At 52.0% G+C, this 57,710-nt stretch overlaps 1 protein-coding gene across 3 annotated transcripts; it reads right to left on the bottom strand.

The window, feature by feature from the left end:
- Positions 1-15,291: 15,291 nt before the first annotated feature.
- NKAIN1 (sodium/potassium transporting ATPase interacting 1) lies at positions 15,292-55,691 on the bottom strand. Of its 3 annotated transcripts, none has more exons than XR_007407884.1 (8): positions 55,540-55,691; positions 20,351-20,488; positions 18,852-18,932; positions 17,389-17,586; positions 16,633-16,693; positions 16,289-16,385; positions 15,923-16,004; positions 15,292-15,778 (listed from the first exon to the last, which is right to left on the bottom strand). XR_007407884.1 is itself a non-coding variant. In XM_025447699.3 (7 exons), exons 1-7 carry the CDS (start codon positions 55,591-55,593, stop codon positions 15,769-15,771), a joined length of 624 nt encoding a protein of 207 aa, XP_025303484.1. In that variant the 5' UTR covers positions 55,594-55,691; the 3' UTR covers positions 15,292-15,768. The 3 variants fall into 3 exon arrangements, 1 of the variants encoding a protein (XP_025303484.1); XR_007407885.1 differs by lacking the exon at positions 55,540-55,691 and adding an exon at positions 20,910-21,162; XM_025447699.3 differs by lacking the exon at positions 16,289-16,385.
- Positions 55,692-57,710: the final 2,019 nt, after the last annotated feature.

Raw genomic sequence — 57,710 nt, 5'->3', positions numbered from 1 at the left:
CTCTTTCAGCATCCCTCCATTCTTTACATGCAGCCAAGCGAGACGCCTACAAAACAGTTCTATGCTTTCATTGACTTTACAGCTCTCAGTCCCAAAAGAGAAAGCATACTTTCCAGTGGCTTCAGCATAAGAAAAGCCATCTTGGGACTGTTTTTCCTAAATTCCTTAAAGTTGTCCTAAACCTTGCAAAAGCTGAATCCTAAAGCCAGGTCTGTCTGAACGCCTCACTGTCTCCTGTCTAAGGATACAGCATTAATTATTTTTCTTTTATTACAGCCATTGAACTTAGTGTCTGTACCATTTGGCTCCAAATTAAGCATTGCTTTGTCACATTCTGCGTTATGGTGACACTAACAGGTATTGACACGGCTCCTCTCCATCATGGATTGAGGAATAGGTACATGGATATCCAATTTATTCATTCAACAAACATTTGCTGAGATTTTGATGTGCTAGATAAAACCATCTGGTAAGCAGAACAGACCCCAGTCTTGCCCTCATGGGAATTTACTGTCTGGTGGAGAGACTGCTAAACACAAATGAGCAGATAATAGTACTTGTGAGTAGCGCTATAAAGAATGGTAATGTGCTCTAAAAGATTCCAAGCAGGTGCCCCGGCCTGGTTTGGAAGGTAAGGGAAGACCTCCTCAGAGGAATGTTTGATGTGAGATCTAAAGTATGAATAGTTATTTATTTAAATTTTTTTTTTTTAAAGAACCTAACATTTTTATTTATTTATTTTTAAAGACTTTATTTATTTGAGAGAGAGAGAGCATGAGCAGGGTAAAGGAGAAGCAGACCCACTGAGCAGGACCCCAACACATGACTGTATCCCAGGACCCCAAGACCATGACCTGCACCTGAGGCAGACACTTAAGGGAGCCACCCAGGTGCCCCTTGGCCAATCTTCATAGCATATTCTCTTGGCTGTGATGATTGGCGCATGCGTGGTCACATGACATACACCAGTTCAATCAGAATGTGTTTCAGGGCAGCCCGGGTGGCTCAGCGGTTTATCACCACCTGCAGCCCACGGCGTGATCCTGGAGACCTGGGAGTCTCCCTGCATGGAGCCTGCTTCTCCCTCTGCCTGTGTCTCTGCCTCTCTCTCTCACTCGCGCTGTATCTCTCATGAGTAAATAAAACAAAATTAAAAAAAAAAAAAGAATGTGTTTCAGAAGTTAGGACAGCCTCCTCATGCCTGGCTGGCTCAGTCTCTGGAATATGCAACTCTTGATCTTGGGGTTTTGAGTTTGAGCCCCACTGTTGAGTGTAAAGATTAGTTAATAAAGAAACAAATAAACACATTAGGACAGCCCAGGGAGGATGGAGGCCATAGCATCCATTCACATGAGGACCTGAGAGCTGAGCCAATCCAGAGACCTTATCACTGTAGGATGAAGATAGACACTGATCCCTGGTGACATCTCTTGAGAGCCAGCCTAACAAGACAGGCATATGGAGGAGGAGACACGGGCACATGGGAGAGGAACAAGCAGCCAAGGTGTGAGGGTCCCTACAACTGCAGGGACCTTTCATGATGACGATTTTACCAAGAATGGCCCAGGTCCCTGCACGACTACAAGGAGTAGAGCCGCCTGCCCATAGGGACTATTCTTATGAGGGCTACTCTGTGAGAAAGACAGATGCTTCCCTGTTCTTTAAGCCCTTGCATTGTTGGGGGTCTCTGTAGGAGCAATCTGGCCTTACACCAATTAATTCAGTCTCCCTGAGGCCTCGGGAGCTCCTCCACCTTTGAGGCTCAGCTCAAATGTGCCCTCACCATGAAGTCCTCTCTGAACTCACCCACAAGGACTATCCTTGCCATGTGCATTAAATTTTTTTTTATAAATTTTTATTTATGTATGATAGTCACACAGAGAGAGAGAGGCAGAGACACAGGCAGAGGGAGAAGCAGGCTCCATGCACCGGGAGCCCGACGTGGGATTCGATCCTGGGTCTTCAGGATCGTGCCCTGGGCCAAAGGCAGGCGCCAAACCGCTGCGCCACCCAGGGATCCCGCCATGTGCATTAAAAAGAAAATCACAGGGACGCCTGGGTGGCTCAGCGGGTGAGCGTCTGCCTTCGGTTCCGGTCATGATGCTGGGGTCTGGGATTGAGTCCCTCATAAGGCTGCATTTCTCTCTTCCTGTGTCTCTGCCTCTCTGTCTCCATCTCTCAAGAATAAATAAATAAAATCTTAAAAAAAAAAAAATCACAGGCCCAAAACAATGTCACCAAACCAGTACTTAATACCTAATCTAATTGCAGTTTCAACCTACCCCAGAAATGTAAGGCTTAACTGGCCAATCAGGAACTTACTGATGAGCACCAGCTAGGTCATCTGTCACACATCCCCAGGGCAGGATGAGATCATCTGCATGATAGGACCCCTTGCCCTTCCCCCTAAGGGAAAGTGACCATGCCTAGAACAATCCCTTCTTTCTTTTTTCCTTTTTTTTTTAAGGATTTTATCTATTCATGAGAGACACACCGAGAGAGGCAGACACATAGACAGAGGGAGAAGCAGGCTCTGTGGGGAGCCTGATGCAGGACTCCATCCCAGAATCCTGGGATCACAACCTGAGCCAAAGGCAGACACCCAACCACTGAGCCACCCAGGTGTTCCTCTTTTTTTTTTTTTTTTTTAATTTAAATTCAATTTGCCAACATATAGTATAACACCCAGTGATTATCACATTGCATGCCCTTCTTAATACCCAGCACCCAGTTCCCCCAGTGCCCTGCCCACCTCACCGTCAGCCACCCTCATTGTTTCCCAGAGTTAAGAGTCTTTTAGGGTTTGTGAACAATTCCTTCTTCTCTTTGGATCATAACTTTCTTGTCCCTCCCTCCTTCCTGTAAAAACCTTCCATTTTGTACACCTTGGAGCTGCTTTCCACATGCGAGATGGGATGTTGCCGGATTCATTAATCATTTAATAAAGCCGATTAGATCTTCAAATGTACTTGATTGAATTTTTTTCAGTTTATTTATTTATTTAAGTAATCTTTACACCCAAAGTGGGGCTTGAACTTATGACCCCAGAGATCAAGAGTCTCCTGCTCTTCTGACTGAGCCAGCCAGGTGCCCCTGAATTTTTTTTAACCTGTGTTTCAAGGTTATACTCCTAAATCCTTCTTACAGGCTTCTGTTAACAGCCCCATCAGATTCCAAAGTGCTCAGGTGATGTATTGGGTGCCTCCCCCATTGGATTGGGACCCCCCCTCCAGGGACTCTGAGCCCAGGTTGTAATGGATCATTTGATTCTTCCATTCACACTCTGTGGAGGCCCATAGTGCTTGCACTTTGTCTGCAAAACTATTGGATGGACATACCAGGGTGGGGGTGGATTTTGGGTTCTTGAGGTCAGCTGACAACTTTTTTTTTTTAATTTTTATTTATTTATGATAGTCATACAGAGAGAGAGAGAGAGGCAGAGACATCGGCAGAAGGAAAGGGAGAAGCAGGCTCAATGCACCAGGAGCCCGACGTGGGATTCGATCCCGGGTCTCCAGGATCGCACCCTGGGCCAAAGGCAGGCACTAAACCGCTGCGCCACCCAGGGTTCCCGTCAGCTGACAACTTAAGCCAATGTTTATTCTTAGTGAGTTCAGTTCATGGAAGCATCCCCATCCTATTCTCCTGTGTCTGGAACAGATTTTGTCCAACGAGATTTAGAATTCAACCTCTTTTTCTGATTTCCACAAATCCCCCTCACACAGGCCTTACCATAGGTAGCGGACTTAACGGACGATTTGGTGGAGGTGGGGGGAGGGTTTTAATACATAAAGTTGATCCCTACTTTATTCTCTTTCTCAGCAACTTTTGAGTTTCCTTCACAGAACTTATCACAATTTGCAATTATTTTATTAGTATGTCTTTTAACTTTTTCTTGGTTAATTTACTCCTCCACTAGTTACAAAGTAGGAGCTGATCTTGCCCGCCTTCATGTTTGCAGAGCTTAGCGCTGGTAGGTGCAAGGTAGGCAACTGTTAAGGAAGGAAGGAAGGAAGGAAGGAAGGAAGGAAGGAAGGAAGGAAGGAAGGAAGGAATCATTGTGAAATCAGACATCTGGCTTGAATGTTCATCCTCCCCTGGGAAAGCCCCTCAAAGTTTCTCGGGCCTTCTCCCTGTCCTCTTTCTCACTTTTTTTTATTTGGAACCAGTTTGTCCTTCTAAGGCCTCCAAAATTCTCACCCAGTCACGCAGAACACATTCCATTCTCTCCAACCCCTACTTCCAAACCTGTCTGCACTCTAACAGGAGTTCAGAAGAAACCAGAGGCCTTTAATGGGAGGGAATCTCCACTGCTTAGGACACAGTTCTGGGTGTAAATGTCCCCTTTCCTCCACCAAGACAATTTTATCACTAGTGCCCTCTACAGGGCTTGGAACAGGAGGAGCTGAGGCTGCCTGTGTTGTATTAAACTCAGGGAAATGGAGGGCCTTGCCTTGAGAGAGACTTCAGGTGGTGGGGCCAAAGAAAGTGGTCACATGGGATCCCTGGGTGGCGCAGCGGTTTGGCGCCTGCCTTTGGCCGAGGGCGCGATCCTGGAGACTCGGGATCGAATCCCACGTCAGGCTCCCTGCATGGAGCCTGCTTCTCCCTCTGCCTGTGTCTCTGCCTCTCTCTTTCTCTCTCTGTGACTATCATGAATAAATAAATAAAATCTTAAAAAAAGAAAGTGGTCACAAACTCTTTGCCAAGCTTCCTATCAAAAGGTAAGGCCAGGGCAGCCCAAATGGCTCAGTGGTTTAGCGCCGCCTTCAGCCCAGGGCGTGATCCTGGAAACCTGGGATTGAGTCCCACGTCAGGCTCCCTGGATGGAGCCTGCTTCTCCCTCTGCCTGTGTCCTGCTTCTCCCTCTGCCTGTGTCTCTGCCTCTCTCTGTGTCTCTCATGAATAAATAAATAAAATCTTAAAAAGAAAAAAAAAAAAAAAAGGTAGGGCCAGTGATTCTTTCTCTTGAATCTGAGCTGGCTGGTCGCTGCTTTGACTAACGGATTGGATGGTGGCAGAAGTGACACTGTGTCAGTTGCAAACCTAGTCTTTTTTTTTTCTTTTTTTTTAGATAATCTCTATGCCCCAACATGGGGCTCCCACTCATGACCCCGAGATCAAGAGTTGCATGCTCTGCCAACTGAGCCAGCCAGGTGCCTAGCTTTTAATAGGACCTCTTTGGTCCTCCTGGAGCTCTTAGTCACCATGCAAAACTGTAACCATCCTGCTGGAGAGGCTATGAGGGAAGACTCAGGCTACACAGAGCATGTCCAGCTGGCTTCTGTTTTATTGCTGATGCCATCAAGGCACCAGGCATGGAAGTGAAGCCTCATGGGTGTCTTGGACGCTCAGATCAAACCACCCACCCATTAAATATTGCCAAGTGACCCCAGTTGATGCCATCTAGAGCAGAATAACCCAGCTGAGCCCTGCCTAAATTCCTGCCCCACAAAACTGTGAGATATATTGATATGTTTTAAGCCACCATGCTTGGGGCTGGTTTTTTATGCAGCAATAGATAATTGGAACAGAGATTACAAGACCCTTGGGGAGCCAGGCCAAGGATGCTGGCGAGGCAGCCACCAGGACTAAGGAGGGCAGGTGAGTGAGATTCTGGTGGGAAAAGGAAAGCGCCGAGAGCTTCATGTACACCCTGGCAAGGCTGTGTCTAGACTGTCACTGGCCACGTCATCGCTCCCTGGCCCACACTGAGGGAGTCCTTAGTGGTCCATGGCATCAGCCTCACAATGGAGGTGGTGATTTACCTCACACTGATGACATAGGACAGAAGGGGCATCCTTATATGGAGCTGCTAATATGTGCCAGGCACAGTGATGCATGGTTTTGTTGTTGTTGTTGTTGCTTTTACAGACCCAGCATAATCCAGAGAGAGAGAGAGAGACAGAGAGAGACAGAGACAGAGAAGGAGAGAAAGCAAGAGGGAGAGACACACACACACACAAATGCTGGCTTTGCATTTCAAGTATGTAAAACAGCTTTGGAGAGGGAAACAGAGCTGGGATTGGAGCCTGGGCTCTAGCTCTAAAACTTCGAGTTAGAGGGCCTCAAAGATGTCACGGTGGTGGTGACCACAGCCCCCCCTGGGGGGTGTGTGTTGCTGAGTGCTGGTCCCCAGCACCCATGCACTAGCCCTGGAGGAGGGGCTGTGGCGCCCCCTGCCGGGATACCTGGCCCAGAAAGAGGAGTTTGGGTGGTGTGGGGAGCCCAGGGCTCTTAAAACCCAGGGAGGGATCCCTGGGTGGCGCAGCAGTTTGGCGCCTGCCTTTGGCCCAGGACGCGATCCTGGAGACCCGGGATCGAATCCCACATCAGGCTCCCGGTGCATGGAGCCTGCTTCTCCCTCTGCCTCTCTCTCTCTCTCTCTCTCTCTCTCTCTCTCTGTGACTATCATAAATAAATAAAAATTTAAAAAAATTAAAAAAAAAAAACCCCAGGGAATCAGTCCAACTGTTCTTACCATGCCATGGAGAGCATGGAACGCCGTGTGATGCAGGCAGAGAAGTCCTTCTGCAGGGGGAAGAAGGACTTTCAAGTTGGAGAATGACCTGGTGAGGTAGATGGCCCTCTGCCTCACCGTGCCTCAATTTCCTTATTTGCAGAAAAGGGAATAACCACAGCATCTACCCTGCTATTCCTTCCTCCCTTCCTTCCTCCCTCCCTTCCAGAAAAGGGAATAACCACAGCATCTACCCTGCTATTCCTTCCTCCCTTCCTTCCTCCCTCCCTTCCTCGCTTCTTTCCTTCCTTCCCTCACTTACTCGACAAATACCTACTGAGTGCTGACAGGACCAGGCCGAGGACCATACCTAAGGTGTGACCCCAGCAGTAGCATGACCAGGAGGTCCAGCATGGCCAGTCCTTGCAGGCAACAGGGGATGGGGAGATGATCATCCTGGGCCTGGAACAATTTGCTCCCTTCCAGCAGCTCTGTTTTCACCTCTAGGCAGTGGGACTGCTTATTACAGTGGAGGTTTGGAGAGACTTCACAGGGCCACAGGGCTTCTGGGCAAGGCTGCAGGGAGGTGAGCAGATCACAGGCTGGAGAGAGGCAAAAGGAGGTGGTGGCTGGTTCTCAGGGCCAAGTTCTGTGACAGTGAGACGGGCCCTTTGCTCATTGCTATCACTGCAGAGGAAGAGAAGAAAGGCTGGGGCTGGTGAGAAAGTCTAAGCAGCTCTGAGAGCTGCCCTGGGCCAGGGAGGCCTCTGTAAGCCCCCTTGGGAGGCGGAGCTGAGAGTCCTGTCCCTCCAGACTGCTCCAGGTGTGATCTGGCAAGAAGGCCTCAGCCACTCCAAATATAATGAGTTCTTCCCCTGTGGACAGCTTTTACAGTTGCCTTTACCCACACATTATTACCCAGGGCCACATTATTAGGGTGGTTTTACAGAGAGAAATATTGAGGCTCAGAGCAGCAGGCTAACCTGCCTGAAGTGACCCATTAAACAGAGAACTCACCATCCGGGTCACTCCCAGGGCTCTATCGCATCCCCACTCCTTCCAGCTCCCCATCTACTCCCTTCTCAGGGGCCCTGAGACCTCCCCATCCCCATCCATGGTCTCAGGAGCTGTCATCTCTCAGGAGGCAGGAAGTGCCAGAGGGGGGCAAGATTTGGAGGTTCACAGGCCAGTGGAATCTCTCCTGCTCCAGGCGGGAGAGAGGACACATTCCAGGCCCAAACACTCCTCCTTCCTCCCCCACCCCTGGGGTAACAGACCCTATCTTCTTGGGATTGTTACAAAGACAACATATATGGAAATATATGTCACTTCTGCCTAGAGGGTAAGCTGTAAGAGAGCACGGGCCTCCCTGGTCTTGGTCCCTGCTGTACCCTCAGTGTCTAGAATGGTGCTTGAAACAAAGCAGGTGCCCAGTAAATATTTTTGACAGAGAATGGAACCAGTAAACTGAGACAACTCAAAAATGCTAGGTCGTATCAGTCCCCTGGTTTCTTGACTTCAGCCCTCTCTACTGGCTCCATGGAATGTTCCCCAACCCCAAGTGGAGACGTGCCCCAGGACGCAGGTTTCAACTCTCTTCCCTATCTGTGTTTATTCCTTGGTGACTTCATCCATTTTCATGACTTGAACCGTCATTTCAAAACTAATGATTCCAAACTTTCTGCATCAGCCCAGAGCTCTCCTCCTACATCCAACCACCCCCTTGACATCTCCATTTGCACATCTAACAGGCATCTCAGACTTTCCTCTTTTTTTCTTAATATTTTTTTAAAGATTTTATTTATTTATTCGAGAGACACAGAGAGAGAGAGAGAGGCAGAGACACAGGCAGAGGGAGAAGCAGGCTCCACGCAGGGAGGAGCCCAATGTGGGACTTGATCTGGGGACTCCGGGATCGTGCCCCAGGCCAAAGTCAGGAGCTAAACTGCTGAGCCACCCAGGGATCCCTCAGACTTTCCTGTCCAACGCCAAAATGCTGAAGTCCACCCCAAACTTTCGCCTGTTGTGGTTGACCCATCTCAAGGGCAGCTCCAGCCTCTACTTGCTCAGGCCACAAACCATGCGGTCCTGTTTGAACCCTGTCTTTCACTCACCTCCCCCATCAACTCCATCAGCAAATCCTGTTGGTCTTACCCTCAAAATGTATTGAAATGCAGTCGACTCTCACCCTCTTTACTGCTGCCACCCTCACTGAACCCCCAGCATCTCTCACCTGGATGACCTGATGGCATCTGACCCGGTCTCTCTGTTCTAGCTCCTGACATCCCAGTCTCTTCATCACATAGTATCCAAAGGGATCCTCTCAGCTCTGTGCTCTGTTCTCCAGTGGTTTCCATCTCACTCAGATTAAACACTGAAGCCCTTATGATATCCTTCAAGGTCAATAGTATCAGACATGGCTACCTCTTACCCCCTCCTTCTGTGACTTCATCTTCTATCATTCTCTCCTTTCCATGCTATGAACCTCCCTGGCTTTCTTGCTTCCCTCCAATATTCAGGCACGCTCCCACCTCAAGGCCTTTGCATTTGTTGTTCCTTTGCTTTCTACCTAACCTTCTTCTGGTCTTTTATTTCTCTTCCTTACCATTTTGCTCTGTGACACTTCTCTGATACACCATGTATTTACTGGTTTATTTATGTCGTTCCCCTCCTCCCTAGAGCAGGGATTGCTTCTTGCTTTGTCCACTGCTATAGCCCCAATTCCTGGTACATAGTAGGTGCTCAATAAATATTTGAAGGATGAATTTAGATGTTTGGGTCCCAGGGAATTAGAACCTGGTATGCAAGTGGAATCCAGAAATCTGTATTTTAAAAAGGCATCCTGAGTACAGTTAGGGTTGAAAAGCCCTGTTCCAGAATGTCAGCAGTTTGAAGCATCCCAGGAATATTGTGCAAAGTCCAGCCCTCTCATTTCACCCATGAAGTCACGAAGGCCAGAGGTAGAGAAGCTGCCCCGGGGCCCTGGGTGGGTGCAGGGCAGGAAGAACTAGAATGTAGGTCCTGGAAGCCCAGCACAGGGTTCTTTCTGCAGCTCCAGCCTGCCTGGGCCTGCCCAGTCTGATTCCAGGGCAGACTCTAAAGAGAACTGCTGAGTCACTGGAATGGAGACTCAGGGCAGGGTGTGGCCCCCAGCTCAGATGGCAGTGGGACAACTTGGAGGGGCCCTCGCCTTTTCCAGGTGACTGAAGCTGAGGGAGGGAAAGGCAAGGGCTTGGGCCTGCCTTTGTCAAAATTAACCTAGTGGTGAAATTATGTCGGTATTTAAATTCAGGAGTAGATCACAGCCTTTAAAGTGACTGACCCATTAAACCATGTGCGTGCACACACACACACACACACACACACACACGTACTGTAAGATTGTAACAAAATCCAGCTCAGTGGGAGAAAGATTTAAAGTCTAGCTCTGGTATGAGGAAGCTGACAAGTATAATTTGGTGGGACCTCCATGACATTGGAACAGGGGGAGGTCTAAAAATGTCTGGATGCCTCTTTACCCAGGTCTAGGATTTCCCAAAACTGGATCACAGGGGCTCTTGCAGGGGGAAAAAAAAAATGCAGTTTTCCTGTCACTGCCTAGGAGATGTTGGGTTCAGTACATTTTGGCCCAGGATCAGGAATTTGGATGTTAACAGATTCTTATGCTCTGGAAACTTGAGAAACACTGTCCTGGGCTGGCAGCCTGTGGAGTAGTGAATACTGTCAGGCAATGGGGCCTTGGTGTCAGCCCCTGACCCCCCATCTGTTGAGAAATCACAAGATCCAATTCCAATGTATTAAAGAGAACACTAAAAAAATAAAATAAAATAAAAATAAATAAAGAGAACACTAGTGTGTCTATAGTCCCAGTAGGCTCTTACGCTTGGGAAAATTCATATTTTCATTTTAAAGAATGCTTTGGGGGCAGTCCCGGTGGCGCAGCGGTTTAGCGCCGCCTGCAGCCCAGGGTGTGATCCTGGGGACCAGGGATCGAGTCCCACATCGGGCTCCCTGCATGGAGCCTGCTTCTCCCTCTGCCTGTGTCTCTGCCTCTGTGTGTGTGTGTGTCTCTCATGAATAAATAAATAAAATCTTTAAAAAAAATAAAGAATTCTTTGGAAGCATTCTTAGCAGTTACTGGAAAATGGCCTGTCCTACCTGGAGTATTCTAGTGTGTGGAGATTGCTGGGAGGTGGCCCCAGGATGACAGGAGCTGGGGGGATCTTCACTGGACTTTGTAGGCAGACCAGCTTGATGACCGGTTCCAGAGTCATGAATTAACTGGTTCCAGAGTCCTAGGTATGCCTGCCTTCCACGGTTCATGCTGACCATTACCCTACTGTTCTAGCTCACCCAAGTTTGCACAGAGTTCATGGTCACGCATGCATCCTCAAGAACACACATCTACAGAGGGTTGTGAGAAATCTGAGGTCTCTTCCAAGCAAAACACTGCTTCCAGCTTTCCTCCTCTACCCCATGCTTCCAGCTCTGCCAGCTCTTGCTAAAGGACAGCTCTAATGTTTCTTAAATTCCACATGAGTGAAATCATATGGCATTTGTCTTTTTCTGACTCATTTCACTCAGCATTATACTCTCTACATCCATGTTATTGCAAGTGGCAAGATTTCATTCTTTTTTATGGCTGAGTAGTATTTCACTATATATATATATATATATATATATATATATATATATATATATATCACATCTTTATCCATTCATCAGTTGACGGACATTTGGGCTCTTTCCATAATTTGGCTAATGTTGATAATGCTGCTAAAAACTTCAAATTAGTATTTTTGTATCCTTTGGATAAATACCTAGTAGTGCAATTGCTAGGTCGTAGGATAGCTCTATTTTTAATTTTTTGAAGAACCTCCATACTCTTTTCCAGAGTGGCTGCACCAGTTTGCATTTCCACCAACAATGTAAAAAGAGTTCCCCTTCTCCACATCCTCACCGACAGGTGCTTCCTGTGTTATTAATTTTAGTCATTCTGATTGGTGTGAAATGATAGCTCATTGTAGTTTTGATTTGCATTTTCCTGATGATGAGTGATGTTGAGCATCGTTTCATGTGTCTGTAGGTCTTTTCCGGAAAAATGTCTACCCATGTCTTTGGCCCATTTTTTAATAGATTAATTATTTTTGGGGTGTTGAGATTTATAAGTTCTTTATGTTTCTTGGATACTAATCCTTTATCAGATATGTCATTTGCAAATATCTTCTCCCCTAAAGACAGCTCTAACAGAATAGCTTCTGCTCAAAATCCTTCTGTAGCTCCCACTGACATCACTCAGGCCGATGCGTTCTGATTTGACATCAGGGCTGCTATGACCTGGATACAACTCCTAGTCTGGAAGGTAGAATAATGGCTCCCAAAGGTGTCTACATTCTAACCCTTGGCATGTGTGAATGTGTTACATGGCTAAAGGGACTTTCAGATGGGGAGGTTATCCCAGATTATCTGGTTGGGCCCAGTCTAATGATATGAGCCCATAAAAGTGGAGACCCTTTCATGGTTGTGGTGGAGATGTGGGTAGAGATAGAAGGAGGGTCAGAGAGATATGACATTGCTGGCTTTGAAGATGGAGGAAGGGGCCATGAGCCAAGAAATGCAGGTAGACTTTGTATTGTTTGAAGACACTAATGTTGTGGTAATCTATGACAGCAATAGGAAACTAATACATTTCCCATCAAAGATCAAAGCTTCCTCCAACCAGTTTGTCCCTGGCTATTCCTCCCCCCAACACCACGTGTTCTCCTTCCTCCACATCTCTGCTCATGCTATCGTCCCTGTCCAGATGGCCTCTCACCTGAGCTCTTATTGACAACTGTCTTTCAGGGACACCTGGGTGGCTTAGCAGTTTGGCGCCTGCCTTTGGCCCGGGGCGTGATCCTGGAGTCCCTGGATCAAGTCCTGCATTGGGCTCCCTGCATGGAGCCTGCTTCTCCTCCCTCTGCCTGTGTTTCTGCCTCCCCACCCCCCGATCTCTCATGAATAAATAAAATATTTTTTAAAAACTGCCTTTCACTCCACCCTGTCCTCAGCACTGACCACCTGCCAGCAGCATTCACCCTTCTGTGGCCCAACCCGTGGGCTCCCCACTAAACCATAAACTCCTTGAAGGTGATGTCTGTGATTACTTTCCTCTGAACTCCATGACCAGGAGTGCTCCACAGAGGTTTGTGGAATGAACCTGAGGCATCTTGCGTAGACCCTTCTGCTTCTTAGCTGCTAGCCACATTGGGATTACCTGGAAATCTTAACACAAGTCCTAATACTACCAAATCACCAGGGAAGAATGGGAAGTAGCTCCACAGGTTATTATTGGGGGATGGTTTCCAAGATTCAGAGTTAGGTAGAAGAAGCAGGAGGAAGTTGAAGATTGAGTAGAGCATGTTGCCATTCATGTGAAAAGGGGAAAAAATATTTATGTAAGCTAACAGAGAATTCTCTATGTTTAGAAAGACATGAAAAATAGGTAAAATAGGTAATAAGACATAAACCCCTGTGACTTTCTGAATTCTGTACCATATATATATGGTACCCAGTCACAAAAGTAAATAAAATTTCGAATATCCAAAATACTGATTCTGGCTGTTATTGCCAGAAAAGATCCAGGATGTCCCAGGAATCTGCATCTAAAGCACCGTCCGCCAGCTCATTCTAAGTCAGGAACTGAACTGTCAGGAAGAGGGCAGAGTTGAGATGCAAAGGGTATTTGGAAGCATAAACTTATGATCCACTTAATCAGAAAAATAGGTAGAAAGCTCTCCAGGGGATTGTGAGCCAGGTTTGGGAATCTACTGATTTAGCCCCACCTCTGCATTTTATGGATGAGAGAAGAGAAGAAGAAGGGCACCTGGGTGGCTCAGTTGGTTAAGCGTCTGCCTTTGTCTCACATCATGATCCCAGGGTCCTGGGATGGAACCCCACTGTCAGGCTCCCTGCTCAGCTTCTCCCTCTGCCCCTCCCTCTCCTCATGCTTGTGTTCTTTCTCTCTGAAATAAGTAAATATTTTTTATTTTTTTTTTTTTTTTTTTTTATTTATTTATTTATGATATTCACACAGAGAGAGAGAGAGAGAGAGGCAGAGACACAGGCAGAGGGAGAAGCAGGCTCCATGCACAGGGAGCCCGACGTGGGATTCGATCCCGGGTCTCCAGGATCGCGCCCTGGGCCAAAGGCAGGCGCCAAACCGCTGCGCCACCCAGGGATCCCATGAAATAAGTAAATATTTTTTAAAGAGAGAGAGAGAGGGAGAGTGACTTCCCAAAGCTACACAGCCAGTCAGAAGCATAGGCCAGTACCCCAGGAATGACAGTGACATTGACTCTCAGCCCCTGCTCACCCTCAAGCAGGGACCCTGCTGACTCACTCACAGGGCAGGAGGAAGAGAATGACAGAGAAGAAAACACCATCTTTAATCAACCCACCTGCACAGAAACAAGGGTACAGTCCCTGCCTTGCAAGGTCCCAGTGGGAAAAGAACTTGGTCCCCTTGCAAAAACCATCTTATAAAAACAAAAGGCTTCAAAGCACCAGTGGCTAAACCCGTTGAATAGAAAGGAGGCTGGGGGTGGGGGTGGGAGGTGAGGGCTGGAGGCAGAAGGTGGCCCAGTGGCAGGATAGCAGCCAGGTCCAAAGGGGGCTGCCCCCTTCTTGAGCTGAACCCCTAGCTACCTGGGCAGACTATATGGGACCGCAGTGCCCGGGGTGACCAGTGGAACTCCTGGGGCTGGCTCCTTAGCACAGCACTGCAGATGGGATGGTGTGGTGTGGTCCTAGCTCAGGATAGTTTGGCCTTAGATGGTAGGGACTGCTAGATCTGATGGCAGAGAGCAAGGAATGGAGTGTCACCACGGGCTCAGGTGTACAAACCATCTGTGTTTCCTTCCAGTTCCCCCACGCCTCCTGCCCTCTCTTCTAACCCAGGGCCACTCCTGTTTCACAGACTGGGAAGCTGAGACCTGACCCTCCTGCCCTTGGACTCATGGTCAGTGCACAGCAAGTATGGTCCTCAGGGGTGTCTGTGGAAGGAGATGGTGAGAATGAGCTCTCATCTCTGTTTGCTTTCAAGGGTTCTGGCCCTCTTGGCTCCGCACCACGACGCACACTCCCAGCCTGCCTCTTCAAGAACTCCTTCTGGGCTTGTTAGAGGTTTCTCTTGGAACTGAAGTGGTCACAAACGCTAGTGATCTTTGAAAGTCTTCCATTCTGGAACCACAAGTCTTCCAACTGGAGAGGTGGATGGAGCCATCAGGGGTTGGTGGAGTTGCTGAGGGGATAGGGGATCATGACTGCAGCAGACTCGGCCTCAGGGACCTGGAAGGGGGTGGCGTGGCTGAGATATGCTCCCCCTACCCCTGCCCATGCGCCGTTACTGGAATGAGCTTGAAAGATTTGCCAAAGATGGACAGGGGCCGAGTCTAGGAGGGCTTCCCTGTGGGTCTTGCTGAATTCAGGGCTCTAGGCTCTGTTCATCTGGTTCCCAACAGGAGAACAGGTGTATTGCTTCAAGAGAGGCGCTGACAAGTGGTGGTCATGGTGGCGGATGGTGAGTGTGATGTAGATCACATGAGTTCTAGTGTCCCAGCTGGACGGGGGTTTGGAAATGGGATTCAGAGACCAGACACTGGGTTTTGGAGTCTGAAACCACAGAAGGTACACTGTGTTCAAGGCCTGCCTCCACCAAAAGCCTTGCTGTGTGGCCTCAAGCAAATCGCTTCCTATCTCCGGGCCTCAGTTTCCATTACTCTAAAATGGGAATTATAATCTCAGCCTAGCCCGGGGAATTAAGAGTCGAATGAAAAGGCTAGAAAGCTCCATCTGCTAAGAGATTATTTTAATTGAGGGAAACTGAGGCCCAGAGAGGGCAAGGGCCTTGCCGGATGTCCCACAGCGAGCCCGTGAGGGAGCTGCAGGTGGAACCCAGGACTCCTCCTAGTTCACAGTAACTCCCCCCAGGGCTGGCGAAGGCCATTTCTCGCTGGACAAGGGGCCGGAAGTGGGGTCAAGGGTTTCGAAAGGGAGAGGCTGGAGAAGGGAGGGAGGCCCGGCGCACGCCAAGGCTGAGATAAAAAAAATACAAAGCCCGCGATCCCCTCCCCGCCCGGCCCCCCAGGGGCCCGCCGCGCCCCTGGAGTCGGGCCGCGGGTCCCTCCGAGTCCGCGTCCGCGTCCGCGCAGACCCGGCCGGCGCAGGCTGCAGTCGGTCCGCGAGCCGCCAGGGGGCGCGCCTGCCACCGGCCCGAGCGCGCCCAGCCGCCGCCGTCCAGCCCGTGGGCGCGGGACTCCGGCCAGAAGCTACCCCGACCTGCAGGAAACAAAGGCAGGTTAGGGAGGTGGACCCTGAAGGTCCGCGGGCAGAGGGGTCCGGCTGCCCTCCGCGCTGCCCCCTCCCCCTTCTGCCCCGACGGGACGCCCCAGTCCCTCCACCCCGCCCCAAGCCATGACCCACGTGTACAGAGGCTGCAGTTGTAAATGCGACGTCTTCTGGGGCGCCTGGTATCCGTAGGAGTCAAAGCCACCGATGAAGTCAACTGCGGAAGGGGAGGTGGCGCATAGTTAGGGATGGGCCTGTGGGGTAAGAGTTATGGGAGGCTGGGTCCTGAAAAGGAAGTATCTGAGGGCCAGACCGCCCCTCGCCCCCCCCCCCCCGCCCCTACAGGGTCTTAGGGCGGGGCTCTGCAGCCCCATCCTGAGAGTCCGACCTATGCGGGAGCTCAGCCTGAGCGGGCCGAAGCCCAAGTGGATGGAGAGCAGGGGAGGGGGGGCGAGGCGTCCTTTCAGGGAGCAGGGCCTGCGCCACTTAAGGGGGCAAGACCTCGGAGGTGGGGGTGGAGGGTAGAGCGGGGATGCGACTGGGCACGGCAGGTGCTTGGTAGGGGCGAGCCTCGTGGAGCAAACTCCGAGGGCGCAACCTAAGAGGAGTGGGTAGAGAGCAGCGCTGCAGCCTGCACTGGGCACCTGGGTGTCTGGGTGACAGCCCGGGCCGCGCTGGCCGCGCAGACCCCCCCCCTCCGCCGCCCCTTCACCCCCACCAAGAGGGGCCAGTTGGCCAACCCCCGGCTCCCTCCCGCCTAGGCCGCGCGGGGCTCTGTCCAGGGTGCTGAAGGCACGGGTGGTGCGTGGCCAGGCTTCCCCGTTCCCGAGGGACTGGGCACTCACAGCTGTCCTCCTCCTCCAGGAACACTTTGCTCACGTAGCAGGCGAACACGAAGCCAAACAGCTGGGGGTGGAAGGAAAGAAGACAGAGACTCTTCCTCCACCCCCTGCCTGGCCGGGCCCAGTAGGATGGGAGGACGGGGTGGGCTAGGATGAAGGCCAACTCGGAACAGCTTCAAGTTAAATGACTGGGCCTTACAGTCAAACACAGCTGGCTCCATTCTCTGTTCTGCGAGTGGACTTGGACCAGTCATTATTTTATCTTTTTGAGCCTCGTTTTTCCCAGCCAGACTTGGACAATAGTTTACTGACTTAAGAGGAAAGAGGATTATGTGGTTTTGGGTGTGTGGAGTGCTGAGGCCAAGACTGGGAACTATATTACTATCTTGAGGCCACTCTTCTACTCTCACAACTCTACACAGCTGATGTGGTCACGCCTTTCTGTGAATAAGCATATAAGCTTGGAGAGGGCAAGTGACTTGTCCGAGGTCACACAGTGGATACACTGGAAACTGGGTTGACTCACAGTCTGACTCATTCTATTCATTCAACTTGCTCATCCTGGAATAGGGGCTGTCGCACGAGTGAAGGGAGGAGATACAAAATGTGAAGATGGATGGAGCCAGGCAGAGGCACAGGCAGGCTGGAAGGTCTAGGTTCTCCCCTTCTTAACTAGAGCTAAACAAAGGGGTTGAGGCAGACTCCACCTCTGGGGGTCTGTGGGCTAGGTGTGGGGGGGACGAGGGCAGGAGGACTCACAGCCAGGAAGATCTGCAGGGCACTGCTGAGTGCTTCGATGTAGGGATAGTCAAGCAGGCAGCCGGTGACAGAGATGACATGATGGTCTTCCAGGGCCAGGCGGGAGTTCAGGACAGGGGTCACCAGGCAGCCTGGCCCATTCTCCATCCACCAGGAGCGATGCAGGGACGTGTTGAAGGTCATGATGAAGTCCCGGTCCTGGGGGCAGAGGGGCCTAGGATACTGAGCTGGGGCCAGGGGTGGGGGGCATCTTCCCCAGGCCCCAGGAAACCATATAAGATCTATGTCACACCTGGACTGTTGTGACAGCCTCCTCGCCTGGCTGGATTTGTAGGGCATGGAGGGAGTCTGTTTCTGCATGTCTATATTTGGCCAGTAGGTGGCGCTTGATGACTATGTAGGTCTCACCGTTCCATCAGAGATGGAAGGGGCTGGCTGACCCACACGAGCCCCAAAGTTTCAGGGATGCAAGGGACACTAACAGGGACCAAGTCTAGTTTCCCAGCCAGGGGTGAAATCCTCAATGTCGACATCTTCACAGCCCTTCAGTATCTCCACTGCTCTCTGGGTGTGGCCCCGGGGCAAACCTGCCCTCTCTAGCCCTTGGTACCCCCCACCAAAGTAGAGAAGGGGCTGGCCTAGATCAGAGGTTCTCACCCACAGCTCGAATCTCTGTTTATCGATCCATTCACTCATGCAGCCTGTTAATAAATATTCACTGAGTGCTGTCCAGGTGCCAAGTGCTGCTGAGATATATAATCTCATTTCATCCCCTCAGCAACCACACAAAGTGGTTATCTGTGCTTAGACAGGAAAACTCAAGCTCAGAGAGGGTAAGCCATTTGCTCAAGGTCACACAGCTTGGAAATGATGGAGCCGGGATTTAGATCTAGCAGAACTTACAAAGCCAATGCTCTCATTCATAATTTTTCCCTTCTTTATATACTAGTAATAGAAGTTGTGTCCTCTGGGCTTGCTCTTCCACAAGCTAAAAACTTCCCCCTTCTTCAGTAGTTCTGCATGAGACCTGGTCCATTCAATTGTCCCCAGTGTACTTCATCCCTTCCCCTTCTGAAAATATTGATCAGAACTGGACTCAAATCTTTGTGGCCTAAGCAGTACAAAATGCATAGCATTTTCACCTCCCCTGTACTGAACACGTGTGGGGCACTTGTTAGGGCCACTAAAGTGATTGGTTTCTACTGAGCCTGTGAACAAGTGGGACCCCAGCCCATTCTCACCCAGATGGCCCTTTAGTCTTATCTGCTCCATCATTTGTTTCTGAGGAGTGCAGAAGAGGCCAGAAACAAAAAAGTGGGGGTAAGTCTGGGGAGTACAGATTATTCGGGTGTGTGGAGGGAGATCTCATCAAGAGATGATGCCCCAACCAAACTAGGAGCCCCTGTGTAGGAGACAGGAACGGTCAGGCTCTGCCCTCTGGCATTGCCAGGCCTGAGGCTTACCTGGGACAGCTGTCCAACCTCCAGGTAGAAGCAGATGATAAATGCATTCCAGCCGACCCAGAGCACCAGCCAGGCTGCATACTGGGGAAAGGAGAGGTGGGATCAGGGTGGGCCTGGGGGAGTGTGGATGGGGCGCGTCAATGGAGATAGAGCTCAGGGACTGAGGAGACCTTTGCAGGGGAAATTATGACACTATCTCACTCAGAGAGCACTTTAGAGTTTAAAATCATTTTTACATCTTTTTGGTCCTTACAACAGCCCTGCATGGAAGGCCCTGTCCTTTCTCTAAAGATAACTAATGTAAGCCCTAGAGGGGAGGTTGAAGTTTTCCAAGATCACACAGCTAGGCAGAGAAAGGGCTGCTATTCAAGCTCCAGTCCTCTGGCAGCTAATCCGATGCCTTTTGCAGAGAACAACAGACAAGCCTGGCTCCGCAGAGCCGGAGTGGAGCTGGGTATTTCCACCCAAGTCCTGTGCCTGCCAATTCCAGTGCGGTCACCCGCCAGACAACGAAATCCTCAGGGGTGAGGAAACTAGACTTGGTCCCTGAGTGCCTGGGGCTTTCCTGAGAGCTGGAGAGCACGCTCCCATCCCAGGTGAGGCAGAGCTTTGGAAGGGCCCTGTTCACCCGGCTTCTGGAAGCTCAGCCTGTTGGAGGTGGGAGGAGCCCAAGAATGAGCCGGAGAGGGCTCTGGCGGGAGCGTGGCAAAACATGTCATTGTTATCACGGGTGTCAAGCATTTATGTAGTAAGGCTACTGAAAAGCCTTTTCCCTCAAAAGAGGCATGTGAATGGGTCACTGAGGGAGAACAGGGAGAAGGGTGGGCCCAGCTGAAAACAGGAGTTTAACAGAGACCATCAAGGCCCCAGGCTTGGAAAGAGGAAGCAGGAGGATGGAGCCAGGGACATGATCCCCTCCTGGGATGGGAGCACAGGAGACACTGGCCTCAAAGCCACACTGGCCACTCTAGCCCATGTTCTTGATGAACAGGAAAGGACGAAGGCCAATCCAGCCTTCTTAAAGCAACCTGAGAAGCTAAAGATGAAGTCTGTCCCCCCGCTGGCTTACTGAGGCAGCGTGGCCATGTATCGGGAGCCTTCGCTATGGATCTGATGTTCTCATCCTGCCACTTTTTAGCTGTGTGACCTTAGGAAGCCTCATAACCTCTCTGAGCCTCATTTCCCTGTCTGGAAAATGGAGATGGTAAGATATACCTCGCAGGGCTGTTGTAAAGATAAGTAAAACATGCGAAACTCTTAGCAGTCTGCTTGGCACGTGGTAGGCACTCACTACATGGCAGAGCTGGTTAATATTTGGATTTTCCCCTAGGAAATTCTTCAGGGAGAATATCAGCCTTGTCTCCCTGCTGAGCAGAGAAGCATTGGGATTTGAGCCAGGCCGGAGCTAAGACAGAGCAGGGGGCTGGGCACCCAGGGTAGGGGGCAGTTCTGGCTGGATGAACAGTGGGGGTGGATGGGAGGGGCCAAGTGAGCCATACCAGAATGAGGTACCGCGAGCGGTACTGCACGGTGCCAAAGATGCCCAGGATGACTGCCATGATGTGCAGGAAGTTGGCTAAGATAGGAGCCCACTGGTAGCCCAAGAAGTCAAAGATCTGCCGCTCCAGCGCAGCTACCTGTGGGAAAAAGCAGGCTGAGGCCAAGGTCACCGCCCAAAGGGGAAGGACAGGCACTCCTCCTTGACCTTGAGGAGCAGATGACACCATTTACCATGGTATCGAGCCACCATGGCCCGACTGGACACAAGTCTCAGAGCCATCCCGGCCCCACCAGACTACAGGGATCTGGGGAGATGGAAGCAAGTCTGTGGGGATGAACTGAGACAGCCCCGATCATCACTTTGGGGATAGCTAACAGGAGAAGGGAGCAGGGTTCAGCACTCCTTCCTCCCTGCCAAGAGGCCCTCCCCACTAGCACCCCTGCCCCCTGTGGGGCTCTGAGCGGGTAGAGTTAGGATCCAGACTGCCTCCCCCACCCCTGGCCAAGGGCCAAGCCCTGGCCCTGAAGGGCCCAGGAGAGTCCCTGGGCCTGAGTCACCTCTTCCAAGGACTCCTCTCTGGAAGTCCTGGCCCGTGGAATCCGTGTGCTGCAGAGAAAGGGATTTTTTTTACTTCCCTTCCCCAGGGTAGCTGCAGTAGGTTGCAAAATTGCCCTCAAGGTCTTTCTCTCCCTTTTTCCATGCTCTTTGGCAGTAGCCTCCCACACGAACACTGTGCTTGGTCATGTCGCTTGCTTTGCCCGATGGGACTTTAGCAAGCACAGTGCAAGTGAAGACCCAAAAGAAATGCTTGTCCACTGGAGCTCGCCTACTTGCTACACTTGTAACACAGAGGACACTATGTGAAAGAGCCCCTGTGACCTGCTGGAGGGTGATAGGAGAACCAAACACTCCGCCCCCCTCCCCCCCACCGCCAGATGACAGCCCACCAACCATCAGACACATGAGGGAGGCCACTGTAGATCATTCCAGTGCTAGCCAACCCACCAACTGGCCAAAAACACATAGCCAGACCAGAAGAATCATCCATCGGACCTACAGAATCAAGAGCTAAATAAAATGATTGTTCTAAACTGCTGCTGGGCAGCACAGGTGGCTCAGTGGTTTAGCGCCACCTTCGGCCCAGGGTGTGATCCTGGAATCCTGGGATCAAGTCCCACGTCGGGCTCCCTGCGTGGAGCCTGCTTCTCCCTCTGCCTGTGTCTCTGCCTCTCTCTCTCCCTGTGTCTCTCATGAATAAATAAATAAAATCTTTTTAAAATAATTTAAAAAAATAAACTGCTGCTATGGAATAGTTTGTTACCCAGCAAAAGCGAGCTGATATAGGACTCAATCAACACTCTCTTGCCAGGAACTCCTGGCTCAATGTTTCAGCTGATACAGCTGAGAACTAAAGTGCCAATGACATCATTACTGACTGTCCAATACCTCTTCTCCTGGTGAAAGAATGCATCTCTTTGTGTGTGTGTTTTTTTTTAAAGATTTTATTTATTGTATTCATGAGAGATCAGAGAGAGAGGCAGAGACATAGCAAAGGGAGAAGCAGGCTCCCCATAGAGACCCTGGGATCACACCCTGAGCCAAAAGCAGACTCTAAACCACTGAGCCACCCAGGCGACCCGAACCCATCTCTCTGTTTTGGGAATCACTCCCAGACTTTTAGTCCATGTGGCTTGGGTGGGGCTGAGCCCACCTCTAATTTCAGCAGTGGGCTCATGACCAAGTCCTAACCAAATAATCGACACACAGGGATCTGTTCAGGGCTGGGCACTTGTCCTGCACCCTGTTCCTGAGAGTCACCCTGGAAAGTTGCTAGAGCAACTGGGGCAGATACTATCTGCCAGGGTATCTGAATGGGTAGAGTGTCACCTGGAGCTGTTGGTGGCCGTCTTTGCCATCTCAGAGGGACAACGTGCTTGAGGAGGAAGCCAAAGCTAAGGGACAGAGAGGGAAGAGTGAACAAGCAAGGGGAATGTCCAGGTCACATCGTTGTAGGTCTGAGGATCTAGAAAATGCCGAAAATGAATCTTCCCTCCTTGTAATCATGATTTCTGTCATTTGCAACCAAAACTCCTGATTAAAAAAGAAGGGGAGAGAAGAGGATCTGGCTGGGAAGGGATAGGGAAGATTCTGATCGAGAAGATCCCAGAAGCCGTTTTCCTAGCAAGGAGGCAGGAGGAGGTGGAGCTGATGCTACCACCACCCAGATGGCAAGGCGTGGGCAGAGACCCAGGAAGCTGCAGGCCCAGCCCTGGCACCCACCCACCTGGCACCAGCCTGCCTCTTGTTGGTGACTCCTCTTGTGGGGCCCTGAAGATTGTAAAGAGCTTTCCAAGTTCATCCCTCACTGGATACTCCTTGGCAGAGAGGCAGAGCTGAGATCATTATCTCATTCTCAAGAAAGAGATCATGAGGCTCAGAGAAAGGAAGTGACTTGCCCAAGGTCACACAGCAGGTAGGTGGCAGAGCCAGGCAGTCATTCTGCTCTTCTCTGCCACCTGGCCCATCTTGGCACCAACACCCCATCATCTTTCTCTGTTGGCACAGGCCTGGGAGTTAAGAGGTGTGGGTTCTGGCTGAGAGTCTGACAGACTCCTGGGTGACCAGACCACCTTCCCCACGGAGTCTCAAGCTCCTTCTTTTGTACGTAAGAGGCCACTGGACTATAGGACCTCTAAGGGCCCTTCCAGCTTTGATTCCAGCTGACCGTGGGGGAGACACTCCTCAGGTTGCTTCCTGCTCCCAACAGCTCCTGCCTGGCTTCTGCTCTTCTCCTCTCACCTCGAATCTGCCAGGCCTTGGGGAGCCTTGGGGTGGTTTGGGGCCCACTTGATGTTCTCAACTCAGCTGGCACCTGGTCCTGGCAGGGAGGCTGCCACCAGAGGATGGAGGAAGTGGCTGAGACAGACTTGCCCAGGCTCATGGTGTAGCTGGGAAGACATCTCACCTGGATATGCCTACCTACAGTATGGTATCACCCTGGCCTGCCCCTGGCCCTTGCTCCAACCCCTCTGGGTTCTCGGGGACCTCACTGAGAAAGTAGGCAGGGGGATAGTTACCACGAAAAGCTTTGGAGTCACTAAAATTCAGGTTCAAATTGCAGCTCTGTGTGACTTAGTTTGAGTTACTTTCCCTCTCTGAGACTATTTCTTCAGCTGTAAATAGGGAAGGCGATCCTTCCCCCAAGAAGTTGTTGTGAGGATACAGAGACATCACATAGACTAACAGACAACTAGATGTAATAAAAGGTGGCTCATTAGTAGAAGACTCAACAGTGGGAGCTTCTTAGTTGGGCACCGAAGGCTTGCTAGGAGCTGGCCCACACCTTTATCCCCAGCCAGCTCCTGCTCCCTTAAGGGGCTGAAATGACAGTTGAAGTCCTGCCTTCATTTCCCTTTTCCTATATGCAAGTCCTCCTTGGTCTTCAAAGTATACCACTATTCCCTCCTTTCTAGGAAGACCTCTCTGACTGGCCCAAGGAGCTGGCTCTTTCCCCACTGAAAATGGATCTGATCCCTGGCAGGCATCACTCCGGCCCCCCTCCACCCTCCTCCATCCTTGTTCATAGAGCATGTGGTCTGCGTCAGGTCCCCTGCTGGCTTGGCATGCAGAAGGGAATAGGCTGTGGTCCCTACCCTATGGGAACTCAGAGTCTAGTAAGGGAAGAGTGACAGTCACAAACCAGTGTAGTGAGTGGGGTCACCCAGACCTGAATGCTGCTGTCTCCCTGCCAGTGCTGAAAGCAAAGATAGATTTAAGTCCATGTATATACATTTTTTATTTTAATTTAATTTTAATTTTTTTTAAAATTATTTATTTATTCATGTGAGACACACAGAGAGAGACAGAAACACAGGCAGAGGGAGAAGCAGGCTCCTCACAGGGAGCCTGATGCAGGACTCAATCCCCAGACCCGGGATCATGCCCTGAGCCAAAGGCAGACGCTCAACCCCTAAGCCACCCAGGCGTCCCTTTTCAAATTTTTAAAAACTTTAAAATTTTTAAAAACATTTATTTATTCATTCAAGAGAGAGAGAGGGAGGGGGTAGAGAGTCTTTTTTTAAATTTTTATTTATTTATGATAGTCACAGAGAGAGAGAGAGAGAGAGGCAGAGACATAGACAGAGGGAGAAGCAGGCTCCACGCACCGGGAGCCCGACGTGGGATTCGATCCCGGGTCTCCAGGATTGCGCCCTGGGCCAAAGGCAGGCGCTAAACCACTGGGCCACCCAGGGATCCCGGGGTAGAGAGTCTTAAGCACAGAGCTCAATACGGAGCTCGATCTCATGACCCTGAGATTATGACCTGAGCTGAAACCAAAAGTCGGCCACTCATTCGACTATGCCACCCAGCACCCCCCAACTTTTTTTTAAAAGTGAACTCTATACCCAACATGGGGCTCCAACCCACATCCCTGAGATCAAGTCCTATGTTCTAACCGACTGAGCCAGCCAGGCGCCCCTCCATATATACTTTTTGAGATTCTGCGTCTTAAAAATAATCTCAATTCTAGAGTTATTTTTTATTAGAAAACCAAGTCAGATATTCCAGAACTTCTGCTTGTGCAGCTGTGATTTGTGGCTAATTAACAAATAAAGAACAAACAATTAGGAGGAATATCTTCCCCATCTGGTTGCACCACTTAGAACAATAATCTGAGGGCTGCAGTGACTGTAAATCCTAGTGGGCCTTGCTGTGTCTTGTTAGTTTGTTGGGAGGAATAGCGTGGAGACAACGGCAGCCTCCTTTGCAAAAATTTCAAGTGCACATGCACTAAAGGAAAAACTGACTCTGGGCTTTTTGTTTGTTTGTTTTTAACCTGGTCAGCCTGTAAACCAGGTCTTGAGTCTCTCTCCTCGGTGGGCCAGGACCAGGACAGAGCTCCTGTTGGCAGCTGATGTGGCCTCCTGCCTGATGGAGGAGGCGGGCCACCACCCCTGTCCAAGTGCTTTTTCTTTGCATTGTTGTTTTGTGTTTTGTTTTAAGTAGGCTCCACAGCAGCGTGGAGCCCAACATGGGGCCTGAACTCATGACCCTGAGATCAAGACTTGAACGGAGATCAAGAGTTGGAGGCTTAACCGGCTGAACCACTTGGGTCCCCAGTAGTATGGTTTTTCTAAAACACAGAACTGGTTGAGTCACTCTGTCATCAGGGCAGCCCACAGAGCCTGGGGTAATCCTGGAGGAGGCCTTGGGCCTGCCAATGTCCCCCGAGAAGCAGGATGGGTGGCCTGACCATCCCAGAGTGACAATGAGAACAAGTCACCCATATTCTGTCTGGATCTGTCTAGACCTAAGGGGTAAGTCCCACGTGCCTGCCCCTCAGCCCTCTCCACCCTCCTCAAGGCCCTGTGCTGCTTCGCCTCACCCACCCGCCCTGCCCCTACCCCTTTCACGAGCCCTTCCAAACCAGCCTGTGCCCCTAAAAGCCTCAGCTCCTTCCCCAAGAGGTCCCCCTCCCTTACGTTTTGCACTCAAGGATGGTACTTTCTCTGTGCTCTTCTCATATCCCTGTTCCTCGGGCCCAAGGGTGAAGTAAGATCCCCTGGGGTCCCTAAGTTGCTTGCAGAACTGGACAACGCTGTGCCCCTGGGGCTCAGGCCTTGTGGCTATTCCACTTCCTTCACCACTGACTTTGTCATCCATTCGCCTCTGGGTCCTGCCCTGCCCTGCCCTGAAAGTGAGTTTCATCCCTGCATCATCCTGGTTGCCTTTGACATCATCCAGGGGCCACCCCCTTCCAGCAGCTCAACCTCTCAACTCTCAAACACCGTTCCCATGTCCTTTCCCTCCATTTCTCCTCCTCCACGGCCACGGCCACGGTATGGACTGTGGCATCACCACAGCTGCCCGCCTTCAAAGTCACCAATTTGACAGCCCCTGTTGGACCACTCCAGCTTGCTTCCCAACATCCCTGATGGTGATGGTGAAGACCCGGGCCCAGTGCCTCAGGTGCCCTGCCTCTCACCCTCCACCCCTCCCATTCCCTGGTTCCTCACATCACAGCTGGGCTTGCTGGGACCACACGATGCTTCCTCACTTGCACATGAGCTTCTCCTGGAATCCAAGCTCTCATACCGGCTGCCTTTCCATCACACCTGTCAGGAAAAGCCCACACCTGCACAAACCCAATTAACGATTTTCTCCCCACTTGCAAAACAGCCAAGTGCTGCTAGAGAAAGTCACCCCCCAGGCAGACAAAGTGCAGGACAGATGCAGATCCTTAATCACCAGCTCTGAGCGACCCCTGCTGCCCCACAACTAGGCTTCTCTGGGGAACTCCCTTTCTCCAGACTGTTTCAGATCGGCCTCACTGTCCTTGACCCTCCTACCCCTGCAGCCTCATCTCAGAGGACCCGGCCTCTGCCTCCCCAGGCTGCCCCCTCCCCTGACCACTGCCTCCACCTACACTCTGGACCCCATCTCCTGTCTTCTCAGGAACTCCCACCATCCTCAGACTCTTCTTGCCTGTACCTCAACCTCTTCCTCCTCCCAAGATACTTCTCACTGGCTCCTAAACACACTCAAGCCACTTTATTGAAAAATCATAATAATAAAAGAAAGAGGCCCCTCCTCCTCCACCAGCGAATGCCTCATCTATCTCAACGCTCCCAAGCCCAGAAGTGTTGAACGGCCTCCATGGCCAGCTCTGCCAGTAGCTCCTCTGCTCACATGCACACGACGATTTGATTCAGTGGTTAGGAGTGGAACCTCAGTGAGAATCCTGGTAACTCCTCTGCACCTCAGTCTTCTCACCAACAGAATGGGTGTAATTCCCAATACCTCCCTCGCACGGTTATGGAAAGATTCCATATTCCATATTAATTTTTGTATATATTTAAAGTAAGCTCTATACCCAACGTGGGGCTCGAACTCACGACCCTGAGATCAAGAGGTGCATGTTCTACCGACTGAGCCAGCCAGGCACCCCATTTCTTTTTCAGTATTATTTAAAATTCTATTCTGCTGCAGGACTCCATGCCCGCCACTTGCCTTACTCTCTCCACGGCACTTATCCTAGACTAATGTACTACCCACTCTCTTTCCTTGACTCTTGGGTTAGAAGGTAAACTCCGCGGGAGCAGGGATTTCTGCCTGAGGTGGTCATGGCTGCATTGCTGGTGCTGAGAGCCATGCCTGGCACACTGCAGGTGCCAACGTTGCACTTGGTCTCCCCCTTCCCTGGCCACTGCTGATTTGGGTGCAGATCATCCTCCCATGCAGCCAGGCCCCCAAGTGTCAGAACACCCCAAGGCCATTTCCTGGGCCCTCTTTCTGCTCCATTGTCCAAGCAAACGCACACCCACCCCTGCTTCAGGGGTTACCTGCCCGTGTTTCAGCCTCCAGCCCCTTTATAACTGGCTACTCATTGGATGGCTCATCATGAACTTACTTACACCCAGACTCGGTCCATTTCCAGTGTTTGGGCCCCATGATGTGTCCAGCTACAAAAGCCAGAAAGCTAGACTTCAGGTCCTGGTCTCCCTCCTGCTTTTCTGAATCCCTCACATCTGGCCACTTTGTCCTGTCACCGTCCTCTCATCTGGCCATTATAATACCATCAGCTCCCCTCCTGTCCAGCCCAGGCCCCCCAGCCTACCTGAAGCCTAACCCGCCCCTCTCCTTTCCCAAGTGAAGCCACCATGAAGCTCCCCTGCGGCCCTTCCCCTTGCCCTTCGCTCCCCACCCCCACTCGATTATTTATTTATCGGGTAGCTGCCAGCCAAGGGGGATGCGGTTGCCATGGGAACCTTCAGCCCTGAGTCAGGGCTGCCTCTGTTCTCAGTAGGATGCTCTAGTCTGTCTAGCCGCCAACCCCAGGACCCAACCCCAGGTGGGGCCAAGGGATGAATGATGCAGATGGGCCCACCCCAGCCCCAGGAAGCTGGCTGGGAGAGAGGGTGGAGAGAGGGCCGGGCTCTGGGCCACAGAACCCATCAGAAGCCTCTGGTGCCTAAGCCCTTGCCAGCCAATTCTGCAAGTCAACTACTTTCTTGGCCAAAATTCCAGCCATATCACGGCGGCACTTAGACATGGAAGTCAGGCCATCAGACGGAATGATGAGAGAGGCGGTCCCTGAAGTTTCTAAAGAATGGTTTGGCCCAGTCAAGGGCTGAGGTGGGAAGGGCTCCCCATTTGGGGTCTAGCAAATGTGAGTTCCATCCCCAGTCAGTCTCTGATTCACTGTGTGACCTTGGGAAAATTAATCCCCGTCTCTGACCCTGACGATTCAGGTCATGCATGGAAAGCTCTCAGCCTAGCGCCTAGCACACGGTTGGTACTCTGTATATGGCAACAGCCTTTGCTGCAATCCCAAATTCAAGCTCCCCTTCTCCCAGTGGATTTCTGAGGCAGCTGACAAAATTAAACCCGACTCAGCCCCTCATCCATGAAATGAGGGAGTGGGACTGAAGCCAGACAGGAGGACCCCTGGAGATCCACCAGTCCAACCCCCTCATCAGGGAGGTGAGCAAACTGACAGCAGTGAGCTCTGCAAGAGGAAGGGTCTTCTCATTCTCCCTGAGCTCTGCTCCCATCTCCAAGGTCCATCTAGGGCAATGCCCTTTGAGCAGGAGTTGAAAGTCACAGGGACCAGGCAGTCTACGGCAGGGTCAGGGAAAGCTGGCCTAGCAGTTCCCTGAACAAATATTTCTTGAGCATCTATTATGCACCAGGCCCTGTGCAGAGTATATGGTGATGAACAGGCTGGTGTGGGGCCCTCCTCAGAGAGCTCAAGTCTGGACACAAACAGCACAGTCCTCTAGGAGCTGATGACGGGGGCTTCTCTGCCAGATTCCCCATCCACTGTGTGTACTGACCTGTGGGGACTCTTTCCTGCACTCAACACACACACACACATGCATGCACGCATGCACACGCGCACACACACACACACTCCTTGCCCCTTCCTGAGCTCCTGCAGCCCCTCTCTGCCCCATCTTGATTCCTTCTAGAAAATGGACAAGGTTATCACTGTTAAGTGAAAAGAAAACAACAACAACAACAACAACAACAACAACAACAACAACCACACAAGCAAAAACCAAGCTGCAGAACAATAGGATTCCATTTATGTGTTAAAAAAAAAACAAAGCCAAAAAAAAAAAAGAAAAGAAAAGAAAAGAAAAAGATACGAAGTGTGTGTCAATGCAGAATCAAGAGGCCAGGAAACACACAACAAAGGTTATGAGAAATCCTTTCTAAGGAGTGACAATGGGGACACGGGGAGACTTCTACTTTTATTTATACTTCTGTATTTTGGAATTTTTTACAACAAAGATTTTTCAAAAACATTAAGAAATGTTTTTCAATGTTGATTCATGTGAAAAAGCAGTTAAAGTGGCTCAGAGGATCCGAGGTCTCCTTCTTCGTCATGAACGTGCTGTGGGGTCCTGGGCAAGTCTCTCCCTCTAGGCCTCAATGTTCTCATCTGTACACTGGGGGCCTCAGTAGCTCCAAGTCACTGTCTGGGCCTGGCGGTGCTACAGCCTGCCTATGGGCAGAGGGAATGGGCCTTGGGGTCCTGTGACCCCTGCTGGGTGATAATGGCCCCATTTCCCCAGAAGCTTTTTTTTTTTTTTTTTTTTTTGCAGAAGCCTAGGTTCTGCTTGGGTCATGCAGCCCTGCTTCTGCCTGACTACACCCAAATGTCCCCACCTCTCCTCAGGTTCCACTGGACAAGGGCCCGGGGCCCCCTACAGCTCTAGGGCAGCCACCGCGGTATGAAGCTTCTCTTTTCACAGAGGAGGCTCAGAGTGGCCCCCGAGGTCACTCAGAAAGTGGCAGAGCTCAGGTTCAAGTGCCGTGGTCCCTAGGCACACGTTTGGCGCACCCACCACCCCTCTCTCCAGAGCCAGTCAGAGGGGCCCCAGGAAGGGGCAGAGTCACCCAGCCCCGACTCCGGGGGCAGTGACATAACAGCTAATGCTTATTAACCTATCAGTGCCAGACACTATGCTGAGTACTTCACATCTGGCCAGTTGTTCATTCTGCAAACAGCTCTCCAGGGCCTTTCGTGGGTTGAGAGCTGAGAAGTCAGTGGGGAATGTAGAGGACCTGGTTCCTGTCCTCATGGGATGACAGTCCTGCCTGTTGCCTCCTCAGTGAAGAGGCCAAATCACCTGCCTAGCCCCGAGAGCAGGAGCAGTGGAAGAGGGGCAAGACGAGGGGGATGTTCTTTTCCATTAGAAGACCTCTCTCAATGGGCTTCAGAACAGTGGGATCAATTATTGAGCACCCACTGTATATCACCGCTCATACTCAGGTTTCTTTATTTATTTATTTATTTATTTATTTATTTATTTATTTAATGTATTTATGATAGTCACAGAGAGAGAGAGAGAGAGGCAGAGACACAGGCAGAGGGAGAAGCAGGCTCCATGCACCGGGAGCCCGATGTGGGATTCGATCCCGGGTCTCCAGGATCGCGCCCTGGGCCAAAGGCAGGCGCCAAACCGCTGCGCCACCCAGGGATCCCCATACTCAGGTTTCTTAATCCCACTCTCATTGCTGGGTGAGGAAATTGAGGCCCAGGGAAGTAGAGGGGCTTGCCCCAGGACACACAGAAGAGCTGAGACTGCAGCCAAACCCTCTGTATTCCTTACCACGTGGCTTTCTGATGCCTGGTCACCGGGGTAGGTCGCACACCCTGGCAGTTGGGAAGCTCACCCCTTGTAGCCCTGCTCCTTCCTCCTGAGGACAGCTTTCCCAGCCCCCCAGCCCCCAGCCTGCCATCTGTCTGTCCTTATGCCTTCCTGCTGTGGCCCAGCCCTGTACCTCAGCTGGGCCTGGGGGAACTAGGGAGCAGCTGGTCACTAGCTTGTGCGTAATTAGCCCTCCGAGACCAGCCTGGAGCTTAAGGGAGGCCAAGGACTGTCTCTGAGGGCTGGTTGGGGCCAGCCCAGGTTCCTGAAAGAGGCAGCCGCTGAGGCTTGGCCTGTCTCCATGGCAACCCCACCCCGCATCCCAGTGACTGGTGACCCTTCCCAGCTGGGGGACTCCTCAGACCCCTCTGGGCAGATCCATCCTACTACACCTCTGATCGGGCAGCTCCATTAGATCAGCCCTGCGAGTGGTCCATTAGCATATATCTACATTAATTTGCATAAACCCAGCCTAGAAGCCCAGGGTGAGACCAAGGTCAGTCTAAAATCAAAGGGTCCCTCTGAATCGAATGAATCTTTGGGCCTCTCTCTTCATCCCCAATCTGATGCAAACCCACAGGCATCACAGCGGTAGGTCATGCGGGCCATGCAGAGAGGGGCCTTCAGGACAGCTGGTCTGACTCAGTCCCCTCCTCTGCAGGACAGCGACCAGGATGTCTACTTCACAGCAAGCCTGGTCCTGTCCCATGCTCTTTGACCTCTAATCTCCACTCCTGGAGCTCCTTACTTTCTACCTGTGGGGCAGGCCCCTCTTCCAGGCCTGGAAAAGCCCGAAGGAGTCCTTCAGAGCTGCCCCTGGGATCTGGGGCTCCGGCGCCCCTGCCTTCTGCCAGGCCTTCCTGCCCTAACTTCTGGGGTCTGGCAGGAAGTGGATTAGAAGCTGGCTGGCTACCAGCTCTGGCCTTTCATCACCACCAGCTTTGCCCTTGTGCTGGTTCACAGTGGGGAGCAGGGGATGGCTGACCTGCCTCTGCCCACCAGCACCACTGGCTCCAGGAAAACCTGGAACACTTGGTTTTCTTTGGAAAACCACAAGAGGCAGTTTAACACAGTGGGCAGAGGGTGTGCTTGGGTTTATCTTCCCTATGAGCCTCAGTCTCCCCATCTGTAAAATGGGGATAACACTCTCCACACTTCCTGGAAATACTGTGAAAATTAAATGAGATAATGTTTGTCAAGTGCCTGACATGGTAAGCACTCCTTAAATGTTAGCTATTGTTATTTCAATAATGACAGTGAGGAGAAAGGGCCCAGGAAGGGTTCACAGAGATGATCTTTAGCTTTGTCCTTGAACTGGCTATAATAAAGACACGACATGCTCTGGATGTCCCTCAGGAGGGTATGCAGCAAATGATGGCACCTCCACACCGCAGGACATGACATAGCCACTATAACAGGGTTTGCAGAGGGCCAAGTGGTTTGGTGTGAAAAGGCAGGCTGTAGGGCCCTTTGAGTAGTAGGATTCTATTTTTGTGCAGAAGGAAAATAGTTATCAAGCTCTTGGAGAGTAGGATAAGGGGTGAGTCTTTAAGATTCAACCAGAGATATCTGAGTTAAGGGTTTTACATTGAGGAGTAAGACTTTCATAAGAGAAAACAAAATAGAGAAGAAGTTAAGAGAAGACAAACAAGCATGGGCAAAACTGGGGAGGTGAAGGCAGGGTGACAAACCATTTTGGTTTGCCTGGGACTGGGGCTTTCTTGGGGTATAGCATTTTAAGGGATAAAACCCAAAGTTCTGGGCAAACTCAGACAAGTGGGTCATCCCAGATGTGGGGGTATGGACCACCTGGGGGCTTGGGAGTGTAAGGAGTGGGAGGGCAAAGAAGACATGGGGCTGGGCCTCAGACCCAGGCTTCATCCCACGGGCCCCTAGGGGCCAGAGTAGTTTCAGCAGAGGGATGAGGCAGCGGGGCACTTTGGGCATGGTGCTCTTTGGCTAAGTAAAGAGGAGCTAGAGGTGGGTGGTCAGGTGGGGATGCCAAGGCCTTACTTGGAAGACTAAGGGCAGGGCCCAGAATCCCTCTCTGTGCCTAGGGTCCCACTCTCCCAGGACTCTCCCCTTCCTGCTGAGGTCCATTCTACCTCTGCCTATGTGCTCATGCTCAGACTGTTGGGGTACCTCCAGTCCCATGCCCCAGATGCCAAGACCCCCAGCAGGCCCTGGAGTGGGCAGCAAAGGCCTGGGATGAGGGAGCCCTCTGAAGAGGAGCACTTCAGGAATGGAGGGGAAGACAATGCAGGCAGAGAAAATCCAGCAACACACAGGCTCTCCCAGAAGACACCGGCTACAGATCGATGGACTTCTGGATAAATAAAAAGGTGATTAATCAGATTTCCCATTAGGTACAATGAATGACACCATAGAATTATGCCAAAAACCGGTGGCAGAAAGCAGGGAGAACTGAGACCACCCTGAGAATTGTAGGCGTGGCTATAGGCTATAGGTGGGGTGAGGGAAAGACCAGAAGGTTGATGCAAACCCAGGAGTTAAATAGGCCCAGCATTTGATGGCCCAGTAGTTATCAGCTCAAGCTTTGGAGTCTGGCAGACTGGGGAGGGAATCCTAGGTCTCACTTATAAGCTGTAGGACCTGAGGAAGTTTCCTTGTCTGTAAAATGGGAACACAACTACTGTTCATACCCATGTCCTGGGGTCGTGTGAGGACTCAGTAACATGATGGGAGTACAGACCTTGGCATATAGTAAGTGCTCAATAAATTCTCATTGACTGGTCCCTTATCCTCTTTGGATCTTAATTTCTCATCGGCAAATAGGGAATAATAATGTCCTGACTTATTCACAGAGACACTGGGAGGATCAACTAATATCACAGCCATGAATGCAGTTTATATACTATAATGTGCTTTTCAAATTGTAAAGTACTGTGCTCGCATCATCATTATTAGGATAATAAAGTCCTTGGTTTCATACCAAGGTCAGATTCCTGCTGCTTGTTTCCCAAGAAGCTATACCATGCAGTGCTTGAAAGTGTGGCCTAGGAGCCAGACTGGGTTTGAATCCTACCTTTACACTTATTAGGCTATGTGACCTTCAGCAAATCACTTAACCTCTCTGTGCCTTAACTTCTCCATCTATAAAATGGGGATAATGATAATAGCACACATTTCATGGGATTGTCCTGAGACCTACATGAGGGAATATGTGTAAAATGTTCAGAACACTGCCTGGCCCACTGTCACGGGTTAAACATTAATTGCAGTAAGTTATCCATAGTGAGGACACTGGGTCTGGGTCTCCAACAGACTCAAGTTTTGAAGAAGAGACCACTACTGTCCTCGGGTACACGCCCCTTTGAGGCCAGGAAGCCCTCTCCCCAACCCATTCCATCCAGTTCAGCAGCTGCCTGACCCAGCCTGGCCCCTTCTCCATCCAGAATCTTCTCATTCACCCACCAAGCATTCACGGACACTGACTCTGCACTAGGCCTGCACTGGCTGCATGGACCCACAGACTTCAAGGGTCAGTTTGGTATAACTCCAGAGAAGAGAGCAGGGACTTCGCGTCAGGGGCTTGCATGGAGCCCACGATGGACACGCTGCTTTGTGTCCATCCATTTCACTCCCTCCTCTCAACTCCTGAGAGCTGTCATTTTCCATGTGTAGAAACAGAGGCCCGAGGGGGTGTGTAAGTGGTGGAGACAGGATTCGCATCCAGCTGTGTCAGGGTGAAAATATTCACAAAGTGAGCTATAGATTCAGTGCAATCTCTATTGAAATTCCAACTACTTTTTTTTTTTTTCATAGAAATAGATAAGCTGGTCCTAAAATTCACAGGAACATTCAAGGGACCCTGAACAGTCAAAATAATCTTTTTTTTTTTTTTTTTTTGAGACAGAGAGTGAGAGAAAGAAAGACAGAGTGCACAGATGAAGAAGGAAAAGCAGACCACCTGCTGAGCAGGGAGCCTATGACCCTAGGTCCTAGGACCCTGAGACCATGACCCAAGCTGAAGGCATATGCTTAACTGACTGAGCCACCCAGGCGCCCCCAAGAAAGCATACTCTTTTCAACAAAGGGCACTGGGATACCTGTAAATCTATATACAAAAGAATGAAGTTGGACCTCTACCTCACACCATATGCAAAAACTAACTCAAATGGATCATACACCTAAACGTAAGAGCTAAAACTATAAATCTCTCAGAAGGAACCATAGGTGTAAATCCAATTGACCCTGGAATAGGCATGTGTTAGAAATGACAGCAAAAGCACAAGCAGTGAAAGAAAAAACTAGGTAAATTGAATGTCATCAAAATCAAAACCATTTAGACATTAAAGGACATAATCAAGAAAGTGGAAGCCAACCCACAGGACAGGAGAAAATATTTGCAAATCAGATAAGGGTCTAGAGTCCAGAATATATAAAGAATTCTTACTATTCAGCAAAATAATGAATAATCCAAGAAAAAAAATAAGCAAAGGATTTGAAAGGAATTTCTCCAAAGAAGATGAAAAAAAAAAAAAGGCCAATAAGCACATGGAAAGATGCTTAATGTCATTAGACATTAGGAAAATGTAAGTTGAAAGCACAATGGGGGACGCCTGGGTAGCTTAGTAGTTGAGCGGCTGCCTTGGGACCAGGGCGTGATCCCGGGATCCAGTTCCACATCAGGTTCCTTGCAGGGAGCCTGCTTCTCCCTCTGCCGGTGTCTCTGTCTCTCTCTCTCTGTGTCTCTCATGAATAAGTAAATAAAATCTTAAAAAAAAGAAAAGAAAAGAAAGAAAAGAAAGAAAAGGAAAGGAAAAAGAAACCACAATGAGATACTATTTTATACCCATAAGGATAGCTAAAATAAAAAAGACAGGGGGCCTAGCTGGTTCAACAGGAAGAATGCATGGCTCTTGATCTCGGGGTCATGAGTTTGAGCCCCATGTTGGGTATAGAGATTACTTAAATAAATAAATAAACTTTAAATTAAACATAGGTATATGGCTCAGCAATTTATTCCTAGGTAAGGGGCACCTGGGTGATACAGTCAGTTAGGCATCTGACTCTTGGTTTCGGCTCAGATTGTGATTTTGGGGTTGTGGGACCGAGCCCTACATCAGACTCTGCGCTGGGCTGAGTCTACTTAAGACAGTCTCTCCCTCCGCCCCTCCCTATCTCTAAAATAAATAAATAGGAATCCCTGGGTGGCGCAGCGGTTTGGCGCCTGCCTTTGGCCCAGGGCGCAAACCTGGAGACCCAGGATCGAATCCCACGTTGGGCTCCCAGTGCATGGAGCCTGCTTCTCCCTCTGCCTGTGTCTCTGCCTCTCTCTCTCTCTCTCTCTGTGTGACTATCATAAATAAATAAAAATTAAAAAAGAAAAATAAATGTATTCCTAGGTAGATACCTGGAATTGAAAACGAAGTTCACATAACCCTTGTTCAGAAACGTGTGTAGCAGCATTATTCACAGCAGTCACAATGGAAACAACCCAAACTTCATTAACTGACTAATGGGTAAACAAAATATGATATACCCATTCACGGAACATGAAGCCACAAAAAGGAATGAAGTACTGATACAGACTACAACAAGCATCAACTCTGAAAATATTATGCTGTGGGGCGCCTGGCTGGCTCAGTTGGTGGAGCATGTGACTCTTGATCTCAAGTTTATGAGTTCAAGCCCCATATCGGGTGTGGAGCCTACATGAATGAATGAATGAATGAATGAATGAATGAATGAATGAATGAAAAAAGTATTATGCAAGTGAGAGAAGGCACTTACAAAGGACTGCATATTGTATGGCTCAACTTCTAGGAAATGTCCGGAATAGACCAATCCAGAGAGACAATGCAGATTCGTGGTAGCCAAGGGCTGGTGGGAGGGGACAATAGGGAGTGACTGCTAATGGGTTTGAGGTTTCTTTTTGGGCTGGTGAAAATGTTCTGGAATCAGAGTGTGGTGATGGCTGCATAACAGTGTGAACACACTAAAAACTCTCAATTGGGGCAGCCCGGGTGGCTCAGCGGTTTAGCGCCGCCTTCGGCCCAGGGCTTGATCCTGGGGACCTGGGATCAAGACCCACGTTGGGCTTCCTGCATGGAGCCTGCTTCTCCCTCTGCCTGTGTCTCTGCCTCTTTCTGTCTCTCCTGAATAAATAAAATCTTTAAAAAATAAAAATAAAATAAAAACTCTATAAATTGTTTTTTTTTTAAAGATTTATTTATTCATGAGAAACACAGAGAGAGAGAGAGAAAGAGAGAGGCAGAGACACAGGCAGAGTGAGAAGCAGGCTCCATGTAAGGAGCCCGATGCGGGACTCGATCCCAGGTTCCCAGGATCACACCCTGGGCTGCAGGCGGCGCCAAACTGCTGCGCCACCGGGGCTGCCCAATTGTTTTGTTTTTTTAAAGATTTTATTTAATTGACAGAGAGAGAGAGAATGAGCAGGGAGGAGAGGGAGAAGCAGAACCCCTTTGAGCTGGGAGCCTGATGTGGGGCTCACTCTCAGGACTCCAGGATCATGACCTGAGCCAAAGGCAGGTCCTTAGCCGACTGAGCCACCTAGGGGCCCCAAAAGATTTTATTCTTTAAGCAATCTCTACACCCAACGTGGGGCTCAAACTCACAACCCCAGATCAAGAGTCACATGTTCCATGGACTGCATCAGCCAGACACTCCCTAAGGTGGTGAATTTTATGTTATGGGAATTATACCTAAAAAAAAAAAAAATGAAGAAGAAGAAAGCATAGCTCTCAGCCTCATTCAGTAGGGGATGGAGGGAGAGGGAACCAAGCACACACACAAACGCACATGCAGCAGAATTATTGTTGTGCTAAGTGTCTGAAGGAGGGGTTGACAAAAGTGGTCAAGGAAGACTTCCTGGAGGAAATGATCCGAAGGAAGAGGGGTTAGCAAGGTAAGGAGGAGAGTGAAGAACAGGCAGCAGGGAAAGCATGTGCAAAGTCCTGCGGTAGGAGGGAGCTTGGCAAGTGGAAGGGTCCAGAAAAGCCCCCTGTGGCTGAAGGGTGGGGAATGAGAGGGACACCAGAGGGAAGGGCTGGAAGGGCTACTATGTGCTGTGGCCTAGTGCCAACAGGGCAGGGTCAGAGGCTGGGCAGGAAAGCAGCCTGGGGCTGGAAAGGAACTGCCAAGCCCTTGGTGTGCTCCCTCGGGTCAAGCATCATATTGGAGGTGTCGGGCACCTACTGCAGAGGGTCAAGTGCCGGAGGGAGCTGGCAGGTCAGGTCTCCCGACCGAGCCACTCTTCACGTGACCTGATGGAGGGAGGAAAAAATCCACTTCCCTGGCTTATTTAGCAGCACCTCCTGCACTGACGCTCCCAGGAAGAAAATAATGATGAAAACCAGCCCCACCGCTACGGCAACAGCAAACCCTTCTGACTCACCCTCCCGACTAGGAGCCTGGCAGCCTGGCGGGGAAGCCTGCCTAGCAGTCGTGGGGGGCGTCAGGAGCCCCCCCACCCAGGGCTTCAGGATCCCCCTTCCGGTAGCGGCAGGCCTGGCTCGGATCCCGGCTTCCCTGCGCCTTCCAGCAGGGAATCGCCGCAGCCGCCAACATCTGGACGGCCCTTCACAGCTCACACTGTGATTTATGCCACCACCTGGCAGTGTGGGATTAGCCCCACTGGACAGATGAGGACACTGAGGCTCGGAGAGCAGAGGGGCCCTGCCTACCAGCCGGGTATCCTTCCCTCTGTACCCCCGACTCCCACTTGGCAAACGTTTGTTCACCTGTACAGGTATCCTGCTCTGATTCATCTGTGGCACAAAGGAATAAATGAGTATTAGAAGCATGTCACCACCACCGCACCCCCCGCCCCAGCCTGTCCCTTACTTCTTCTCCTGGGAATCTACTCACTGGGCAGGGTAGTGGGGGTGCTCTGTTCCGGTCTAGCCCAAGAGGCCCAGAACAGGGGTCATGTGGGGCTGACGAGAGCCTGCTCCACGAGAAGAGTACCCCCAGGTGTCTGGGCTGCAGGGTTTCCCTTCAAAATGCCTGGCTCTGAACTTGACCCGTAGTATTAATGATGGCTAATATTTTGTCTGCGCTAACTCTGGGCCAGGCCTTGTGCCCAGCACTTCGCAGGCACCGTCTCCCTAAGCCTCAGAGGCAGAATGAGGGAGGGACCCTGGTCCCTGTTCTATGGTAGGGGCGCAGCCTGAGACCTCGGGGTCTGACCCCAGAGCCTGAGCTTCTGACAGGTACCTGCAGCCCCCAGGAGACCTTCCCCTCCTCCCATCCCCACCCCGGGCAGGCTGGGAAGATTAAAGAGAGGGGGGGAGGCAGAGGAGCAGAGGGGAGGGAGCTCAGCTACCGCCTGCAATCATTTCCTGGCCCTGGGCCAGAAGGCTGCAGGAAGAACCTGTTGGCAGAAGAGGTGCTCGCTGTCTGTGGGAAGGGAAGCGGGGTGGAGGGGCGGGGGCCCTCCTGGGATCTGGGCCTTGCCTCTCTCTAGGCCTGGGGTTTCCAGGAGGAAGGAAAGGAAAGGCATGGCTCTGGAGTACCTACTAAGTGCAGATGCTGAGCCCCGTACTTTACAGGTGGCATTTCGATTTATCCCCAGAGTGACACTAAGAGATAATAGCTAACACTTATTATATGCCAAGTGTCTCTTGAATCCTTAGCAGGCTTTGATTCATTTAATCCTCACAGAGACATGGCAGGTAGCGTCTGAGATCATCCTCGCTTTGCACAGGAGGAAACCGAAGCATAAAGAAAAGTAACAAGGTCACCCGGCTGACACAGACCTGACCCACGTCCCCTGGTCCCAGAGTCCAAGAGTAACAGATTTACTATCCCACTAGCGCAGTGGCATCCCCATTTTCCAAAGGAGGAGAGTGGGGCCCTTTCTTGAGGTCACCAGGTATCAGAGTGGGAGGAGGTGGTCAGATCCCATCTTTTGGGAATCTCTGAGTTTTTTAGTGGCACCTCCTGGGCTGATGGCACCTTTGCCACTGCTCCCCAGCAGCTCCTGTCTGGAAACACCAAGAGCATGGGGAAAGGTTCTAGCTGTAGACTCTTGCCCATGGCTGCCCAGACTGAGCAGAGGAGCCAACTGTTTCCACCTACCTGGGAGAGTTTATTTTTGTTCAGGGTATTTTTGTCTGGAATCACACACCCAACCACGATCCCTTTCCAGAAATGGTGGTAGCCTGCTTCCTAGAACAGTTCATGAAGGGCTCCACTGCCTTCCTGGACCTCTGTGTACCCATCTGTACAAGGGGCTGGAGGGCTGTTCTCTGGGGACCCTCCTGGCCCCCACACTCCAAGATTCTCTGCCTGGAAGCTTCCCATTTAGCCAACAATCATGGTTGTGTGCCTTATAGACATGATGCCCTCCAAAAGGCTGGTCATGATTTCTGTCAGCTGGGTCCTAAGTACTGACTAAGTGCCAGGTGCTGTGCTGTGTGCTCTCCATGGATTCTCTCACTGAGTTTGCTCAGTGGCCCTAAGAGGCAGGTTCAATCATCTCCATTTTCAGATGAACAAAGAAGTCAGGCTGAGCAACCTGCCTGCACTCACACTCCAGAACGACCGGAGCAGGGCGGCTCACCATCGCCTGGTACAGCTGGGAGGGTGAGAGCTGATCATGTATGTCAAACATGTGGCCATTGCAGGCCCTTAGCAACAGGGCCCGTCACCCTCCATCCTGTCCTGTCTGGCTGGCCTGGGGAGCCCAACAGCCCAGTCTGTCCCAGCCTGGGACCCAAACAGTCTCTCACTTTGGAGGGAGGGTCCCTGTGTTCTTGGTGGCCTATCTTGGGGATGACAGCTAGTGGCAGCCTGGGGACAGCCGCCTGCTCAGATGGCTCATAGGGCTGCTGACAGCAGATAGGCACTGACAGGCTGGAGCAGCTGGCACCGCCCGAGGCATACCAGGCACCTGGGAGCCTCTGCCTGCACCCCACCCCAAGTCCAGACCCTTCTCTAACATTTGGGGGTCTTCAGGACCAAAGCCAAGAGTCCCAACAGAACACCGTGCACCTAAATATTTAAGTTATGAACCAAGGTAACAAACTCTTAAATAAAATATGTCCTATCTTTCCACCTAGACATAATGGTCTGGAAGGCCAGGCTGTGAATGTAAATTCCTCTGACTCCTTCGAGCGTAGTAGTGTCCAGTCAGCCCTAGCCAGCATTCCCACTCCTCATTCCCTTCCAGGCAGGGGCCTAAAACACAGGTCTGGACACGCTTGGGCTCCTGTGTCAGCAACATCCACACCTCCCTTCTCCCAGTTGGTCTTTGTCCCTGGGATCTGGGGGTGGGGCGGTGGAGGGGGTGCACACACCAGCCACACAGGCTGTCCTCTAGAAAAGCCCTGGCAGGTCTGTAAAGTGGGGTTGGGGCTGATTGGATAGGGCATCAGGTTGTGAGCAAACTGGCAAATCCTCACTGGAGACACATTCCCAAGCAGTCTCAGGCCACACAGGTACCTGAGCTCTGGAAGCAGCCCAGGAGGATGAAGAGAGCTTGGAATTTAGCATCAGGAAATCCAGGCCAACCCCAGCGCATGCCTTGCTTGCAAACTGCTTGACGCCACATTGACTAGCATTTCTAAGAAGCCCTCTACCTCCCGCACCACTGAATCCCCAGCACCTAGCTCAGAGGAAGCACCAAGGAATATCTGGCTGGCTGAGTAAGCCCTGTGATTATTCACCGAGGCTTTCCATCTGCTCACGGGGGTCAATCAAGCATCACACATTCACAGAAGGCCAGGCAGCTCAGACACAGTGCTCACAGTCCAGGGAGAGAGATTTGAGGTGGAAAAAGGAACAGATTCCAACAGTGTGACGCCTGCCGTGACAGGAGTGGTGGGGACAGGTGTTACCAGAGCCCAGAGGAGGCTACCCATATGCGGTGGGGGCGCAGGAGTAGAGAAGCTCCAAAGGGGAAATGAGGAATTAGCTGGCCTTAAGGAGATACAGAGGGGAAAGAAGTTCCAGAGGCCAGAACAGCAAATGCAAAGGCACTGAGTGTAGCTGGCGGGCTTAAATCAATGCAGCCTAAGGTCAGGGAGCACTGGTGAGCGTTAGGGTTGGCGGGCCAGCCTGGGCAGCGTCCCACTGGCTAGACCAAGTGTGACCACCCCCCCAGACCAGCAGTTATCAGCAGCACCTTTGAACTTGTTAGAGATACAAATTCTCAGGCTTTATCTCAGACCTACTTGATCAGAAACTCAGAAACCCAGAAATCTGTATTTTAAGAAGCCCTCTAGGGGATCCCTGGGTGGCTCAGCCGTTTAGCACCTGCCTTCGGCCCACGGCGTAATCCTGGAGTCCTGGGATCGAGTCCCATGTCGGGCTCCCTGCATGGAGCCCTCCTCTGCCTGTATCTCTGCCTCTCTCTCTGTCTCTGTGTGTCTCTCATGAATAAATAAATAAAATCTTTAAAAAAAAAAAAAAAAAAAAGAAGCCCTCCAGGTGATTCTGCTGCATGTTCAAGTTTGAGAGGCACCACATCAGACTTCTTCCTGAAGGCAATGAGGAGCCATAGACTGCTGTCAACAGAGGCAGGGAGGACCAGAACCGCACTTGATTATGGTCACTGAGGGGAGTCTGGTGAGAGGCTGGTAAAAGGCCCATGTCTGAAAGTTGGCCCCATGTGGCCCCTCACCTCCAGCTGGACAGAGCTGCTGCATGTGTCAGAAGAATCATCTATCTGCACATGTGAGGGAAGGGGCCACCGGGAAGCCGAGCCCCTTGCTGGGCACAGGGCCTGTTGTCAGGGTGACCACCTGTCACTAAGAGAAAGAGGGCAGCGCCCTACAGAGGGTCAATGAAGAGGAGCTGGTTATCATGGCAACCTCCCCTCAGGTGGGACAGGGTAATGGAAGGAGGCCTGGTGGTCCCCAAGCCCCTCACTCCCCCCCTCCCCCGTCTGCCTGCATCCAGCTCATCATCCCCTCCTCTGTCCATCTGGGCCCCAGGTGGCAGTTTCCCTAGCTCCCTCTCCTGAAGCCACACCCTCCTTGTCACAGCCTAAGGGCTGGGGGCTGTCTCCTTGGTTACAGCCCTGACTCCCGTGGTAGCCATGGTGATCTTCTCTCAGGAGGCCTGAGACCCTCATCTGCCAGGCTTTCGCCTTCCTTTGCCAAGGCTGGTCCTGGGGGCAGTGACCCAAGTCAGTGGCAGGGCCCCCTCCACTCTTTTTAGCTGACACTGGGTGTGGAACAAGAGGATTCAACGTGTCACCTTCGACGAGGAGATGGATGCAGCAGGGCACGTTAAACACCTCGGCGCTTGGGGCGGGGGAGCAAACCGCACCCTCAAACCTGGTAGAGGGCAAAGCACAAGGAGTCTAGAGTCCCCTGGGCCAACACCATGTGACCCCAGGGAAGGCCCCTCAAGCCTCAGCCTCGTCCCCTGTACATCAGAGAGGACGTTGCATCTACCTCCGAGGGCTCCTGCAAGACTCAGCGAGGAGTCCAGAAGCACAGTGCCTGGCACCTCCGGGGTCCCATCTTCCCGCTCCCCAGGGAGGAGGGAGGAGCGCCTACCCCCAGCTCCTGGGTGACCCCACTCTGCCGGTGGGACACCTAGCAGGGAAGAGCAGTGGCTCTGGGGGTCAGGACGTCCCACAAGCACTGACTTCGGGGACACTTCTTACTACTCTGAATCATCTGGCAGCGAATGGAGCCCCGCCTGGCAAACTGCTTCCTCCAGGTAATTTACATTTCCTATTGTCAGGGCAGTCGTCTGCACTGGAGATCATCTGATGCAGGGATGTTTTCTAGAAAGCGGGAGCCATGTCGCACTTCTCGGTTTTCCTGCAACGCCTGGCCCAGGCCCTGGCGGGGAGCACCCCTGGGAAGAGAAGCACAGAAGGGACCTGGGAAGTCACCTGCTCTCACTCCGCGTGCAGGCAAAAGGCTCTCGTCCCTGCTCGTCCCTGCTCTCAGCGCTCTTCTCCAAGGAGGAGGCCGCTTCCCTGCGGAAAGCCCCCCGTGCCTAGGGCTCCAGGGCACCTGAGCTCCGTGGGGGGAGCAGGAGCTGGCCGGGCGGCAGGGGAACTCGGAACTCCGGGGCCGCCCCAACCCCGCGGCCTCCAGGCCCCCCCTTCCCCTCCCGCTGAGAGTTGATAATAGGAGTGGTTCTAATTATGCTCTAATTGCTTTCTTCCAGGCGGTTTCTCTGGAGCCAAGGAGTTCAGAGTTCATGAATAAATGAAGAGGGAGGACGCGGGAAGGGATGCTGATTGATCCACAAACCTCTGCGTGCCAGTGTCTGCCCCACAAATGCTTGGGCATGCAGCTGTGTGCAGTTCTGAATACACAAACATACACACACAAACATGCACACACAAACATGCACACTACAGCCCCAAGCCCCTCTCCCCCAAGGACTAGTAGGGGGTCAAAGGAAGGTTGACAAGAAGTCTCCTACACTGGCATTGGGTCCTGGTCCCAACGCTATCACTGACTTGCACCGTGGTCTTGGGCAAATCCTCGTCCTCCCACCTGTATGGTGTGGGAGTGAAGGTAACGGCCTCCTCTCAGAAAACGCAGACTTTAGGGTGTCAGTGGGGGCAGCCTCCAGCTGGAGAGAACCCTGGGCTAGGCCGGGTAGGCACTGTTGCCCTCAGACTGCCCTTTCCTCTAGATGTCTCATTCCTAAAGAAGAACTGGCCAAGCAGCTGGGCGCTCCAGGGAAGCGGCAGGAGGAACCCTGGACTCCGACACGTGCTTGCGACCCACCAGCTCCAGCTCCCAGGGCCACCAGCTCTGAGGCCTCGGGCCAGGCACTCAAGCTTTTTACGCTTCAGGTGCTTCCTCTGTTAAGTGGCAATGATTAGCTGTGTGTTAGGAAGGTTCCCCCAGGGCACAGAACAGCCTTAGGCGAGGGCCTGGCATACAGTAAGCACTTGGTAAGCGGTGTAGTTACTGCTAACATTGTGATCACCCCGCACAGTATAGAAGGGTGCTTTCGTGACAGATGAACAAAGACACAGAGAAGTCAAGCAACTTGCCCCAAATCATGAACGAGGTGACGGAATTTGAACCCAGGACCACAGGACCCTGAAGTCTCTGTGTCTTGATTCTCCACTCTGTTGATTCACCGGTCCCCAAGAGCTGGCACACAGTAGGTAACTGTAATAACGTATCAAGCGACAAAGAAATGTAGAGGAAAAAATGAACATAAAAAACGGGCTCTGGGCAGCCCGAGTGGCTCAGCGGTTTAGCGCCGCCTTCAGCCCAGGGCCTGATCCTGGAGACCCAGGATCAAGTCCCACGTTGGGCTCCCTGCGTGGAGCCTGCTTCTCCCTCTGCCTCTCTCTCTGTGTCTCTCATGAATAAATAAAATATTTTAAAAAAACAAAAACAAAAAACAGGCTCTGGGGACGTCCAGGTGGTTCAGTGGTTAAGCATCTGCCTTTGGCCCAAGGCGTGATCCTGGAGTCCCGGGATCGAGTCCCACATCGGGCTTCCTGCATGGAGCCTGTTCCTCCCTCTGCCTGTGTCTCTGCCTCTCTCTCTCTCTCTCTCTCTCTCATGAATAAATAAATAAAATCTTTAAAAAAACAAAAACAAAAACAGGCTCTGTTTCCAGTGACCCAGGTGGGAGTGGGCTGATGGAGATAGAATTAGGCCAAGACCTCTTTCAAGGTCAAAGCCAAGTGCTGGGTCTGAGGGACCCCAGGACTCCATGCCTCCTCGGCAGCTGGGGCCAGGTGGGGATACTGGGGATCCTATGCTAGTGGAAAGAAATCTTTTTTTACTCCTTCATGACTTCCCTAAGAAGCCAAAGCTAGGAATCCTGACTTGTGGCAATTGGCGGAACCGGCTCTGCCACTGCTTTGCTGTGTGACTATGGGCAAGTGAATTCCGTTCTGTGAGGCCCAGAGCCTTCATCCAGGTAATGGGGATGACAAGGGGCCACCTCTGGGGCTGTGGCGAGGGTGACGGGGGGGGGGGGGGCCCCACCCTATAGTAGAGGCGAAGAGTGGGGGCTTGGAGTCTGACGGCCTGGATCTGAATCCCAGCTCTGCCGCTGCCTGACGTTAAGTGCTCACGGCCTCAGATCTGCTTCTGTGAAACGGGGATGATAAATCTACTACACCAGGGTGGAGCAAGGGATGGGCTCCTACAGGTGAAGCAGTTACAGCAGTAGGCAGTGTGGTGGAAGTGCTCAATAAATCTACTAGACTACGACATGCAGAGGCCCTGCAGTCCGTTTCACATATGGGGAAGCAGCCCCAGAGAGGGGCAAGGACTTGTCCAAGGTCACAGAGTCAGCGCACGGCAGAGCCAGGCCCACGTGGGAGCTAGCTGTATTCAGGGCCCCCTGTGCACACCTGAGCTTGAATGATAACCACAAGACCCTCCCCAGCACCTGGGCCACCTTGCTTGGACTTGAGGGACTCTGGGGAGGGGGGAGGCTGAAGCTCCCATCTCCTGTCTTCCCTGCTGGCTCAAACCAGCGGGGTGTGTCAGAGGGCAGGGAGGGGGACCCGCCTTCTTGGCCCGGCCCACCGCCCCCTTTACTCCGGGGCTGGCTGCAGAGGTCTCAGAAACAATCCAGGGGCCCGGGACTGGAACACCATTTGTCAGCCCTGCATGGTGGTGGCGGGCTTGTTTCCATGGCAACGGTGCAGTGTGAAGGCATCCTGGCATCATTAGGGAGCGCGCTGAGTAGTATAAACAGAGGCTGCAGTAGATTACACGCCTATTATGAGCAGTCTCGGGCTCTGAGCACTGGTAATTATGCCTAATTGTGCATTTAATTGTGTAATTGAAAACCCACATCTCTGATTCAGGCTGGGGCTGCAGAACCTCCCCCCCTCCAAAAAAAAAGAGGCTTAGGAGCCATCACTACCCTGAAAATCCCAGGGCTGCCTCCCCTCCTAGGGCAAGGGGTAGCCAGAGTACACATGGGATTAAAGAGCCTACAGACTCCCATTTCCCCCACTTCCCGTGCCAGGAGCTCAGCCAGGATCTGTGGTTGGGATGGGGAGGAGCATGCTTAAGGCAAAGGGACATGGGGGAACACAAAAATGCTCAATTTCCATTATTCAGAGTAGATACCACTTTGTGCTTTTGCCACTGTTCTCTCAGGACCTAGAACCAGCATCTAGGTGGCTCCAAGAGACCTGAATCATCCTCAGATCCATTACACATCCAAGTGGTCATCCAACTCACGTATAAATTCTTAATCACTGCCTCTGACAGGGAACTCACCACTGACTGTCAGTCTGGCCACTGCAGAGCCTCTGTAGATAACCTGAAAACCACTGATGGAGTTCAACAATCTCCTCTCTAGTCCCCAGTTTCACGGACTGGAAATAATGAGGCCCAGAGAAGGGCAGAGCCAGTTCAAAGTTGCACAGCAAGTGAGTTCCAGTCCAGAACCCCAGGATTCTGACTTACAATTGAGGGCATAGTTTGGGCCCTAGGGTGACTTAGCACCTAGAATTGTGCCTGGCACTTCGTGGGTGCTTTATAAATATGTGCTGAATACTACTCTGGGTAGGGTCAGCTAGTGGCAAATCTTACTCTCTGATCCAACAGGTTTTAATCTTTCATGAGTTCAGGGAGCTGACCTGCAGTGGCCCAGGGTTACTGATGGGTCAGAGCCTCCTGCTGTGGTCTGAGACTTGAGTTTACAACCAAATATGCCAAGTGGGCATTGGGGATGGGGACAGTACCGACACTCATTCAAACAGAAGACAGAGGAAAGAAGAGGTCATGTGAGCACCGACAACCTGACATCTGGCTGTAAAGCCTTGGGCAGGCTGTTGGAGGCAGGAGGTCTCTGCTCAGAGACCGATTCTCAGCTGCCTAGAGCAGGATGGCCTGGTGTAGTGGTAGGTGTGGTCTCTACTTGGGAAAGGACAGGACTCCTTGCTGACTTAGAGCTGGAGAGGTCCTCTTAGCTGCTGAGTCCAACCTCCTCCCTCTAAAGAGGGGACCAGGGCGCCACACCTTCCTCTTTGCTGCTCTCTGAATGGAGCGCTGGGCTCTGGGGCCAGACTCTCCCTGCGTTATCTCAGGCCACCCTCACTACAGTCCCTTGAGGGTGTGCTATTATTATTCCCATTTGATAGAAGAGAAGACTAAGGAACAGTAAGGCCAAGGCCACATAAATTTGGCAGAACTTCCACTTCACTTCCATCTTCTACTGATTGAAAAGGGAACAAGTCCCCTTTCCTATACCACAGTATTTAGAGTCATAGAACTTCCTATTTCGTTTCGTTTTTTTTTTTTTTTAAGCTTTTACTTATTTATTTGAGAGAGAGAGCAGAGAGCACAAGTGCGTAGTAGGGCAGAGGGAGAAGGAGAAGCAGGCTGCCTGCTGAGTGGGGAGCCCAACGCAAGGCTCAATCCCAGGACCCTGAGATCATGACCTGAGCCGAAGGCAGATGCTCAACTGACTGAGCCACCCAGGAGCCCCATTTCTGGAGCATTTAAGAGTGTGAACCCTTTGTGAGCTTTACTCAGTATATCTTATCTCAGAGGATACTCCTGAGAACTCTCTGAGGCAGATTATCCTGATTTAGAGAACTGCAGGTGGAAGCTCAGAGAGGTTAAGCATCTTGCTCAAGGTCAGCCAGCTACAAAGGGGTTGAGATGGAACTCAAACCCCAGCCTGACCCCAAGCCCAAGCTCTTCTCTGTTGACCTCTCCGCCTCTGGTTCCCCAGCAGCTTTGAGAGGCAGAGGCCAGGAGTTCAGGTAACGTGTTCAAGCCTGCAGCCACAGTTTACCGCTCTTCTGGAGCAGCCCGGGTGGTTCAGCGGTTTAGCACCGCCTTGGGCCCAGGGCATGATCCTGGAGTCCCCGGATCAAGTCCCACATCGGGCTCCCTGCAGGGAGCCTGCTTCTCCCTCTGCCTGTGTCTCTGCCTCTCTCTCTCTAATAAATAAATAATCTTAAAAAAGAAAAATAACAGCTCTTCTAAAACTGTGGGGCACGGTGCTTGGCTGGCAGAAGGGTTTCGGATTCACCAGCCCTCTCCCTCTCCAGGTCAAGGCCAGAGGCCGAGGGCACTGGAACTGGGCTCTGTCAGACTACAACTGGCTCCATCGTCTATAGCCTGGAACTAGCCTTTACTTTTATTTTTAAAATTTTTAAAGGTTTTATTTATTTATGTGAGAGAGGGCAAGAGACCACAAGCAGAGGGAGCAGCAGAGGGAGAGGGAGAAGCAGGCTGCCTGCTGAGCAGGGAGCCCACTGTGGGGCTTGATCCCAGGACCCCAGGATCATGACTTGAGCTGAAGGCAGAAGCCCAACCGACTGAGCCACCAGGCGCCCCAGGAAGTAGCTTTTAATAAACACATTTCTAGTGCTCCCGGATGGCTCAGTTGGTACAGCATACAACAACTCTTGGTCTCAGGGTCATGAGTTCGAGCCCCATACTGGGCTTAGAGATTACTTAAAAAAAAAACAAAAAAAGACATTAAAAAAACAAACACACACAACAAAAACCACATCTCTGGTCTCAACTTGCTCTCCCATCACCCATACCCTCTTGAGGCTAGAGGAGAGAAGAGATGTCAATGATCACAGCTGATCATCTCTGCTTGATCCAGATTTTACAAGCATCTTCAAATATTTTCCCCTTGATCACTCATCTGAGGCCCAGGCTGTATCTTCTGTTTCCTTGGTGACAAGTCCCTTCATGCTTCAGGCCTCGGTAAATGGGTATAAAAGCCACACCTATCTCACAGAGTTGTAGTTGTGATGAGGGCTCACAGGTCTCCAATACAGGTTAATTTCTTCCCTGGGTAACTTTCCCTCAACCTGCCTCATAGCAACTTTACACTCAGCACGGTGATCGGGGTGAGGAGGAACCGGGGACAAGCAGCTCAGCAAATCTGGCACCTAGTAACAACCCCTAGCAACAGAGGAAAGGGTTAGGTTTCTCCAGATGCGTCCAGGTCCAGCATCCCCACCTGCTGGGGGGGGAACAGTGGGGCACACGCTGTGGAGGCATGGAGTCCGAGGTCTGGGTTTGAATCCTCATTCTGGGGGCACCTGGGCAGCTCAGTGGTTCAGTGTCTGCCTCCGGCTCAGGTTGTGATCCCGGGGTCCTGGGATCAAGTCTCACATCAGGCTCCCTGCAGGGAGCCTGCTTCTCCCTCTACCTGTGTCTCTCATGATTAAATAAATAAAATCTTTTTAAAAAAAAAAAAAAAAAAAAGAATCCTTATTCTGTGCCCACTCTACATGTGACCCTGGATGATTGAGACAGTAATCAGGGACAAGGCAGACAAAGTGCCTGGCTCATTGGAGACACCGAACAAAAGGAAGTAGGAGCTGCTGTTATTATTTCCCTCTGAATCATTAAACTTTCCACATAAAAAAACTAAGACTTAAAGAGTTTATGGAGATGACTCTGACCTCTAAATCCCCCAAACTGCCACGGGGTAGGGGCCCGATGTCCTGACTACTTTACAGGAGGGAGGCTCTGGCTCAGAGAGGGGAAGGGACTGTCTGGAAGTCACAAAGCAAGGCAGCAATGTCTCTGACCCCAGAGATACTGCTCCTAACCCCTGCACCACATCTCAGAGCAGCTGCTGTTTATGGGGTGCTTATCCCCAGATCTCGCATCCGCCCACCCCTACAAAGGAGCCAAACCTGGGCCATCCCCCAAGCTTCCTGGAGGCCCTCTTCACCATCTACCTGGCTCTGCTTACCTCATAAGGGTCTTGAAGGCTGTTTGGCCTCAGCCTGTCCATCTGCAAAAGGGAGCTGACCACCCCAGTGGTCCAAAAGGATATGAGGAGCTAAAAGGGTCAGGGGCCTAGACAACTTTTGTGCTCTGTTCTTCAGACTCCCAAGCCTGGCCTAAGGATCTGAAGCACCCAGAGCAGAGCAGACCCTCCCCAGGAGGCCGCCAGCTTGCAGGCATAGCTGCTTCAGAGCGCAGGCCCCCCGCAGGAGCCCATCTCCCTCCAGTCTCTACCATCACTACCGCTAATAACGACATCAATCAGGTTGACCACGTTTCACACCATTACTCGCAGCTCAGCAGGAAGCTACATATTTCCCCCCTCACCCACCACCTTCCAGAAAGCAAAGAGCTTTCCAGAAAGGAAAGGAACGAAACCATCATTTTTCTGAATACCTACTATGTGCGTGGCATTTGGCTAGCCCCTTTTAACAACTCCACAAGGTAGGGAAGGCTTTCTCATTGCCGGAGGAAGAAAGGAGAGCCCAGAGGAGTGAATGCACATGTCCAAGGTCACCCGGAGCCGGGACAAGAACAGCCATGGCAGTGATGTATTACTGAGCACTCACAGGCCCGCAGTGCCAGGCAAGGGCTGATCCTACTGGACTATTATCATTTTCAGATGAGGAAGCCGAGGCTGGAAGTGGTGAAGGGGCCTGTCTGAGGTCACATGTTGCATAAACATGAACAGCAGGCTGGTGCTGGCAGACAGGTGGCTCTCTGCTCAAGCAGAAGAGTGCACACACATCCTCAGTCCATCACTGGCTAGCTTAGAGACCTCGGGCAAACTTCCTCACCTGCCCGAGCCTCACTCTCCTCATCTGAAATAAGGGAGAGTGAGAATATCCACCTCCTGGTATGGAAGAACAATGAGGATAAAAACAGTGAGACAGCTAACATTTATCGATTGCAGAACATGTACTAGGCACTCTGCCAAACGCTTTACATATGTAAGCTCATTTGGTTAAATGAGGTAATGCATATAAAGTGCTTAGCACAGGACTCCAGAAATGGGAGTGATAATGATGATGATGAAGAAAGTAATGAGGATTCCCTTGGGCAAATCTTCTTAGTTTATCTTCTTACAGGAAGAACAGGGTGACCTGTAAGGTTTCAGGAAGGAGGTGGACCCGGAAAAAAAAGGGGGGGAGGGTTTGGACGGGGGAGGGGAAAGAGTACATAAAAATTAGGAGGTGAATAGCATTAAAAAGGTCAAGATACATCAAGTAAAACTCAGGTGAGGAAGGGACCCAAGGTGTTCTACAGAATGGTGGAGGACTGAGATGCCCTTAAATCTCTAGGCCAGCCCGGCCATCATCCCGCTGTCCCAAATGCGCAGGACTGGCAGGACCCCAGAGACACAGACCAGTGGATCTCCCCATTTCACAGATGAAAAAATCAAGGCTTGCAGTGGGGCAAAGCTGGCCTGAGTTCATAGGATGTCAGTGCCAGAGCTAGACTTGAATCCAAACCTCCTGCCTCTCAGCTCAGTGCCCAACTACCTGCTGCTTTCCACCAAGAGAGTGCAAGGGTGGGGGAGTACCTAGATATGTGTGAGCCACAATTCCAGGAAAGCATCCCATGATATATATCATTAACGTAACTATAAGAAGCTATAGTTCATTGAATGCTCACTCTGTGCCTGGCACGGAGCTAAGTTCATTATATGCATTTAGTCCTCACAACAACCCTAAGAATTGGCAACTGTTTCTTTTTTTTTTTTTATAAGATTTTATTTATTTATTCATGAGAGACAGAGAGAGAGAGGCAGAGACACAGGCGCAGGGAGCCTGATGCAGAACTCAATCCCAGGACCCCTGGGATCACTACATGAGCCAAAGGCAGATGCCCAACCACTGAGCCACCCAGGTGCCCTGGCAACTGTTTCTATTATCTCTAACCAATTATAAGACTGTGGCTCAGAGAGGGTAAGCCACTTGCCAAAGATCACACAGCTAGGAAGTGACAAAACCAGGACTTGAACCCAGGTCTGTCCTATCAAACTCTAGAGCCGTGTCCCTACACATGTCTACCTGGATGGTACAGCCCCCATCTGTTCCTCCTACCCGCCCCCCCAGGACACATTCATCCTACTCTCTCACCCACAGCAAGTCTATCCCAACTACAGGAGTGTTTACAACTACTCTATTTTACTGTAATGATCGAACCCCACTCAAATGAGAAAAATGGCAGTTCCTCTTCTAAAGTTTTCAGCTGAGAAAAATTTAACAGCCTTTGCCTCCTCGGCCTCTTTCCACTGGATGAGAAAACAGGCTCCCTTCCCTCTAGGATGATGTCAGGCTGGTGGATTCCAGCTCTCCAGGAGGACCTTACAGAGCCGTCAAGCAGCAGAGGCTCCTGGGAGTGAGTGTCATCTGCAGGGACCCACTCTGCAATCCACCCAGACAGAACAACAGAGGCAACAGATCAATTTCGACGTCCGGGGATCCCTGGGTGGCGCAGCGGTTTAGCGCCTGCCTTTGGCCCAGGGCGCGATCCTGGAGACCCGGGATCAAATCCCACATCGGGCTCCTGGTGCATGGAGCCTGCTTCTCCCTCTGCCTGTGTCTCTGCCTCTCTCTCTCTCTCTCTGTGTGACTATCATAAATAAATAAAAATTAAAAAAAATTTTTTTGACGTCCTCCTTGGAGCACCCTCTCCCCACAAATTATCTCACATAACTCCCACAAGTGACCTGAAGCCACCCAGCCAAGATGCAGGAGAACCAGAATCCCACCCAGGTCTTGCCTAACTCCAGAGCCCCTAGGGTGTCGAAGCTTCTAAGTGGAAGCTAAGTGGAGTTAGCTTAGCTGGAGAGCTCTGGAGGCAGGTGAGTGGGAGGCAGGGAGGAGTACAGACCTCCTGAGGGACCCGGGGTTGCTCCAGGCCAGAACTGCCTTTTTTTTTTTTTTTTTTTTTTTTTTTAATATAAAGAAGAAGGCAACAGAATATGCTGGCCAGCTGCCTGGTTTCAAAGCCTGGCTCTTAACTGTAGAACTTTGGGCAAGTTACTTTATAGGATTCTTATGAGGAATGAATGAGTTAATACACACAAAAGGGCTTACAAGGGCACCTAGCACCTAGCAAATGCTCCCCAAAGCTAACCATTGTTTACAGCAGCAGCAGAGAATGTGCCAGACTGCCAACAGTACTTACTTGGGGTGTGGGACTGGGCTCAGAAGGAAACGCACCTTTACGTTCTGCTCTGTTTGGTTATTCATTGATTCATTTTTTACCAATATATGTATATTACCTTTGTAACAATAAAGAAAGTCCTCGTTTAAATTTTAAAAATTAACAAACAAAAATCTTCTGAAAAGTTTCATCATTTCTTGGCATTTTCTATTCCTCAAAGTATATGAAGAAGGGTGTTTCTACTGTGAGCAGGAGTTGCCGAATAACTGATTCATTAATTTATTTTACAAATATTAATGGAGTGTCAGGCACTGTTCCAGCTGCTGGGGATTTAGCACGGAACAAAACAGATAATCTCTGCCCTTCTGGAGTTTCCATTCTACCTGACTTTAATTAATCCCCTCTGCAACCCTCAAGGATGAGCAATTTACAGACCAGCAGAGGAAGGCGGCCCAGTGAAGGGAAGTCACTTGTCCTGCGTCCCACAGGGCCTGGCTGTTTTTACCATGGCCCAAGAGGGCAAGTCTGTGGATGGCAAGTTTGGGGCTGGCGTCTCCCAGAGGAGAGAAGCCAGATAAGTGAGGACATCTGCACATCCAGACTCAAAGCTTCACTCTGCATTACTGTATGCACCTGTGCTGGAGGAGTGGCACGGAAGCAGGCACCGTGGAGACCAGGCTGTGGAGTTAGGCATCAGTGCGGCTCACTTGGGTTTCCCTGCCTCACACTCAGATGGGAGTTCTACCCACCGACGTCCCCGTGCATCTCTGGTCTAGACGCTCAGCACAGCTTCAAAACCCTCTAGCTGCCCCGCCTGAGCTCTAGGATGGGCAGGAGACCCTGGCCTCTACTTAACCCGCTCCCCAAATTCACCTGCCGGAGCTTGAATTGAAGAGCGGAACTGGTCCCCCAAATTCACTCCACTGGCCTCCCTGAGGCAAGTTCCCTAAGCTGGGGTTCCCTAAGCTGGGGTTGCGCAGTTTCTCAGATGCTGGGGTCCCCAAGGATCCCCACCCCTCACCGTGCCAGCCCAGGCACGGAGGCTGGGCTGCCGGTCCCCACCCATGCCGCTCCGCTGGAACGCATGACGGATGGAGCGCCCCCGGCTGCAGTGGCCACAGCCGGAGCAGGGAGGGCACAGCACCCAGTTTGTCAGAGTCGCCCAGGACCCCGCAGGTCCCTGTGACCCTCTCCAGAGAGTGGCTCTCCGTTCCCGGGCCTGCCCAGACAGGAGGGTGAAGGCGGGCGGGAAGGGCGGAAAGGAGGAGGGAACGGGTCTTGGAGTCTGAGATCCCAACACACGCCGCCCAACGTGCACCAGAAATGGTGCGAGGTCTGGAGCCACACCAGGGAGAAACCCGAGACGCGCGCACAGGAGCGGGGACTTTGTGAGAAACCCGCGGGCACAGCCCCGGAGGAAGGGAGAGCCGCGCCACCGAGTCACGCAGAGGAAACCCTCGGCAGGGACCGAGCAGCCGGGACACACCCCCGCGGCCCCGCGGCCCCCCGGCCCCCGGAGCCCCCGTCCCCCTGCAGGCCACTCGCGCCGCGCGCAGGACGCACTCGGGGGCCGGGCAGCGCCGGGCGAGGAGCGCACACAAAGAGCAGCCCGGCCGGCAGCGCAGGCTCCGCCCGGCCGCCCCGCGACTCCGGCCCCCCCCCGGGCTCGCGGCGGGCACACGCACGGAGACCGCGCCCCACCGGCCCGGCCCGCCGCCCGCGCTCACCAGCTGCAGGCAGCAGAAGGCGACGAGCGTGCAGCGCCCGCTGCACTTGCCCATGGCTCCGGGGCCGCGCGGCCGTCCTCCGCGGCGCCCCTCCCGCTCGGCGGCCGCCGCTCCTCCGCGCCGCGCGGGCTCCGCGTCCTCCCCGCGCCGCGCCCCGGGCGGCGGGGCCGGGCGCCTAGGGCCGGGCCCGGGGGCGCCGGGTGCTCGGCGCCGGCCGCTCGCGCTGCGAGTCCATGGTCCGTCGGCCCGCGCCGGCCCCGCCGCGCCGCGCTCCTTTGTCTGGCCGGCCGGCCGCCTGGCGCGCCTCCTGCCCCGGGGCGGCTGGCGGGGCGCGCGGAGCGAGGGGCGCGGCGCACAGCAGCACTGCCCAGCTGGGGCGGCCGCCCGGGCGCTCGGCGGCCGCGGCTTCCCGGCCCCACCACGTGGCTCCGCCGCCGCCGCCGCCCGGGAGGGGGGAGGGGGGAGGGGGGAGGGAGGAGGGGGAGGGGCGGGGCGGCCGCGGAGCAGCGGGGAGGGGAGGGGAGGGGAGGGGAGGGGGCAGGGAAGCGGAGAGCCGGGAGCCCCTGGGCGGGGCCGGGGAGGGCGCCCGCCTAGGGGCTGGCGGCCCCGCCCCCCGCCCCGCCCCCGCCTCCGGGGCGGACCCGGACTTCGCCGCTCCGCGCTGTGTGACCTTGGGGGCGTCGCGTCCCCTCTCTGGGCCGCAGCTTTCTTAGCAAAGTGGGAATGATGTCCACTTCCGAGTTGCCAAGGAGGTGAAGAGCAGTTGTGCCAATAAAGCACTTAGCCCTGTGCCTGGCCTGCTGAGGGTGCCGGAGCACTGGTCTCTCCACCTGCCCCGGGGGCCCCGGGGTTCCAGCCTTGTCTCTCTCTCTCTTTGCACCCTGGTCCCCAGATCCGCTCCGCATCCCAACGTCCTCCGTCCTCAGGGTCTGGTCATACGTTTGTCCTTCCCTCTCTCCTTCTACTGGCATTTACTGAGCCTCTACTGCATGCACACCCTTGGGGGCCCCAGGATCCAGAGAAGAGCCCTGCAGCGCTGTTCCAGAACCCTCTGAGCCTCCCAGTCCAGGGAATAGACAAGCTCCCAGAGGCATGTGGCTGAGATGCCTGAGGGCAGAGACGGAGGACTGTGGCCAGCGCCTAACCAGCCCCCGCCTCTGCTGCAGTGGGAAGTCAGAAAGCAGAAGACTGCCTTCTTCAAGACACCCCCAAAAGTACTCCAACTTCCAAACAGGTGCCAAATCCATTTCATCCTCCCTGCCTCTTTACTAACTTCCTCTAGTTACCTTGGTGGTTAGCATCACGCAGGTGGGAATCCCTGCATCGTCCTCCGGGCTTCTCTGTCCCATCCACCTGACCATCCTGTGAACGGCACCTTCCTGCTTATATCTATGAAATTCCTCCTATGTGCTAGGCTCTCCGCTGAGGGTAAGGGGGTGAACCAGTCACTGTAGCCACTGAGAGAACAGCCCAGCGAGGGATGGTCATGACAACAAGAAAACATACAAATAAGTACATAATGACAGATTCTGGTGAGTACTCTACAGGACAATAAGGAGTAAAAGACAATAAGGGGGTGCAGTCCAGGTGTGGAGACCAAGATGGGCCTCCTGGGGGAAATGGTGTTAATGCTGAGAAGACAATAGGGAAGGAGAGGCCCAGGGGTGGAGAACAGCGTCCCGGCAGAAGAGACAGAATGTTGCCGGTTCTTCCTGCCTTCTCCATGCTCACTAGCCCTTCCAACCCAGATGGCACCATGATACAGGTTCAGACCCGTGGTTCAGGACCCAAACAGCCTGGGTTCCAGTCCCAGCACCGCCACTTGTATGCTGTTCACATGATAAGCACTCAAATGCATTATTATGATCTTCTCCAGGGACTGGCTGCATAATTTGTGGGGTCCGGTGCAAAAGGAAAACGCAGGCTTCTTGTTAAAAAGCTAAGGGCGATGACCCAGCAGAGCGTGAAATCAAACGCAGGGAGGGCCCTGCACGACTGTGCCCCTGAAGCCAGAAGCCAGCCCCGCCTTCTCTCTGGACTGTTAAAATGGTCTCTTCGCTAGTCGCCCTCCACCAGTCAGTCCTGGGCATGCCGCTTGGTATTTTAAAACACACAGGATGTTCCTAGAGTTGTGCTGAGGTTTTCACTTGGAATAATAAGCTGAGGTAACG

The sequence above is a fragment of the Canis lupus genome, chromosome 2 (assembly GCF_003254725.2).
Source record: "Canis lupus dingo isolate Sandy chromosome 2, ASM325472v2, whole genome shotgun sequence".
NCBI lineage: Eukaryota > Metazoa > Chordata > Mammalia > Carnivora > Canidae > Canis > Canis lupus.
The sequence above is the reverse complement of the archived record's forward strand: the minus strand, read 5'-3'. Positions and strand labels throughout refer to the sequence as shown.

Coding starts and splice junctions, on each gene's coding strand:
- NKAIN1 (XM_025447699.3), bottom strand. CDS start 55,593: ATGGGCAAGTGCAGCGGGCGCTGCACGCTCGTCGCCTTCTGCTGCCTG. Junction 18,933..20,350: donor GCTCGCGGTACCTCATTCTG/GTATGGCTCACT, acceptor TCCTTTCCCCAG/TATGCAGCCTGGCTGGTGCT. Junction 17,587..18,851: donor AGGTTGGACAGCTGTCCCAG/GTAAGCCTCAGG, acceptor CTCTGCCCCCAG/GACCGGGACTTCATCATGAC.